We start from the raw sequence: 59,748 nt of genomic DNA, 5'->3' as shown, positions 1-59,748 counted from the left end.
AAGATCTTAGCAGCAATCAATCTTTTATTCATCTGACTGCCCCTATATAAAGACTAACTGAACTGAGGTCATGTGACAAGCGAAGCTGCCTCTTGTTTCTCTTGATGTGGGTGTTTTTGGCCAGAAAAAGGTGCAGTGAGGACCGGTCTTCTTTTATTTCTCCTGCTCGCTGCGGTCATTCATCGTGTGTTTGTGTAGATGATGAGTCAGAGGCGATCATGAGGAGCTTCTGCTGCAGAGCTGAACTGTGTGAGGCGAGATATTGTTTATGAACATGTGGGAACATGAGGGCGAATTTTCAGAACGCTATAGCACTATAATATAACTCCACTGCAAGCATCTTTCCCTTATGCTTGAAAATCTCCCAGAATGTCTGTACTTGACGGTCGTTTTCACATTTTGCATGCATTGATCTTCTGGGGTACATGTATTGTAGAATTCGTTTACAGGCTGACCCCATTTAGCGCTTTTAAATGGGCTCTATCATGCCTTTTCTCCATGTTTCTTGTTCTTAAAGCCACAATATGTAACTTTTTTGCTTTAAAAATAGCAAAAATCACTATATCTATGTTATATATATTTTTTAGTTGTGTACTTACAGAGCTCCCATAGACAGTATATAAACGAGAGCTCCACGTCCGAGACTTCGACCGCTTCTACATGTACTTTATTAAACAGGTGAGCACATTTACATAAAACTAATCAATGTTATATAGCTCAACATGATGAAATGTTAGAATATGATCTGTATGTTATTCTAATGTTGATCTAGCTTACTGCTAGTCTCATACAGACAAACTAACACATACATTTCAACACATTCAAATGCAGTTTAGTGTGATAGTGTAATGTTAGACCAAGTGAAACAACGCTGCGTTACCTCACAAGTTTAATTTGTCTAATAAACTGACCTGTGACTGTGAGTAGTAATTCTGCACTCGCGTGTAACGTTAGTTCGGTAGAATGAAATGTCCATATTCCTTATATGATAGCTGATAGCTGTCTCTTAGCAATCCCGAACTGCTTCATATCACAGTCATGATAAAAGCATCGATGTATTCAGTCATCCATAAACATTATTAGATCCATAGATTAGATCGGTCGGCTTGACGTTGATGACAAGATCCATAATTCTTAGCAAATGTTGCGTCATCAAACTACGCCTTTGTTATTGTAAATAGGTTAGCGACCCCTAGTGGCGAAAAATTCCATACTGTACGTTTAAAGGAAAACGCTATTTAATAATTTTTGGGACTTTTCCGAACAGAACAGACTTAAATTACAGTACAGTACATGCAAATCAAAATGTTCACCTTTTTTGAAGATACTTTACTGTGAAAAAACTGGCGTCTTATAAATTAATAAATGCAATAGTGACGATCATGCTTTTTCCCATGTTCCTCTTTCTTTAGTGTGTAATGTTGCTGTTTGATCATGAACAAGCTCCAGTTCTTCTCTATATCAGTGTCAGTGTTTCTGAACTCCTGAAACGCCTCCATTGTAGTCTTGAGTTTCTTCCGGGAACGAACACGTCACAATATTCCTCATTTAAATAATTCATACGCAGAATAAAGGGGCGTGGCCTGGTTGAGTTAGTTAGTAGTGTGTTAAACTGGGTTATGGTAAGGGGCGGGACATTTCCCAAACACACTCGAAGCGCTCAACCAATCAACACACTGCTCCAGCCGACCAATCAGAGCACAGTGTGCTTTTCAGAAGGAGGGGCTTCATAGAGATAGGAACTAAACAAGGATGCATTTCCCAAAAGCATCGTTAGCCGACTATGTTCGCAAGTTCCGTCGTTATCAGCATAGTTCAACGAGTCTGTGTTTCCCGAAACCATCGTTCTAACGAACATTCGCAAACAGCATCGCAGAGTTGTGTGTTTGGAACGACAGATCTCGACCTGTGGTTAGAAACAGAGTTTCTAGTTTGCATGACATGTGGACTTAATAAATCCTTATCTTGAGCAAAATAAGCAAGCTGACATTCAGTACAACCTGTGTCTTTAATTTATAATTCATACAAATGTAATTTACGTCTTTGAGTTTGTCAAGAGATTTAAAGCCACGTTTTTGAAGAGTGTGCAAACGTGCTCTAGTGTGTAAGAACGAGCCTATGATTGAATCTGGAAATAAAGCAAAATAACTGAGAAAAATGAGAAATAGTCCTCAGATGTCATGTCTGTAATTAATAGCAAAACATCTAGCGTTAATTCGATCTCAAACAGATTCATTAAAAGAAGTTATTACTCCACCACGTGCGCAACGTCATAAACCAACGTGGTTGAACGACCAATCTGCTACAATACAGTTTTGGGAAACAGTCGTGACTAGCTAGTTGATTTCTTCAGCGATGCATCGTACTATAGTAGTGAAGCAGCGAGTTACAACGTTTTACGGGAAACACAACCCAGAGCGTTACTGACAGACTGGGAAGAGAGGAGCTGCAACAATGGAGAATATGAGGAAAATAATCAACATTCAAGCAGGAAAACCTGTTCTAGCAAAGTGGCAAACCAAAATCAAGACTTTGTAAAAGGGCATATAATGGCTTCTTTAAATTAATTCTTGGTCATGATATGAATGATTCAGTTCATGTTAAACAAAATTAAATCAAAATGTACTGTTCAACTTCTTAGTCATAAATTCTACCAGTTACGTTTCACCATCCAAACTTTTTTTTTTTATGCATTGAATATCCTGTTCAAAGTGTACAGGAGCATATTCATCATAATGAACTGCATTCTGACATTTCAGAAATCATGTTTGCGAAGTGTTTATGCATTTACAGTATGTGCCTGTAAGCATATGAACTTTACATTAATAAACACTGAAATTTTACTGCTTAGATCAAGTAGAAAGATTCTTGAAGTTCACAGCATTCGAGACGAGCGGAGTGATGCACACAGTCTCCTCTATAATCAGGCTTTATAAATGTGCTTTTGAGTGTGTGTAAACAGTGATCCACACACACAAACAGTCCAGACGCATTGATTCTGAATAACAGATCTGCTGTAATTAAGCTTGTGGAAAGGCTGAGATCGCTCTAAGAGCTCCACGCTCAAACGCTGCTCTGAATTACGGCGAACAGGAGAGAGGGGTAATTGGTCAACACATCAGAAATTGCAGTGGATTGCCTAAAAGGCTCCATTTTATTTAATTCCGGCCGTCTCAATTTCCAGAACTGATTGCTTTTGTATTCCATTATCTAAAACAAAACCAGGACAAGATATGGCTGAATGCAAATGTGATGCCTATTTGTGTCAAAACGGAGGAGTATGTCCTCACCATAGAGCTTCATTGCAGGTTTGAAATGTAAATGTAGCCTACATCTGTTTCAATAGATTTGTACTCATTTAATTAATAGCAAAGAAAGGACACTGGAACAAACGGCATTGCTTTCGGTTCATCTAGTATTCATATGGTGTGGTTTTAAACAGGGATCTGAAGCACACGCTCAGGGATTAGTAACTACTAGCTTGTACCTACAGTACTTAATTTAGTTGCACCTTTTGTTCTTAATGCAAAAGGCCGTAAAAGCTCAAATTATTACTTATTTGCTTACATGCATATTGGATTTGCAATGAATAATTATAATAATTTGTATATTTTTAACAATAAATATGCATTGATTAAATGCAGCCTAAAAGTAATAAAATCACAAACTGGGAAATTAAAATATTGCATTTATATTTCAGTTTTGAAACCAGACAGTGAACTTACATCACTCAACACACATGCAGTAAATGCATTTTACATTGAGCTTCGAGTAGCACAACTGGTCTTTGGTTCAGAGTTGAGCTCATATTCATAAATGCTTTCAAATGATCCGCTGATCAGTGCTTTTGTGCCGCTGGAGAATGAGGCAGGTCTGTGTAAAGATTATTAATCCGTCACTAATTAGTGCCTGCGCTCAGTGTATTATATTCCAACATAAAGAGAGTCTTAATTCATCAGTCCTGTAGTTACGTGCATGTTGTTCAGCAGCTCTCTCTCTTTATTCTCGGTCATTGTGCGGTGCGTCACAGTTCTGCTGCTGGAAATGAGCCTCTGGTGTTGCCGTCAGCGTCTCGTCTTACAGTCACAGTCTCTAGTCTGCAGAGAAAGAAGTCAATCTATCAAACTGAAATACTGCACATCTTCGCATGCATTTTAGATTAGATTATAGCATGCATTATATTATATTATCACAGTTTTATACTTTGTAAAAATTCAGAATTTGAGAAAACTCCAAAACTTGAGGCAACCAGCTTCAGGACATTGAGTATTCTCAACTTATGGAAAAATTATTGTATCAACTTTAAAGTTGAAATTTCTGTACTCAACTCAAAAAATAACATTGCAAAAAAATTTAAATAATAATTCAGATGCAAAAGCCTCTAAGTGCCATTTGAAATTTTCTTCTAGGATGGTAATTTTGATCAAGCTCGTATATTTAAGTCCAGTAATTTCACTTAAATGACAATTAATAGGTCATTTTCATTGCCATTTAAGTGAAATTATTGAATTTAAATATACGCGCTTGATAAAAATGATCATTCTAGAAGAAAATTTCAAATGGCACTTAGAGGCTTTTGCATCTGAACTCTTCATATATAAACTTGCATTTTACATTAAAGGGATATTTCACTTTGAAATTAATTTTTGGTATGTTTTAGCTTACCTCAAGGGCATCCAAGATGTAGGTGTCTTTTTTTCCACAATAGTTTCAATTTTGATATTTTTAGGTCAAACCGTTCTTGTCTGTCAGTCATATAATGCAGGTCTATGGTCACTGTCTCAAAGAGCATGCACAGAGTCCAAATTAAAACAATTCCCCGTCGTCCAAATTAAACAATTCCCCATCGTAAGTACACATTGATGGCCTAAGACACGAAACGAGCGGTTTGTGTGAGGAAACGAACAGTATTTATATTGTTTTTACCTCTTATACACAGCCATGTCCAAGTGATCTGATCTGACGTGTACGCAGACTGGTGCATAGATATATACACACTAGATGCACAAATTTATGTGCATCATCAGAGCTCAGCACTGATATCTGAACCTTCACCACCAAACTTGACATTCATATTAAAATTTAAAGTTGCCCATTCTAGGTGGCATACAAAATTAATGATTTTTCTTTCTACATTTTACATTTAATCGTTTGAAGAGTGTGAATATTTTACAGTGAAGTTGGATATATATGTATGTATATATATATACAGGATTGTTTAAAAATTAAATTCAGATCCAAAGGCATCATTCAACTCATATCTGTGTCCTTGAGCCAGTTATATTTATTAAATCATTTATTTTTGATGTTGCATCTTTTGTGCATCAATCCAACCACTCGTTTTACTTTCAGCTCTGAACTGATACTGCATTTCAGCTTCTTTTACATCAAAATACAAAGGAAGCATGTTTTTAAGCCTGAATACAATCTGTTCATCATATAAAGTGATCGTTCAATTCATGTGGATTCGTTTTATGATCACTTTATAAACTTTTTGAAGTGTCAATGGAGGGACAGAAATCTCTCAGATTTCATCAAAAAGATTTTCATTTGTGTTCTAAGATGAACGAAAGTCTATCGGGTTTGGAACAACATGAGGGAGAGTAATTAAAGGGGTGGTATAATGCCCTTTCTGGCGGATTCCTATTGGCGGATATTCTTTTCTTGTTTTAATCAAAAACTCGCTTCATTTTGGTACATTTTTCAGAAAACAATACTTCATCTCTTAAAGGGGTGGTATAATGCCGTTTTCACAATATGCAAAATAAGTCTCTGATGTCCCCAGAGTGTGTGTGTGAAGTTTTAGCTCAAAATATCCCACAGATATTGTTATATAGCATGTTAAAGTTGTCACTTTTTGAGGGTGAGCAAAAACGCATCGCTTTTGTGTCTGTCCCTTTAAATGCAAATGAGCTGCTGCTCCCGGCACAGGGGGCGGAGCTTCAAGAGCTTGTGTCCTTTTACCTCACACACACATGCACTGAAAATGTCAAAAACTTTTAGCCTTTTATGTTCAAACCGGAGTCAGACAATGATGGAGAGACTCAAGAAGAAGTGACAACATGTAGAAGCAACAGGACATTTCTGAATGGTTAGTTGATGAATTTATGTAGCTTATGTGTAGTTATCTTCTAGTCATTGATTAGCATATTCTGTCATGATAATCTATAAGTCTCGTTCCCGGGGGCGGGGTTTATGTAAATTCTAGGGTTGGTGATGTCACTAACCCGGGAGGAATGTGGTGTAGTCTCTACCAGCCGTTTGTTGTAGTCCTTAAAAAACTATTTCTTTAAAAGCAAATATCTCCCTTTGCTTTGAACTTTGAGCGTTGTAACTTTGCAGATGTTGTTTCTGCTCAAACAGCAACATTACACACTAACTAAAGTTAGAAAAGTTAAATCATAATCAACCACCCCTTTAATGACAGAATTTTCATTTTTAAGACATTTCTCCTTGTATTGAATCTTTTTGGTCCTATTGTTGAAAGCAGTTTTTGTCACGTTGGCGTCGTGTGCATTGATGCCCTGAGGACCAGACGTCACTGTGACATCCATTTACACACTCAATCTTCTCCAGAGGACATTATCTGAGCCGACAGCAGTCTATTTGATTGGCAGCTTGAGCTTCGGGACTGAATAAACACTGTAGATGTGTTCAGAACGGGTCGGGACCGTGATGTCAGGAGGCCGAGCTAATGCAAACCTGCCTGGTTTTCTACATCTGGCATGACGTGAGCGGCTTCTCTCGGACTCTACCGTGGGATTTGCCTAGTATTCATTAGAAAGATTAATTTCTATTGCACGTAACAGGTGCGACTGCATGCGTTAATTGTTTTGGCAGCATCGCAGGCTCATAATGGATCAATATTTGTCATTTGGCCGGATTCCAGCGCTGAGTTACAGACTCTGAGGAGCGGCAAACACATTGAAAATGATTGTTAATACAATGCATGAGCGGCTGCAGTCCAACAACCTGTGGCCCAGTGATGTGTGTGTGAACAAACCAGAATTACTGAACAGGAACAAACATTCGGCTAATTGCTGCTGGTTGCCAGAACAGAAATGAGTTACTGAGATGTTCAGGTGGTTTATAAGCGGTTTCTGGAGTAAAAAGAGTCCTGTGCCCTCAAGGCATTGTTTTATGCATATATATATATATATATATATATATCAGCATTTTATTCTCTCTAGATGCACTGCAAATAATGTTCTCCCTCTGTTTCTATTAAATCAATATACATTTGCTTGAGAAGCAAAATGACTTAATATATTATGTCTTGTTTTCTGAAAAGAGCGATCAATATTAAGTTTTGAGTTTAAGCATAAAACAAGAACATTTTGCTTATTCACTATAAAGCGTACTTGAGCCCTGGAAAGGCGCTATATAAATAAAACATATTATTAACAAATATCTGTCAGTGGGGTCAGAAAAATAAACATAATTCAAACGGGAAACAAGATTATTTTTCTGACCCAATTGACAGATATTTCACTACATTTTCATACATTATTCAGAAAACGTAATATCTTCAGTCGTTTTGCTTCTCAAGTAAATGTATCTTGATGTAAGAATGTGGAGATATTTGTACTGGAAAACAAGGCAAAAAGGAAGAACAACATTTTTTTTTTTTTTTTTTTGGCAGTGCAAGTCACTGAAAAACCCGTATCAGTCACGCTGAAATATTTCCTGAAAATATTATTAGTAGATCTACACGACCTTTCAAAAGTTTGGGGTCTGTAAGATTATTTAATGTTTTTGAAAGACGTCTCTTCTGTTCACCAAAGCTGCATTTATTTAATCAAAAATACAGTAAAAACTGTCATATTGTGAAATATTATTATCATTTAAAACAGCTGTTTTCTATGTGAATTTGGGCCCTATTTTAACGATCTGAAACGCTAGTATCAAACGCGAAACGCAAGTAACTTTGTGGGCGGATCTTGGCGCTGTTGCTATTATACCGGTGGGATTAATGACTCTTGCGCCGACGCAAATCTAAAATGTGTTGGTCTGAAGTAGCTTCATTACTCATAGGTAGGGATGGGTATCGTTAAGGTTTTAACGGTATTACTACTCTTACCGATACTCCTTATCGATCCGGTACTTTAACGGTATTCTTATCGGTTCTTTTTGTTATATTAAAAAAAGGGGAAAAAATTATTTAGGACATAATTAATATTGCTTTATATTTTGAAATGTAAAATAAATATCTATAGCAAAAGAAAAAGCAATGCTTTAACAAAACAAATAAAACATGTATGTTTTGCAGAAGGGTGCTGGCTTTTGTGTTTTATATAGACAGACAGGACGCCAAAAACAAAGTACAAACAAAAAAGTATACAATAAAACAAATATACAAATTATATACCCAGTGCTTTAATTTCAGTAATGTCCACTGACATTACTGTTCAGGAGTAATATGGGTTAAAAAGACATCTAATAAAGTCAGATGTAAAATAACACTGCACAGTTTATCATAGATAGATTAAAGCTTATATCATTCAAGAGCTGTGACTGATTTTCTCTTTGCCTTTTGTTGTTTGATTCACATTAACGGAGCAATCGTCAGCAGGATTATTAGACTGCTGCCTCTTTAAGACCAAATGCAGATCTAATCATTATTAAGCCTCATATTTTCTCCCAACTATTTACGCCGATTTAAGACATAAACTGTATTTAAGTGAATAAACTGTTTAAGTGAATCTCCAAGACGGCCATTTTGACATATTTGTGTATTTGATCATTTAGATGCGCACACGAAGCCCAAAATATACGTTGCTTGTCTCGTTGCGGTGTGTTTCGGAGCGTGCGCCGCATTTTGGAACAGCGTCTTTTGCGTCAATTTTGGTACTTTTAATAGCCTTTTATTATCAAACGCGTCCCGCAGTTTAGCAACAGTATAGACTACATTTTACAACAATCACCGATCGTGCAGATTCTGACGTTACTTTTGGGTTTTAGGGAGAAATGACAGCGCATCGCTCTGTGAAGGGAAGGAAGTTGCGCTGGAGAGAATGTGGCTTTAGTTTTTAATGGTTACACCTCAAATATCTTCTTTTTTATAATCATTGGAAGCCAAAATCTAAAATAAAATTAGTTTAATATCAAAGATCTAAAGTGTAACCTTTTGAATGTTCTGTCCTCATCGTCACTCATTAAGCAGGGCTGTTGTGTTGCGCGCGCCGTGGCTTTGCGTGAAAGATCGCTCTCTCTCTCTCTCACACACACACTCTCTCTTTAGCAAAAATGCATCACAGACAAATGGTTCAATATTATTATATATAGAAGTAGCTGGCGAGATTAAATTCGCAAGAAAAATAATTTCTTAATAGCAATAATAAATAGCACGTGTACTTTCATAATTTCTCCAGTACCGACAGCAGAACCGATAACGTCCGAGCTTAACGATCCAGCGGTCTTTCAAAATTCAGCACCGGGGCCCGTTTAATACCGGGTTTCGGTACCCATCCCTACTCATAGGTGTGGTTTGGGCGTAACGTGAAATAAACCAATCAGAGCGTCATCTCACATTCCCTTTAAGAGCAGGCGCGCTTGTTCCTTGGCGGATTGCTATTATAACGGAAGATTTGCCAGACGCACGCCAGGAGCGGTTCACAGCCGAGGAGACCGACGTTCTCGTCACGGCCGTAAAACACAGAGAAGTGACATTGGGATGGAGAAACACACCCAAATTAGCTTCAGTTAAACAGGCGTATGATAATTTGGGTAAATGTGTAAGCTAGATTTATGCCTATTTTTTCACATCTTCATGGCCACCACAATGATTTCCCTCGTGTGGAATATTTTCCCTTGTAATTATGTATGGTTTGCAAAAATGGAAACTGCTGCGTCTGTGTGTAGATGAGAGAAGCAAAGTGTGTGTGTGTTGTGCACACGCTACATTATGGCCGAGCATGCGCCCTTAAAATAGCATCTGAACGCGCCACTGACTTTAGACTAGGTTTCTCCTGGTCTGTGGCGGAATTGTTTTCTGAAACTGCAAAAAAGCACCAGGGAACACGCCTCCTCTTTTCGCTAAACCGCCCCCGGGAGCGCAAGTTCATTCCCTAATTTACCGACGTGCGTCTGTGGAGGGAAAAGTCCGCTGTGCGTCGGTGCAAAATAGGAATGATACATGCGTCGGTGTACAAAGTCAATTGCGCTGGGTGCAAGATAGGGCCCTTTATGTTAAACTGTAATTTATTCTTAAGCTGAATTTTCAGCATCATTACTCCAGTCTTCAGCGTCACATGATCATTCAGAAATCATTCTAATATTCTAATAATCTAATAAAAACATTTCTGATTATCATCAATTTTGAAAAAAAAACGTTGTTCTGATTCATACTTTTTACATTTTGACAATGCTTTTTGTTTTCAGGATTCTTTGATGAACAGAAAGTTCTGAATGGCATTTATTTGAAATAGAATCTTTTGTAACATTATGAATGTCTTTACTGTCACTTTTGATTAATGCATCCTTGCTGAATAAAAGTATTTATTTATTTATTTATTTAATAAAAAATCTCACTGACCCCAAACTTTTTAACTGTAGTCTACTGTAAGTAAAAATGAAAAATGGTCCATTGTCAGAACATGACAAATACTGCAAGGGTTCACACAGTTTAGCGCACTCGGGATAAAATCAGCTCAGCGTCTCACCTGGGACTGAACGAGTTTGAGTTTCAACACGAGCCATTTAACTGAGTGAATCTGCATGTCTTTCATTCCTCATCGAGACTGTGTAATTCCTCAAATCAGAGCCTCTTTGCTATTCATGAAGTTCCACAGCAATATTTATCTGCGTTTGGGAGGTAAACACACATGGACACATACAGGAGGCTGTGTGAAACTTCAAGCACTGTCCTGCGGTGTGACATGCTATTTATAATTATTATATGGTTATTATGCATGCAGCGTTTATGAGTTAAATTAAATGAGAGGCCACATGGAATAATTTGTTACACCTCAGGACTATTTAAAATGAACTAGTGAAGGAAAAGATGCTGAAAAACTGCCAGTTACATGACATGAAATATACATTTTTTCTTTGCAAATTCACTACCATTCAAAAGTTTGGGGTCAAGAAGCTTTAAAATGATCTAAAGTGGCAGCAAAGACATTTGATAAAGTTACAAAATATAATATTTCTACTAAATGCTGTTCTTTCTATTCATCAAAGAATCCAGTTTTTTTTTTTTATCATGGTTTCCACAAAAATATGAAGAAGCGGTTTTCATTTTGATAATAATCAGAAATATTTATTGAGCATCAAATCATCATATTTTGATTTCTGAAGGATCATGTGAAAATTAAGATTTTTTTTAATATTGTGATATATTATTACAATTTAAAATAATTATTATACTTTAAATTATCATTTATTTCTGTGATCAAAGCTGAATTTTCAGGATCATTACTCCAGTCTATCACAAGATCCTTTAGAAATCATTCTAATATGATGATTCATTATCAAAGTTGGAAACAGTTCTGCTGCTTAATATTTTTTCATAACCTGTGATACTTTTTTAGGATATTTTGATGAATAAAAAAATAAAATAAAAAAATAAAAAAAGCAAATGTTTTAAAAATAGAAATATTTTGTAACAGCAATATACACTACTGGTCAGTAATTTGGGGTCAGTAATTTTTTTTCTTTCTTTTTTTTGAAATAAGTCAATACTTTTATTCAGTAAGAATGTGTTAAATTGATCAAAAGTGATAGTAAAGAAGATTTATATTATTAGAAAATATTTTTTTAATTTGAATAAATGCAGTTCTTTTTAACCTGTTATTCATCAAATATATTAGGCAGCAGAACTGTGTCCAACACTCATAATACATCAGAATATTAGAATGATTTCTAAAGGATCATGTGATAGACTGGAGTAATGATCCTGAAAATTCAGCTTTGCATCACAGAAATAAATGATAATTTAAAGTATAATAAATTGAAAACCAATTAATTTAAATTGTAATAATATATCACAATATTAAAAAAAAAAAATCTGTATTTTTGATCAAATAAATGCAGGCTTGATGAGCAGAAGAAACTTCTTTCAAAAACATTAAAAATAGTAATGTGTCCAAACTTTTGGCCTCTACTGTATATATATAAAATATATAATAATATATAAAATAAACAGTAGAGTATATTTCAAGTTTAACCTAATATCTCAATCTAAAAAAAAGCTGGAAAAGCAGGATTTGTGTCCGTAAATGAAAATCCGTCATATACGAACCGTCATCCGGTTGTTCTTTCCATTCCTCCAGATCCAATGACGGGATGTTCCCGCAGGAGAGAAAGTCCTCCGGGTAAGTTTCGACTCTGAACGGATCAAGAGGAACCTCCGTCACTCCGCTGTTGTCACAGATGACACGAGACAGAGAGTGCCTTTGGAGTTCCTGTCTTTGTTTTGGGGAAAACACACCGGGATGTTCCCACCAGAATCTGAATCACACCAAAAACATCAACATTTTGATTGTGCAACGTGTTATTCTTAGCATTTTGACATGAATTCAGACAAGTTAAAGGAATCATTTGACAAATAACATCTCTTGTGCTTCTCCCAAGTAGAATAAGGGTTCTGAATTACATTGAGAAAAGCAAATCTTGTTTTAAACATCTAACCTCTGTAATTTGTCCTAGTCAAAGCAGAACTGCATGACTATTTATTGAATAATGGCACTATTGTCTTCAGCTGCTTATAGCTGAACTGAACTCATTTCAGAACTGATCAACTTTAACAGTTATTGAACAGAACTGAATCAACACTGAACAGAACTGAGCTGAATAATGACACCATAAGAGTTCAACAGCCGGGTTCTGGATGTGAAAACTCATTTTCTCCATAGGGAAATAGTTTTGAACGATAACTTATTCATTTTTAAAAACAGACCTAATGTGAGCTCCGATGTTGTTAATCAATGGTATTTGAAGCCATCAGCCCGCATTATTTTAACTTATTTTTTTTAAATAATCGTGCTAAACAGTGAAAAAATAAATGACTAAAGTACAGAAAATTGACCAATCAGAAAGTGCCAAAAGATTTATTTAGCTCCGCCCACTCCCATGAAGCACTGTGAATGTAATCAAGTCGATCCCGCTACAGTCTCAAAATACTTAAATATTTCAATATATATGCATATTTTGCAATAATCTTAAAATATATTGTTTTTATAACATTTCAAAATGAGTAGTTTTATATTTCTACATCGTTTTTAATTTGCTTCATGGGATCATAGTCCTTTCCCTCACTAAACACAGTCTTGTACTTTTGTATTTTTGTCTGATTTTCAATTACTTTTTTGCTTCAAATCAAAGTTTATAGTGTTGTGATTCTCCTTGAAGCTGGTTGGTTTGGTTCATGGCTTATAATGCTTTAATGAAGACTTTTTTTTAAATCCCTATGGGAAAAAAGAACGGAAAAAATAGTTCCGGAGCCAGCTCTGCTGAAAACGTGGACGGGCACTGTTGAACTCTTTTTACAGCTGCTTCCCCGCTAACAAAAATATGTTCTAAGAATATTTCGCTAACGTTCTCATTAAGTCTTGAAAACATTATATCTTTGTTGCACTCTGAACATTAAAAACATCCAGTTAAGGATACATTCCATTTGATCAAAATTCCATTTTCCGCATTCCATTTAATCAAAACTAACCAAATTATGTTCTAAGAACATATCGTTTCGCTTACGTTCTTATTACGTTTTGAAAACGTTATTTCTTTGTTGTTAATTTTTTTTAAACTTCTTAAAAACGTATTATTTTTTTGGTTATGCGAATGTTAAGGATTCCATTTTATCATTCTTCAAACATTATAGGAACGTTACTTTTTAATGTTCTCTGAACATTCCGAAACAAGTAGTTACATTTAAAAAAGCATGCGATGAATGTGCAACAAACATATTTCAGAAATATCAATAATGTTTTGAGGACATTATTAAAGACCAGATAACTTTAAACGAACGTTCTATTAATGTTACTGGAAGAACGTTTGCTGGAGAACTTTAGCCAAAGATCGTTCCCTTTTATTGACGCTTTCATCATTGAATGTTATTTTCCTGTTTATTACAGTGAAGCTGCTTTGAAACAATCTGTACTGTATAAAGCGCTATGGAAGTAAATCTGACTCAGGTTAACAGTAGTTGAGCAGTGTCTCAGACCTCACCTGTCTCCTTCCCTCAGCATCTTCATCTGTTTCCCGATCAAACATGTGAAGAGTTCTCCAGTCCTGGCTCCAGACACCGGCCGTTCCAGAACTCCTCCCAGCCACACATCCATGCTGTCCGGATGTCCATACACATGCATTACTTTCTCTGCCAAAACATCACTCCCGACCACCTCTGCCAGATCTGATCGGGTTTCAACTCTGTCTAACCCACAGAAAACCCTCCACTCATTGTAGCCTGCAGGAGAAAGACGGGTTTACAGATTACCATGGTCCACTTTTGACATTATACAACTACATGTCAGCTAACTCTCATCAGAGTATCAGTAGACTAGTATATCAATATACAATCTTTCTCTCTTCGGTAATTCTTGACCAACATGTTTTATGTTTTTTTTTTTTTTTTTACTTCATCGGAATGGTACGAAACTTGGGTTTTGGCACTTGCTATGTGAACACACACACACACACACACAAATCATGGATGATTTGAAAAGGTTAATATGGTCCTGAAAAAAATGAGTCATGCTTGTGCTCCTCACGGTCAAAAATGAGCGCATTGGAAATGAATGGGAGACGAATTCCCAACCCGAATTTCCTCTAGTGAAAACTTTTGGTACTGCAGCCAAACAATATCTTACTGAAAGATGATATATGAAAAATGGTATAGTAGTATTTTAGTGAATTTTTCATTACAATAAACATCAAATTCTGTAAAAAAAATATATGTTTTTTCACTTCAGCAATAATCCACCAATTGTCGTCTTTGAAAAGCGATCAAACTTCAGTCTGTTGCTCTAAATAAAGCATTCAAGATTTACGACAGTTTATGTTGGAAATTTCATTTTCAGGTCTATGCTCAAAAAGTAAATAAATGGATAACTACTGCATAAATATAATCTGGTACCATAAAATGCCCTAAAAATACAAAATATTAAATAAAACTAGAATGTACATTTCCTGAAGAAAATATGAGTGGTTCTTGCAGTGGCAAAACTCGGCACTGGGCAGATGCTAACACAATTAACAATGTTGCGATACCATGATATATGCTGGGGTTAATTCTGACATAATATTCGAGCTGTTTCTCGTGATTTATCCCTCTGTAAAATGATGTAACGCAACAGCTAGGTCACGATGTTGATGTTGATAGCCAGTCATCAAGTCAAGGTAATGTCATTTCTAAATTGGACTAAATTGGACCATCATGCTAAAAGCGAGTTGTAAAATGAAGTGTGTAATAACAACTGCAATCTTGTATTATTTCCTGAGCCTATTTTGATGTAAAGTAAATGGACTCGAGGAAGGAATCGACTCCAAAAAACCTGGAATCGAACAGCCCTAAAATAAGTGTTAGCAGATATGAAGCAGACAGTCTACTAATATATATATAAATATATACTATATACTAATAATTATATCCTAATCTATATAAGTCTACTAATACTCTAATCACTGCAATAGTTGACATGGAGTTGCAAAGTTACTTGAAGTTAGAATGTCTAAAGTGGAGCATCAGAATAAAGTGTTTGTTACTGATGTGTTTATAACAAATAATTGACAACTACTGTAAAGAATTAAACTCAATATATTCATCAAAAATATCTTAATTTGTGTTCTGAAGATGAATGAAAGTCTTACGGGGTTGGAACGACACAAGGGAGAGTAATTGCTGACAGAATTTTCATTTTTGGGTGAACTAACCCTTTAAGTGTCAGTAATAATAAGCGTTCTGATGTGTCACCTGGTAAGCCGTGATCTCGTCCTCGCTGCAGGTTCAGAGCCGCCAGATCCACAGTCTCCGGGATGTTGAGGACCACGAGTCTCTCCGTCAGTTCTTCTGTCATGAGATGTTCCTGGTTCTGCAGGACAGCGGGACGTCCCAGAAGACCTCGCAGAACCGGATCCAGACCACCTTCAGAGAACAACACATCCCATCAAACACTTACCAACACACACACACACACAGATCTGCAAATGTGTGGATCACAGTGCTGGGGAGCTGAGACACGGCAGGCAAAAACATAGATTTTTCATGCAGTGGTCAGTTTTGAGATTTTGGGCTAGTTTACTCCTTCAATATGTGTTCTTTCAAGCTGCTATAAAGAAAACGTTGAAACCATAAATTAAGATGTTTATTTTATTACATTTTGTTTACTTGCGGCAGTGAGTTTCTCCCGAATTTATCAAGAAGTTAGCATTCAAACACGACACGCCGAGCTCCGTCTGTCTACTGAAGTCAGTCATGACCGGTGTCGTTGTAAAGCTCTAAGGCTCCTGCACAACGCTATGTGACCCAAATATGAGCATTTCCTTTCTATCAGTAACCAATCGTGAATGTCCAAAGGGGGGTTTAAAGCTTATGACGAAATCTCATTTAGAGCTATTTAACTCTTTAAATGCCGTTGTGGTGGACTTTTAATAGATAAAATAGTAAACTGTATATTAAACTAACCATGTTTCTAACATCTAACCTTATTTCTCTTTTTAGGCCTAACATGATAACTCTTTGAAACACAATGTACTAAAACGTTCTGTCCCGTGTTGTTGAATGTTGTATGTTGTGTTGCCATACCCCTTTGACTTTGGTTGTGTGAGTGTAAAAATAACAAATATGGGAAATGAAACTAGACAGATGACTAAATTTGAACCTTGTGATTAACAATGAAGTAATCATTAAAGGAACACTCCACCGTTTTTTAAAATAGGGCTTATTCACCTTCTTTCCTACATTTAGATAGGTGGGCAAATGCATTTTTGTCTCAGTGCATGCATTGTTTTAGTTTGACAGGGTTGACGCTAGCTTAGCTTAGCATAATGAATGGAATCCTTTGTTGCCAGCTAGCATGTCCTGAGTAAAAGTGATAAAAAAAACAATAAAAAAAAACACCTAATTACTTCTTGTGGCCTGCGCATTCACAACAAGTACAAATAGCGATGCAGATTAACACTAGGCGATTTCCTATGCAGATTTTGACTTGGGACTATATTAGGGGGAAGCACAGGCGAAGCACTGCTACTTGGGCGCAGAGATATCACGCCCAAGTAGCAGTGCTTCGCCTGTGCTTCCCCCTAATATAGTCCTTAATATATAAGTCAATATCTGCCTAGGAAATCGCCTAGTGTTAATCTGCATCGCTATTTGTACTTGTTGTGAATACGCAGGCCACAAGAAGTAATTAGTTTTTTTTATTTTTTTTATATCACTTTTATTCAGGACATGCTAGCCGGCAACAAAGGATTCCATTCATTATGCTAAGCTAAGCTCACGCCGACCCTGTCAAACTAAAACAATGCATGCACTGAGACAAAAATGCATTTGCCCACCTATCTAAATGTGGGAAAGAAGGTGAATAAGCCCTATTTCAAAAAACGGTGGAGTGTTCCTTTAAAACAAAGTTTGCTTTACCTAGTAACAGACGGGTTTGTCTATGAAAACCAATCAAATTGTGGGGAAATTATGTAATGCAGCATGACATTTTTGTCATATCTCCTTATATTCTATAAAAACTGTTGTATTCGTGTTAGCTGGTGGGATTCTCAATGGAATTTGTCTGAGATCCTCCGGCCTTGCTTCTTATGGGGGAGATTCTCTGAGAAGATCCTCCGGCCGTGATTAAAGCATTTAGAGGACATTTGCTGAAGTCTGTTTGTCGATTATTCCTGCGCAGCAAGAAAGCTAGTTAGGTAGACTATATATTAAACGTCGATTGGAGACGTTAGGGATCGTCGATTGGAGACGACCCCGGTAGACTAAGAGTAGGAGCTAGATAGGGAAAAATCAACGACACCGTTTTCTCAAAATGAGTTTTTTTTGTCATTCTCCAGTACAAACATCTCAGCCTATGCAGCACCTGTGTACACCAAACGTTCCAGTTATACACTTAGCAGTATTCTGAAGATATTTTCAGAGGGATTTGTTAATAAATCATTCCTGGCCTGATTTATGTGACATTTTAATAAAATAAAAAATGGCGAAAATTGATTTTTTTAAGGCTATGGACAGTATATTTTTATTTCCTAGGTAATGAAAGCATATATCCTAAAATCTCTCTAAATTGTTTTTTGTTTTTTTCATCTTGTGTGTAAACAAAATGGAAAAAGAATTCTGCACCTGGCTTTATCATATGTTCAGATCTATCTACTGAATATATATGCAAAATCATGCATATTTAATGAGATAATGCCTAATTTGCATAATTAAACAAATTTCAAAAACTTGTAATACATTTTATATATATATATATATATATATATATATATATATATATATATACTTGTGTAAGTAATCAACTGAGGAAGTTTCATGGTGATATCTATTATTTAAAAAATGTACCCTATTCACCTGTAGTGTCTCGCCTTAATAAGAATCAGAAATAAAAAATACCAATTTGAACACCAAATATAATTGATGTACAATGCTGAGCAACGTTTCTGTTCTGTTTTGTGTTGAACTCTTATGTTGAAATGTATTTTCTATTCCTATTGTTCCCAGTTTTGGTTATGTTTTCTCCTCATGTTTGGATTTGCTTTTGTTGTTGTCAGGTTGTCTTCTATAAATCAGAATGTATGTAAAATGTCCTCTTGATGTGCAACTGAGTTTAACTTAAAACTATAAATCATTCAGTTAGAAACCGAATGAGAGAAATTATTCAGTGCTTCATTAATGAGTCTGCCAGTTGCAGCAGTAATAATTTAATATTGACATATTCAATATTTCTGTCCCTTGTCTGGACATGTTCGCATGAATCAACTCTATAATGAAGTCAGCCTTTCCTGAAACTCTTTTACTTCTTTCTTAAACTTGTTTCTCCAGCAGAGTCTCTATCATCAGCACACACACACACTCTCTCTCAGTCTCTCTCTCACTCACACACACACACACACACACACACACACACACACACACACACACACACACACACACACACACACACACACACACACACACACACACACACACACTCTCTCTCTCTCTCTCTCTCTCTCTCTCTCTCACACACACACACACACACACTCATACACATACTCACTCTCTCTCACACACACACACACACACACACACACTCACACTCTCTCTCTCTCTCTCTCTCTCTCTCTCTCTCACACACACTCTCTCTCTCTCTCTCTCTCTCACACACACACACTCTCAGTCTCTCTCTCTCTCTCTCTCTCTCACACACACACACACACACACACACACACACACACACACACACACACACACACACACACACACACACACACACACACACACTCTCTCTCTCTCTCTCTCTCTCTCTCTCTCTCTCACACACACCCCCACACACACACACTCTCTCTCTCAGTCTCTCTCACACACACACACACACACACACACACACACACACACACACACACACACACACACACACACACACACACACAGACACACACGCACGCTCTTGATCAGAATAAAGTGTAAAGTGGTTCAGACTCTCCAGTGATGATCAAAGGTCTGGCTGGATCAGAAAGAAAGGATCAGGAACCTTGTTGTACGAGTCTCCACGGGCTGAAGAAGGTCTGATGAAGACTCAGAGAAGGGAAGCGCTCGTGCTCCTGGAAGCTCTGGTTGAGTCTCGCGAGCACAGGTGAGATGGTCACATGACCGAAGCGGAACGCAGCCGTGGCGAACACGTTTGACACTGAAGGATTCACTGAGTCGTTATAACCCTCGTACGGTCCGATATACTCATCGAAAGCGGCCCGTCCAATGATTTTTGGAACGTAATCTCTCATGGTTATGATCTGCAAGAAGAACAATATAAAGAGAGAGTCGGTTACTGCCAACATGAACAGAGACTCGATGCTAAGATAATGACACAAATATGGGCTATAATAGCTCGTTTTATTTAGACTGAATTCTTTTCATTTATATTTTCGGTACTGAATCACATAAGAGAATTTATGATAAGCATTTCTTTCAAAAATTATTTTCTTACTTAGTATTTTTGTCTTGTTGTCCATTACAAATATCTAAAAAATATTTTATCAAGATACGTTTACTTGAGAAGCAAAATGACTTAAGATTTGAAGTCCATAGGCATCACTAGGTCCATTTTAGAAGGGCTTTAGCCCGCCGAAATTTCCACCCAATTGTATCATAATATTAATTTGATAATAATAACTCCAAAAGCAAAACACGCGTAAAAAAACATAAAAGGGAGTGGAAAAGACAAATGAGCTAATAAGTGGTCCTCTGCTGCCATCTACTGGTCATAGTAGTAAGTTCAGGTCATTTTCATGTTAAAAGTGTTTGTTTTCCACCAGTAGACAGAAATCCTCCACTAAAGCATGCCACATTCTCCATGTTATCCTATCAATGAAAATAATAAATGTAGATATTTTTTCAAGTTAATTTTACTGCGCAAATGTAGAGTAAAAAAAACTAATCAATAATAGTGTTTAAAACATTACGTGTTGAAAAAAAAAATATATATATTTTTTTTTACCCATATAATGCCAGTCTAGACATTTACAGTAATATAAGGTTTGTCTATATTCTTAATGAATTTTAATGAATATTAGCTGATTATTTAAAATGATAAGAAATGAAATCCGGAAATCCACCAGTCCCACTGGAGTTAAAAACATTATTACATTCTTACCGTGTTGAACCGAGCTACGGCAAGCAGAGAGTGTTGTACACTGGCTGGTTATGTACTTGCTCAAACATTTATTTTGGATAATTTTTAACCCAAAAAAGTTTTAACTAAAGTAATTTTAGTACTTCAACTTAATTTGCGATGCATTCTGGAATTGGCTATGGATGCACTGCCTAACAATTGCCTATGACAAAAAAATAAGATGCTGTCTAGGTTTAGCAATTTAACATCTTTCCAGGACAGCATCATCAAAGAGACATTTTCACAAGAAAAAAAAACGTCAAAATTGTAATTCTGAACACACTTCTATGTGCCCGAGGCCACAGAATCCAGAGATCTGCTAAATGATACTCTGAATCTGATGCAAATTTGAGAAGCGCACGGTTCATTTGCTCACTAATGCGAATGGGACTGGGTCTATGGGGGATACTGTACACAAACCTGGCTGTGAGAGATGGTCGTGTGGGACCTCCTGTGCCTGGAGATAAGATGAGATTGTACGGCTCTTTCTCCCTGTGATACGCCTCAAAAATTCACCCAGTCTTATCGCTGTTATGAATATAGTCCAGCGTTTCAGAGATGTTTCAGAAGCGTGTCTGACTGACACAGAGGGGACGTATAAATCGAAACCCGCTGTCCATAAACCCTAATACGGCAGGACTGGAAACGGTTTTAACTGGTTGTGTGAAGTCGGGCCCTGCGGGACTTTGTTAAAACACTGCGCTCGTTTGATGTGTGCCATTTCACTACTTTACAGTCACTTTCTCTGCCACTTTAATTTCTGAGGCCCGGGCGGCGTTCAACCTTAGAGATGCTTGTGGGAGCGATCAAATGTGTCTTTGATTCGGCGAGGACCGCTTGGAGAGGAGGAGGCTTATACGTCCACGGCTCAAGGCCTTTAATCCCTGCACTTCTTCTTCTCTGCCCAGTGTGGCGAATCTGTTTCTCTGTCTGTTCACCGCAGGATTCATCAGATTCATCATTTAACTGCATTCAAAGAGGCATCTATACTGTAACGTTTAATAATAGATCACATGCATGGCTGAAAGTATGTGCACCCCCTTCTAATCAGCAGGTTTGAGTGAACACCTTAATGACGAATCTTAAAATTATTCCGATCTCATGTCGTTCCATGAGTTTTCATTTTTAGGTGAACTGTCCCTAATGCAAAGACATACAGTGATATCATAAATGTTTTGTTTTGTGTGTGTGTGTGTGTGTGTGTGTGTGTGTGTTTAAAAACATTAAAAAACAAACAACTAATTAATAATGGAATAAAAATAAATAGTAATAATACTAATTATTATAATTATTCAATTGAATTAAAGAAGTAATTATTATTTAATATATTTTTCATTTATTATTGATATTATTATTAATTAGTTATTGTTTTTAAACATGTTTAATAAAAACAAAAATTAATAATAATAATATTAATAATAAGTTTTAGTTTTTTGTTAGACATGTTTAAAAACAAAAAACTAATTAATAATAGTTTTAATAATAATACATTTTTGTCAGACGTTCAAAATAAATTTAAAAAACGAATAAAATGACAATAACACTACAAAATTACAAAAAAATGTAAATACCATAAACAACTTCCGTTACTTGAAATAAAATAAACTGTATCTGAAATAAAATGAATAAAAACTTATAATTACATTTTCTATTGTTTTATACAGATAGTTACCAAGATAACATTTCTCATTTTCATTTAGTTTAACTTGATGTCCTAAAATAACTCAAACTAAAATAGAAAATTGATTTAAAAAAAATGGACATGAAAAAACTAATAAAAATGACAAAAGCACAACAAAATGACTAAAACTTAAAATGAAAAAAGAAAATGTACCGGTAAAATAAAAGCAAACTCAGAATATTAATATGAACTATAATAGTATGTCTGAATGACACTAAAGCAACACTGTTCTGAATCATAGCCGATCTCTGGATTGAAGAAGCTGTTACTGTATTTTACAGAGCTGCACTAATATAAAGGAGTTTTTAACCCCTAAAGCTCAACATGTTTCTGAAACTGGCCATAAGACTTTAATTGGACACTTTCAGACAAGAGAAAAACAGCATATGTGACTGTAAGCAACACTGCTAGAGATCAATCGCTGTCACTGTACGGTTATATAAACACTGGGAACTGAACGATGACTATATGAGACGGGTCACTTTTGATATTTTCAGAACACAATCTGTTGAAGTTAATTTTATGCAAAGTGGTTTATGCAAATGATTGGTACTTCAAACACAGTTAACCAGACGTCGTACTGTCTCTTTAAAGGTACACTTTTTTTGAAAGTTGAAATTCTATATATTAGGGATGTTGATTTAAAGTGTTAATTTAATTAATTGGTTATGGAGAAAAAATAATGTGTTAAATGATTAGCATAGCCCCGCCCTACAGTTGATTGGTGACGAAACATGTGATATTGATTTTTATTGAAGAAGTTAATATTGTGTAATATTTTAGAAACAATATTGTCTGTTTCTTTTGTGTTCCACAGAAGAAAGTCATACATATTTGAAAAGACATGAGGGTGATGAAATTATATCAGAATTTTCATTTTTGTGTGAACTATCCCTTTAATTCCCATTTAAAACCCATTAATCTCATGGCATTATTTATGCAGTCGTAACTGCAGTGTAAATGCATTCATGCCAGCTCTAATCTGCAATAAGCGATCTGTAAATATATGTAAATACCAATTCAGATGCAGCTTATAAAAAATAAATAAAATAAAAAACATGGTCATTGAACTTAAAGTTTGTGTAGAAAATTCTACGTTGAATCAAAATATTTCTTTCTAAATCTACTTTTTGTAATGTCTATTTGATGCTTTTCTCATTTAACACAATAATGACTTTAAATTATCTTTTGGGGCAAATTTGATGTGCGATTAATTAATTAACTGGCACATCATGTAATTAATTACATTAAAAATACACCGCTCTACAGTCATTTGAAAGTGATTGCAGTACCAGTTTTGGCCACAATCTTACATACGGTTCCTTTAAAACAGGGGTTTTCGACCGGTGGTCCGCGGCGGCATTGCATGTGGTCCGTGACATGCATTCCAGCCTACGTAATTTCACTATTAAAATCACTTTTTTTCCATAAAAAAAAAGTTTGTCTTAAAAAAAAGGCAAGTCAGTCAGTAATAAATACATTGGCATTCAGTAAAGTGTCGAACCCATAAAAAGTAGAACCATTGTCCGCTTTACATAAAACAAATCACAACATGACCTTGTGTGAGTGAGTGAGTAGCGTTCACACCAAACGTGAATAGAGCGTCTGGCGCAAGTGATTTTCATGTCAAGTCAATGTAAAGACGCGTTTACGCGCATCTGGAGGTCCTGCAGCGCGAATGAGGCGTTTAGCGCGGCGCGGTCGCGCGAATGAGGAAAATTGCGCAAGTGATTTGAGGGTGAGAGAGCGAGAGAGAGAGAGAGAGAATTCTGATTAGTCGAGAGGATGTATCACGTTTAGGCTAAAAATAGGTTTGGCGCTTATCGCGATTTGGAAAGCATCTTGCAGTACATTTTAAACAAGGAAATATAGCGATTTGGCATGAAATGTTGATGGAGCCGTGAATTGGTTCAGTACACAGCAAAATGACATGACAAACTCTTTTTCTTTTTTTCTTTTTCTTTTTGTAATGCCATTTCCTCAATTCGACGTCTGACTGTGCTATCTGACAAAGGGATCCACACACTACACACACAGACACACACAATAGTGGGCCGCCGATTACTTGTTAGTCAGAATGGTGGTCCCTGGCACAGAACCAGTTGAAAACCCCTGCTTTAAAACAAACACAATTATCTGCCAGTGGCCTCAGAAAAATGTGTTTTAATTCAGAGGGAAAACAAGTTGATTTGTCCGACCCGAGTGGCAGATATTTGTTCTTTAGTTAACTTTAGTTAGTGTGTAATGTTGCTGTTTGAGCAGAAACAACATCTGCAAAGTTACAACGCTCAAAGTTCAAAGCAAAGGGAGATATTTGCTTTTAAAGAAATCGCTTTTTAAGGACTACAACAAACGGCTGGTAGAGACTACACCACATTCCTCCCGGGTTAGTGACATCACCAACCCCAATATTTACATAAACCCCGCCCCCAGAACACAATTTATAGATTATCGTGACAGAATATGCTAATCAGTGACTAGAAGATAACTACTCATAAGCGACATAAATTCATCATCTAACCATTCAGAAATGTCCTGTTGCTTCTACATGTTGTCACTTCTTCTTGAGTCTCTCCATCATTATCTGACTCCGGTTTGAACATAAAAGGCTAAAAGTTTTTGACATTTTCAGTGCATGTGTGTGTGAGGTTGACTTAATATCTTATTCCATTTTGCTTCTCAGGTTAAATGTATCTTGATATTAGAACATTTAGATATTTGTACTGGAAAACAAGACAAAATGTGTGATTCTTTTCAACTCACAAATGATGCAGAATAAACTGATAATGCAGGAATAAACTGTGGCTACAATTACAGCTCCAGTCAAATGTGATTAGTCTTTAGCCCAGGTGAAAACATCCGTCCAGACTCAGAGCTGACAGTGTGTCTCAGTTCTGACGGGTTTGTTCTTCTGCTCTTAATGCTGATGTGTGACTTTAGGTCAGCGGAGACAATGAGACTCAAAATTACGGACATTCAAAATCAGTAATTGCCCATCAGAGGTCACGTTTTTACGGCAGAAGTAATTTATGGAATATATTTAGCATAAATTTCCCCATGAAGTCAAAGTTTCATTGTGCCAAAGAAATTATTTTTGTTAAAATACTGCAGTGGGAGGCATTTACTCTCCAGAAGTTTTCATTTGAACAAACAGCTGATAATAGGATCTTCTGCATTTAAACCAAATATGTGTATATATATATATATGAAGAGTTCAGATGCAAAAGCCTCTAAGTGCCATCTGAAATTTTCTTCTAGAATGATCATTTTTATCTAGCTTGTATATTTAGGTTCAGCAATTTCACTTAAATGGCAATGAAAATAACCTATTAATTGTCATTTAAGTGAAATTGCTGAACTTAAATATACAAGCTAGATAAAAATGATCATTCTAGAAGAAAATTTCAGATGGCACTTAGAGGCTTTTGCATCTGAACTCTTCATATATATATATATACATATTTATTAATCTATGCAAGTACTATGGTATGGTTATAGATATCATTACACATTTTAAGGGAATCATTAAGATTTTTTATGTTTTTGAAAGAAGTCTCTTCTGCTCACCAAGGCTGCATTTATTTGATAAAAAAAACACTGTAAAAACAGTAAAATTGTGAAATATTATTACAATTTAAAATAACTGTTTTCTATGTGAATATATTGTAAAATGTAATTTATTCCAGTGATTAAAGCTGAATTTTCAGCATCCGGGTACTTTTTGCCTATACTCTTTTATGAGTACTGTGAATTCACATACTGTTTTTTGCCTAGGCCTACTATATAGTTGGGAAGTATGTGATTTCAGATGCAGCCATTGTCTTAATGAGTGAGTCATTGAATCATTCATTCAACCGGCTGATTCATTCAGGAACAAAGCATTTGACTGTCTTAATGAGTGAGTCATTGAATCATTCATTCATCCGATTCATTCAAACGGCTGATTCATTCAGGAACAAAGCATTCGATTGTCTTAAGGAGTGAGTCATTGAATCATTCATTCAAGCGATTCATTCAAACGGCTGATTCATTCAGGAACAAAGCATTCGACTGTCTTAATGAGTGAGTCATTGAATCATTCATTCATCCGATTCATTCAAATGGCTGATTCATTCAGGAACAAAGCATTCGATTGTCTTAAGGAGTGAGTTATTGAATCATTCATTCAAGCGATTCATTCAAACGGCTGATTCATTCAGGAACAAAGCATTCGACTGTCTTAATGAGTGAGTCATTGAATCATTCATTCAACCGATTCATTCAAACGGCTGATTCATTCAGGAACAAAGCATTCGATTGTCTTAAGGAGTGAGTCTGATTCTGGGACTGATTCATTCAGGGAGGGAAACACGGCTGTGTGTTGCTCAGAAACGTAAAACACTCCTGCTGTGGCTTTGTTTGGAAATAGAGCACAAAACAGGCAATATTGTGTCTAAAATGTACTGTAAGTCACTTAATATTATTGAACTGTTGTATAAAATCAATATCATACTTGTAATCGTGCTGATATTTGGAGAAAAAACGCCACTCTTCATGTGATATTGTTTAACTAGGCCTATATCAAATAATATAAATATAAAAGACTAAAAGTCATACAGGGGCATACAGTATGTACAGTATTGGACTAAACACTCTAGGTGTGTTTTTGTTTGTTTTTTGTAAAGTGAGCGAGATAAGCTAGTCGATGATGTCAGATCACACGATATTATTATCATAGACAATATAATATAATGAGAATAATATTATATGCAGTGCAACAATTGCAGGTTTTCACTTTTTAAATCTGTTAAAGTGTTTTTCCACAGTTTAGCGGTGTCTGTTACCTGATGCAGCGCTCCAATGATCCTGCGTGTCTCCTGGTAGATGACCTCTGACCCCCAGTGAGGGTTGAGTCGTGTCAGGTGTCTGGCCAGCCGGTTGTGTTCTCTCACCCAGAGCGTGTGCAGGACAGACAGGGGCAGGATCTCGTTCACCCTGCTGTCACCCGCCGCGAAACACTCGACCCGCTCCGACCCGGGACCCTGGAGGCAGGCCGACCGGACAGAGACAAAGGGCAAGAACGACCTTCCCTCATCCGTGTGTTTAACATTGACAGCCAGCAGACCCTCGGAGCCGGAGAGGTTTCGGAGCGTCTTCTCCAGGTCTGCTGAATGCCCGTAGACGGTCGAAGCGTCGATGAAGGACGACACTGAGTTTATCTGCTCTCGCTGGGGCTGGGCGGTCAGACAGGCCGGGGAAGAACGGAAAAACGGGAGACAGCTTTTATTCCTGGACAGTTTATCATCCTCGGGAATCTGTGTGTGTAAGAGAGAGAGAGAGAGAGAGAGAGAGAGAGAGAGAGAGAGATTACTGTGTAGAAGTGTTTCTAAACCAGTTTGCTCACATTCTGTTGGAGCTAGAAGATTTATTGGTAACATTTTACAATAAGGTCCGTTAGTTAACATTAGTTAACATGAACTAATAATGAACTGCACGTATACAGCATTTATTAATCTTTGTTAAAGGGATACTTCACCTCTGGAAAGATGAATGTGTATTTAAAATGGGTCATTTATGTAGTAGAAATGTGAAATTATTAAATGTATTTTTGGCTCATGTGGATGAAAGACAACAACTCCCAGAATGCACTTGCTTCACTGCTCTACGAGGCCACTCCCAAGCCACGCCTACCGGTAAGAGAGCGCAGTTGAAAACAACAAGGCTAGGCTACTAGTGAGTCTCCGTGACGAGTCTGCCTGGGATTTCGAGATCGTCCAAAATGTCCGGGATTCGGCTTTTGCGTTCTACAGTCGCCATTCATCATGTTTACTGTGGCGAGCAGGACGAGGCTGAGGGGCGCGGGAGAACGGCGCGAGGCCGGTGGCGTGATTACTGAAATGCACAGGTCTCGTATCTCTCACGGAGGAGCGGGAATTTTCTTAGCAATGTTAAAACGCACATCAACCGATCACTTGTTTAGAGTTCATGTAAACACTACATTCAGATTCACCAATCGGAATGAATTCAGTTAGATTGAAACAAAAGGTGTGCATGTAAACAATGAATGGCGACTGTAGAAAGCAAAAGCCGAATCCCGGACATTTTGGACGATCTCGACGGCCGGACATGTCCGGGAAAAAGTGGATGGTAACCCCTAATACTCCGCTTTCTCCACAGAACAAGAGCCTGCTAGCTTAGCTTCCAAAGAAAGACGGCTGACACTATGTGTACATTCTGTGAGTGAGATCCCACCCTCTGTGGGCGGGTTGAAGACATGCGGGACAGCTCCTCCTACTGGCTGGAGTCTTTAGCCTCTGGCCAAAAAATCCTCAGATGACGCAAAATGATGATTTTTGCGTCATCTGAGGATTTTTTCCAGACAAAAAATACATAAATCTCGTTTCAGGGGGATATGAGGGAGGGAAGCACGGTAATTCGAAAATACTACAGGTTTTCTACTAATACAAAGCTTAATGCTAAATCCTGAAGTATCCCTTTAATGTTAATTTCAACATTTACTAATACTTTATTAAAATCTTGTTAACATTAGTTAATGCACTGTGAACTAACATGAACTAACAATGAACAGCTTTATTTTTATTAACTAACGTTAACAAAGATTAATAAATACAGTAACAAATGTATTGCTCATGGTTAGTTAACATTAGTTAATAACTAATGAACCTTATAGTAAAGTGGACCGATTTATTATATATTCATGATATGAAAGTGAGAATCAGCAAAATCAAGTGATGAAAATACCCAATTATAGCAATAGTTCACCTAAAAATTAATGTCATTCACCCTCATTGATATCAAATAGTGATAATAAATAAATAACAAAACTTTTATGGCTGGGTGATATTTTGAATATTCATTTTGGTGATATAAAACTAAGCAACATTATGAATATTGCATGATTTTAATGAGTTTTCTAGTCTGATTTATCCAGAGATGGTTCCGATACTAATGTTGAAATGACTTTCCTTTGATTAAAATGTATTTTTATTACCCAGGCCTATAATCATGGCGCTTTAATTTTCTGCTGTTTTTCTGTGTTTTTCCACTTAATTGTTGCTTGGAAGAAAAGAAAAAAAAAAGAAAAAAAAATCATACAGGTTGTAAATGGCACGAGGCTGCAGAAATGACAGAATATTAATTACTGGCTGAACTATATTCCTCATATGAATCTATTCATGTGCAAATTATCAATGAGAGCTAAATCGATGTAGTAGGCTATGCTTCTGAATATGCATAAAGATCAATATTGAGCAGAAACTAAAAAGCATATTTGCACATGACTCTGAGTTTATATGATTTCATTTCCATGTTTTATTGCCTCACTGCCTCGTGTCTCGGATGTGTGGCTAATTTGTTCACAAAGTACACATGCACACAACAGCCATTCTGCTTTGTGATGCATCGTAATAATGAAGTTTGACAGTTAAACGTCCCACTTGTGAAATCCCAATGTTTAAAATCCAGTTTTCCTCATTATGGAATTTTCACATTACGGAAGCAAAATGCAATGTCATTTCATGTTGAATAAACAATTACGCTCTGAATCTCCTGAGCTTTGGAAGAGCAGAAACACGCTCCTAAGGGATGGACTCGCTTGCAAAATTGATCACAAATCTTTTTGTTTATTTTCTGTCTGTCATTTATGATCGGATGCCGAGAGCGGCCGGTCTATCATGAGTATTAGTATGCAGTATGCAGTGTATGGCTCAGGGTGGGCATGAATAAAAAGCTATTTTGTATATCTATGGAAGTGTCCTCCTCGCCTCTGGCTGGGGACAGTGAGATTAGTTACAAACCGGCACAAACTCCCAACATTTTTATGAGCATTCGGAGCCCCGGAGGATCCAGACCGGCCAACAAAAAAGGTGCGGCCGTGACCCCCGTTTTCAGTGGCGTTTGAGGTTCACCGGAGATAAAGAAGTAATCAATGAGATATATTTTCTTTTTAATTATAGTGCTCAGCCACATTCCCCGGATTCATCTCCGTTGTTCCGAACCAACAGTCCTGAACTGTCCTCGGAGTCTAATATATCCCCACCTCTGACTCATCAGACAAAGCGAGCGCTAGACAATGACGTCCCCCCTGAGGAAACGCATGGCATTTTATCTGTTTAAACGAAATGAACTTCTGTCAATGAATTCTAAAAATGAGAACAGTAGCCTGCTCCTTGACACGGGACGTCAACGCAAAAGAGATAATTCTAATGAAATGTCTGGGGGAATGTCTTATCCAGTCAATAGCAGAAAACAAGCTGCCGGTGACTCTGAGATGTCGCTCATGATTAATAATACACAACACCAGAGACAGTATGAGCAGGAGAGTCGTGGAATAATGAATGAGAGCCATCGATATATAAAGCCCTGGCCTTAAATTTAAAGAGCCAATTCCTTTTGTTTAGGCATACACAAAAAAAATTGTTATTTTGAATAGATCACTTAAAAGTTCCAATTAGAACTTTTTATAGGGTTCTATGTTACAAATGATCTGTATAGAGCCTATAGGGATGGACTGAAGTTTTGATTTAATTTCAAAACATTACTTTCAACATTTATGAATTAAATACTTAACATCAATACATTTTAATATTAGCCTAAAATATTTAAATATTTATTTACTAACTTTTTAGCCTATAAAGAACCCTTTTGTGGTTAACCAATTATTTTATAATACAGTATTTTATATATATATATAGCGCAGACTGGTCTTTTTGTTCTAGAACACATTAGATTTATCAACTAGTGTTGTAAAAAAGAAAAGAAAAATTATATATATATATATATATATATTAAATAAGTAAGTAAGTAAATAAAAAAATAAAAAATAAAATAAAAAAATATATATATATATATTTTTTTTTTAACAACACTGGTTGGTAAAGCTAATGTGTTCTAGAACAAAAAGACCAGTCTGCGCTATATATATATATATATATATATATATATATATAAATACTGTATTATATAATATTTGGGAACTAGTACACAATATAAAAAAAATATATATATAAAAAAAAAGAAAAAAAAAATGACAACTTAAAATATAAAAATAAAAGCTCATTCAAAATATTAATAAATACTATAATAGTATATAAATAATAAAACACTATTAAAATTGTTTCAACTTAAAAAAGTAAGTGCCTGTGCTGCCTTGAAATTTTAAGTTTAGCCAACTCAAATATCCAAGTTGTCACTTAGTACAAAGTCACATTTCAAGTCGACTAAACTTAAAAGTTTAATGCCGCACAAAGAAGTTGAAACAACAAATATGAATCATTAGTCAAATGTCTGTAACTTGGCTGTAGTCATAAATCATAAACTGGCTTATCCACCTGGCGCGCTATTGGCGGGTTTAATCCAATCCAATTCCTTTTAACCTCTCGACGATGCTCAATGGCTTCTTTAGTTTAGCAAACAAATCGCTCGATGCCATTGCTGCTTCTGCAAACCGCTGATCAATGCTCCAAACCAACACGTTTGGTGACACGTTTCCAGCCTGGAGTTTTCGCTGCAAAGTACGTCACCCGGATCGTAAGTCTGATTGGTTGAAGGACTATCCAATTGCGTACAGTCATTTGAACTCTGCCCGTTGATCACGCCTCTTGTGCGGTAGACAATACAGAGCAGACCCCCCAGACTAATGTTCAATCTTAAAAGATCGAGCTTGTTCTGGTGATAGCCAGACTAGGTTATACCTGTATGGGGAAGCAGGGGTTGGCATTGGTGCAGGTGTTCAGACAGTCCGCAGTTCGGCTGGAGCTCTGAGGTGTGAAGGAGATGTCATGGTCGATGTATTGGCCCCAGTCCACCAGCATCTGGGAATAAACCTTATCCTCCAGGACGAACACGCTGGAGCCACGCATGATTTTATTACTGACTTCTCGAACCTTAAAATACAGAAATCAAATCAAAAGAGACCAGTTACATATTCTCCCACTGCCGTCATTATGATCAGCATTTTTACACTCAAACACTTACTGAACATTAATAATATAGACATAACCTGATTTTACATTTTCTGAAGGTGCTTTCCTCGAATTCACCGTCAAGTCTGTGATAATTATAAGCTGAAGGTTAATACTTAATGTTTAACCCTGTAAAGCCTGACATATGAAATAATCTATTATGAAGAATGAAAAAAAACATTACTTTTTTTTAAATGTAAGAGTTTATTAAAACCTTAGACAAAAATGGTGAGTATCATAGGTTTGTATGGCTCATATAGTATGATATAGTGAGAATATGGAGGGAAAAACAGCTGAGTTTTATTCAGAGACTCAAACTGAGCAAAAATATGCAATTTGGTGCAGATGCCGATATTTATTTGGACAAATTATGCAATGAAATTCTGACATAAATATCAGTCGTCACTCTATTTCTGCCAAAAATGTGTCTCTGTAAGATGATATTTAAATGCTTAGTTTTATGATCAAATCTCTGTAGTTTTAAAACATATAATGCAATGATGAATGAGAGATGAACAAATAAACCTTCCTCGAAAGCCTGATGATCATATGTGATACACATGATTTTTTTTTTTTTTAAACAAAAAACAAATGATCTATGAATCATGTAAACCTATGGAAGCTTGTTCCCGCCACATAATAAAACATTTTAAAAGATAATTGCGACTTTTTATCTCTCAATTGCGAGTTTACATCTCGCAATTCTGACTTTATTTCTCAGAATTGCGAGATATAAAGTCAGAATTGCGTGTTATAAAGTCAGAATTGCGAGATATAAAGTCGCAATTGCGTCTTATAAAGTCAGAATTGCGAGATATAAAGTCAGAATTGCGTGTTATAAAGTCGCAATTGCGTCTTATAAAGTCAGAATTCTGACTTTTTTTCTCGCAATTGCGACTTTATATCACGCAATTCTGACTTTATTAAAACACATAATTGCGAGTTTATATCTCGCAATTCTGACATCTTTTCTCAGAATTGTGAGACATAAACTCACAATTGTGAGATATAAAGTCCAATTCTAAGGGGGAAAAAGACGGACTTTTTTTTTCTTCTTTTTTTCTCAGAATAGTTTATATCTCACAATTCTGACTTTATAACACGCAATTGCGACTTTATATCATGCAATTCTGACTTTATATCTCCCAATTACGTGTTATAAAGTCAGAATTGCGTGTTATAAAGTCGCCATTGCGTGATATAAAGTCGTTATTGCGAGAAATAAAGTCAGAATTGCGTGTTATAAAGTCGCAATTGCGTGTTATAAAGTCGCAAATGCGTGATATAAAGTCGTAATTGCGAGAAATAAAGTCAGAATTGCGTGTTATAAAGTCGCAATTGCGTGATATAAAGTCGTAATTGCGAGAAATAAAGTCAGAATTGCGAGATGTAAACTCGCAATTGTGAGATAAAAAGTCGCAATTATCTTTTTAAATGTTTTATTCTGTGGCGGAAACAAGCTTCCATATAAACCTAATTTGCTTGATCTTTAAATATTAGTAACAATATAAAATATAAAAAATCAATGAAGATTTCACAGCAAAAAGTCACGAACCATGAGCTGAAGGGAGACATTTGGACAATCAAGGCCTTTTGCTTGCCAAAAAAAGTGTAAAATCAATCAGACGAGAAGGCAGAGAGTTGATCATGTTGATCATTTAGAGGCCATTTGTGTATGAAATTTGTGTATGAAATATGATACAGTATAGGCTTTATATGGTTAAAAAACACCCTTTCATAACCCTACCTACAGTAAACTAAACTAAACAAAAAACCCTTTGCACTTTCTCAACACCATACCTTAATGTGATGCAGTTGTGCTTGAGCATATAAAACATTGGGATTTGCTCTAGGAAATAGAATAAATGCATGAAAACGACCCCTGATATGTTGATGTGTGTGTGTGTGTGTGTGTGTGTGTGTGTGTGTGTGTGTGTGTGTGTGTAGTCAAGGAAATCTCATTATACACCTCTGCCAGAGTTTGTTTACCTGTTAAAATGTCATTAAAACCACTAGCAATTAAAGCGCTATATTAGACGGAAGTGTTTTTGCGAGCTGTCTCTGCAATATGTGAGATGTGACAATATGAACATTTGTCATGAAACTTCTTGCACTGAAGTGATGCTGCCTTCGCCTCATTAAAAAAAAAAATAGTTTCAGTGAGACACGATGGCAGAGATGCTCGTTTTTCTTTGAATTTGGAAAGTAGAAGTTGTGCATGTTTAAAACAGCGTGCATAGCTTTGCATTTTTAATGCGATAATAGAGCAGGGAAAGGCCAATGTGTCACAGGTAGATGTGAGATCAGGCTGTTTAATATGGAACGGTTTCTCAAGCTTATTTGGCAGACGTTCACAGAGTTTTTATTATAAATCTGCTTATATGTATGCAAAGCAAACAAGTATGCTATGATTTGATGCACGACATCACCAAGCTCTAATGCTCTCTCAAACTCTCTTATCAGTTCATCACACCATTTCCTGAAAACCATTATGATTATGACCACCATCATCAGTTCATTACTTCATGTTGGTGTTTTTGTCTTCTTTTACAGTACAAATATCTAAACGTTCTTACATGAGAAGCAGAATGACTTAAGATATTAAGTCTTGTTTTGGGGAAAATGTATCAACATTAAGTGAGTTTATGCTTAAAACAAAACAACAACAAAAATTGTCTGCAAATGGGGTAAGAAAATTAAAACATATTGCAAAGGAAAAACAAGTTTATTTTTCTGACCTCACCGGCAGATATTTGTTCTTGTTTTCAGCAAAACTCACTTAATTTTAAATATTTTTTTCAGTAAACAGACTTTTTAAGTAATTATAATTTTGCTTCTCAAGTAAATATATCATGATTTAAGAATGTTTAGATATTTGTACTGAAAACAGACTAAACTAAACTAAATAAAAAATAAAATAAATAAAATAAAACAATATAAAAATATATAATAAATAAATAAAATAAAATAATAAACATAACAATAATAAAATCTTGCCATAACCACAATAGATATTGCGAAATGGCCATAATTATAAATTACCAATAATTAGAAATGTTGGTACCCCACCCCCACCCCCACCCCCACCCACACACACACACACACACACACACACACAACCCACCTACAGTTGATAATTCCACGAATAACTGCAATTGCAGATTTCGAACAGAGATGGCGACAAAGAGGAAAAACTACGGACTGCAGCTTTAAATAAATAAATAAATCCTCCAGTGAATCATGTTATTTTGCACCTTATTCCTAGTCATTTCTTCCATGTATTCTGTGTATTGTTGTGCCGCTCACCAGAGGAAGTGGGAAGCCGCTGTATTGGCGTCCGGCGTTCCAGCCTTTGGGTTGGTTTTCTCCGTCCTCGTACTCCGCAGGGATCCATCTGGCCAAGCCGGTGTTGGCTGATCCCCAAAGCGGGTTCTTCCTAAAACAACACAGTATGAATGGATGGGATGTAAAAGGTCTCATGGCATCACAGTTTTAAAGAATTCAAGGAAACAGCAAAACAAACATGTTTATCTACTGTACTGTTGATTGAAGTACTGCATGTTTACAGAGAGCTCACAGGCAATGCATGATTTTGTCAATGCAAAATGCAATATTCTCACATTATTTGTCCTTCCTTGCATTGGATAAAGGCTGTAACATTGCATGATCTCAAAGATTACAGGACCTGACTAATAATGGCTTTGCATGCATTTCATATTCTGGCTCAATGCAATGCATACATTCTCTCACTGAATATAAACAAATATTGAAATTTCTTCAATATTGTCAATGCATTGTGCTTTTGAACTAACATAACAGGCACTTTCATATACTCAACATATTGCACTTCCTACATTACTTACGAAACCGTCACACATGCTTTTCTTCCTTTTTAATCATAAGATTTGTATGCATTTCTCTTATTTAGTCACAAATGTAGTACAAATATTACATTTTTGGTCACTATAAAAACGTCATGTATAACTAGACTAGAGAAGATGTGAGTGAAGTTTGCCTGTGCACAGTCAAGGAGGTTTATTTATATAGCACTGTTTACAGTACAGACTGTATTACTGTATTGCACTTTTATTCAGACTTTTTTTTAAAGCAGCTTCACAGTAATACACAGGAAGATAACAGAGTCGATAATGAATGAAGACAATAGTGTCATTATTCAGCTTAATAACAGTGTCTATGTTGTCAGGGTGTTGTCAGGGTGTTGCTAGGGTGTTGCTAGGGTATTCTGTGTGTTTTCGTATGGTCTCAAGTGTAAAAGAGTCCACCATCCAGTCTGTGTGATATTCTAGTCTCTAGATTTTGGATTGACAGATATTATATAGTTGGTCAAGCTCCAGTAATAATTATACAAGATTTGGAGAAATGTTTAAAATAGTTTTTAAATGAAGTACAGCATGTCACACCACGTCCAACTACTCATTCGGATACATTTAATCAGAGCTAATGATGTTTTTGCATTAAAAACATATAGATAATTTGATGCATCAGAACTGGACGGACATGGTACATTTCCCCCCGCAAATGTAAAATTAATGCTATAAATCTTGCACGCCGAGCCGGTGCAGAAAACCGAAAATAATTTCCATGAAACTAAATCAATCACATGCATCATAAAGAAAAAGTTGAGTTTATTCCGATTAAAATGTGTTTATATGACTGCACACAGCGTCAGCTCAATAGAAGCAAGTCCTTCATTGCAGTTGCAGTTGAACTGGTAGATAAAAGAAAGCGTCTTCCATGACCCGGGTGGGTGGGTATGAATATTTAAGGTTTAGACATTATTCTTATATTGTTTAGTGATATTCTCAGCAGCTGTTCGTCTGGTTAAAGCTCTGACCCGTCTGGAAGCGGGGTCATCTTATCATATCGGCCTGATTCTCTTCACAAAGGCCGCGGAGAAGGTAACCGAGAGTCTGATTCCTGTGCTTTCAGACTGCCTCCTGCTGCATTATGGATAAATGATTAAGCTAGGAGTGAGATACCTGTTATTGCAGACTCCAGAGATGCTGCGGTATTTTCCTCCTGTGGCGCAGGTGCTGGGCTGAAAACGCTGAGGGCATCCAGACATGTTTGCTATCCACTCCACTGCCTTCACCGAAAGGAGTTCTTGAAAAGGAGTTAATGTGTTTACGAGAGCAACTCAAACATTGAAGGGTAAACAGTGTGCCGAAGTCTAGCGTAGATGCGGCAGCTCTCATCAACTCTTGTGCATGGATTAAATCTGACATTTAAAGCACTTTGGAGATGCATTATTTCACAGTTATAGAGCTGGACAGAATCTTCCATACATAATAACACGCTAATACCCCACAGCGGCCTCAAAAATGGTTTAGACACTTCATTCACACTTAAAAATGTCATTACATTAGATCAAGTGTCATCTGGGCTCAAATGCTGCAAGAGCTTTTACTAACCTCACTTCTGTTATCTAATGCGATTTACAAACTCGTGTTTGATTGTCCGAATACTTCTTAGGGTCATAGCAGGGTCATAATAAAGTCTCTCCCACACTGTGGAAAATCATATGATCAATAAGTTGACAACATATGTTTTTACATTGCTTTAACTCATCAAAATATATTTCACAAGATGTAAAATAAGTCTCTGATGTCCCCAGAGTGTGTGTGTGAAGTTTTAGCTCAAAATACCCCACAGATATTTTATATAGCATGTTAAATTTGTCACTTTTGGAGCGTGAGCAAAAATGCACCGTTTTTGTGTCTGTCTCTTTAAATGCAAATGAGCTGCTGCTCCCGGCACAGGGGGCGGAGCTTCAACAGCTTGTGTCCTGAAAATTTCAAAAACCTTTTTGTTTGTGTTTAAATGTATGTAGCTGATATGGAGTTAACTATCTTCTAATCATTGATTAGCATGTCTTGATAATCTATAAATCGTGTTCCGGGGGCGGGGTTTATGTAAATTTTAGGGTTGGTGATGTCACTAACCCGGGAGGAATGTCGTGTAGTTCCTACCAGCCGTTTGTTGTAGTAAAAAGCGATTTCTTTAAAAGCAAATATCTCCCTTTGCTTTGAACTTTGAGTGTTGTAACTTTGCAGATGTTGTTTCTGCTCAAACAGCAACATTACACACTAACTAAAGCTAGAAAAGTCAAATCATAATCAACCACCCCTTTAAGCAATTTAAATAAAAAAAAATAAAAAAAAATTCAAGATTCAACTCAAATCAGTTTAATGCCATTTAAGTTGAAATGACCGAAACTAGAAATGGCCAAAATGTAATGTAAAAAGTTAGATTTTTAGGCTCAGTGGTTTAAAAGCACACGTCATTGTGAAGAAGATTGAGTTCTAGACACGGTTCACGGCCGTTGGTCAAGTACGTATGCTCGCCTCACCTGACACAGCCAGTGATCTTCTCTGTCTCCTGCTCGCCTTCTCCTTTAAAAGCCCTAAAGTCATGTGAAAGATCTCGGCGGATCTGCAGATGTATTGTGTTTCTGATGATCCCTGTCTGGAGAGTGTGTACATCTGTGAAGGGGACGTCTGAGGATCTAACCTGCCATTCAGAGGAAAACACCATCTTTCCTCACTACATCCAGAGACAAAATGAGTTTAGATGATAGCAATGACTAGTGTTGTCACGGTACCAAAATTTCAGTATTCGGTACCGATACCAGTGAAAATCCACGGTTCTCGGTACCAATTCCGGTACCAAAGCTTAATTTAGATTAAATTTACATAATTATATTAAAGTGTATATCACAAAGATGGAAACTGTAGTATTAAAAACACTTTACAATAAGATTCCATTTGTTAGATAACATTAGATAAAATGACCTAACAAAAAAAACAATAGTTATACTGTCGCAATTATTCTCCTTTAGGGGTTAATTTAAAAATACATTTTTAAAATCAAAAGTTAACATTATTTCTGTTAACATTATTTAATGCACAATGAATGAAGTGAACAAACATGACCAATCAAGTGTTTTGTATTAAATAACATTCACTAACATTAATTAATGTTGTAAAAATATATTGTTCACTCAATGTGTTATGTTAGATAACGCAGTAAGTGATGTTAATGAATGGTATCTTATTGTAGCATTACCAAACTATACAGGAGATAAAATGTTTTATTTGACTTGACTATACTTTTATTTAATCCAAAACTGTATTCATATTTAACTTTAAAAGGGCTTTTTAAACCTGCTAAGAGTTATCCAGCCAAGAATAAGACTAGAACTGCTTTTCTGACGGACTGATATTAATGACGGCTTTTTATTTCTCATCTCCATAAATATATCTAGTAGTAAAGCTAATGCAAGGGCTAGAAATCAAATAATAGGCCTATGTCACACTTCCTCGTCGTCATGGAGAGCGCAGTTCGCACAAGCGTTTGTACTCCCGTGGCGTCTGTCGTTGCTATGCATCCATGAACGCACATGGAAAAGCGAGCGCGCCGATTCTATTATGAGCGCGCTTGCCGCGCGCCATTTGAAATAACGTATCTGCACGCGCAAAAACATCAGCACCACATCAGCAGCAGCACCGCCGATCGCCATCAGCGCTTTTATGAAGAGGACGCAACTGCACGCGCTTCGGGCATGCACGCGCATCAAGTACCGGGTTTGAGAAAACCTGGTACCGTGACGTTTAAAAAAAAATTAGTACCGACTTGGTACCGAAGTACCGGGTCTTTTGACAACACTAGCAATGACTACAGACTGTTGTTTACCCTTGTGCGCTTCGATTCAGCGCAGCGTTGACCATCTGAAGACTCTCTTGGAATGAAGATATAATCAAGCTCTCGGGAATTACTAGATTTCAGAGAAAGTTAAAGTACTTAACACCACAAAAAACCAGCTGCAGATGTAACAAGGAATCTGTGAATATTATAATGCATTTTATAAAGGCTTTTAGTAAAGTGTTACTTAAAAAACACTTTTCTTCTTGGTTATACGAACGTTCATTCTGCAAACATTATGAGACTGTTACATTTAAATATTCTTTGAACATTCTGAATTCCAAATAGTAACATTTAAAAAAAATTTACACAAACGTCCAACTAAAACATTCCATGAGAATAATATTAAAGACCAGATAACTTTGAAGGAACCTTATATTAATGTTACTAGAAGAATGTTTGTTCATGACTTTGAGAGTATCTTGCCAAGGGGTGCGTTTCCCAAAAGCATGTTACCCAACTAGTTCAACGAGTCAGTGTTTCCCGAAACCATCGTTCTAACGAACATTCGCAAACAGCATCGCAGAGTTGTGTGTTTGGAGCGATAGCTCTCGACCTGTGGTTAGAAACAGAGTTTCTAGTTTGCATGACATGTGGACTTAATAAAAATCCGCATCTTGAGCAAAATAAGCAAGCTGACATTCAGTACAACCTGTGTCTTTTATTTAGAATACATACAAATGTCATTTACGTTTTTGAGTTTGTCAAGAGATTTAGGCCCTGTTTACACGAGAACGCTCGCGGGTGAAAACGTAAAAATATTTGATCAGATGTGCCTTTCGTTTAGACGGCGACGGCGTTTTGGGGGCTTAAAAACGCAAAAAAGTGAAACCACCCTCCAGAGTGGAAATCTTAAAAACGCTCCACCGTCGCGTTTCCGTCTAAACCAGTGGTTCTCAACCTCTCCTGCAGGGACCCCCTGACAGGCCATGTTTCTGTTTTAGCCCTGAAATGGCACACCTGATTCAATTAATTAAAGGCTTAATGAGTAGTTGACTAATTGATTAATTGACTAATTCCTACTCTTCCTACTCTAATAACTACTCATTAATTGAATCAGGTGTGCCATTTCAGGGTTAAAACAGAAACATGGCCTGTCAGGGGGTCCCTGCAGGAGAGGTTGAGAACCACTGGTCTAAACGGTAAAAACGCAAAAGTCTGCGACAGTGAAGGCACCGATCAGTGCTTCACATTGCCACCTAGCCGCCTGGAGTGCATACTACATTGAATTTCACACACTTTTGCGTCACCGTATGCACGCAGATTTCCCCCCCATAACGCTCGTCTAAACGCAGAACAGAAAGTGATCACTTTTGCGTTTTCTCTTCAGATCGTTTCCGTGTAAACGTAGCCATGTGCGAACGTGCTCTAAGAACGAGCCTATGATTGAATCTGGAAATAAAGCAAAATAACTGAGAAAAATGAGAAATAGTCCTCAGATGTCATGTCTGTAATTAATAGCAAAACATCTAGCGTTAATTCGATCTCAAACAGATTCATTAAAAGAAGTTATTACTCCCCCACTTGTGTGACGTCATAAAACAACGTGGTTGAACGACCACTTTGCGACAATACAGTTTCGGGAAACAGTCGTGACTAACTAGTTGATTTCTTCAGCGATGCATCGTATAGTAGTGAAGCAGCGAGTTACGGCGTTTTACTGGAAACACAACCCAGAGCGTTACTGACAGACTGGGAAGAGAGGAGCTGCAACAATGGAGAATATGAGGAAAATAATCAACATTCAAGCAGGAAAACCTGTTCTAGCAAAGTGCCAAACCAAAATCAAGACTTTGGAAAAGGGCAATGGCTTCTTTAAATTAATTATTGGTCTTGATGTGAATGATTCATCAGTTCATGTTCATGAACGTTAGCTACACACACATATATTATTATTAATATATTTCACTTGGTGCTTTTTTATTATGTTGCAGTTGTTGCACGAGGCTGTGTCTGTATTATACAGACATCAGGACAAATCCTCCCAGAAATCCACATTGTCATTGCAGATAAAAAGTGTTGGTGTTGAAAATTTTATTAAACTGCTCATGTCCTTCAGTGATATGAAAAATGTAGAATATTCAGATTCACTCAGGTTTTACATTAATGTAATGTCTCTAGGGTGGGCTTATGAATACGGGCCATAATTTGACGTCTTGGCATTCGTGCCTAGTTAAAGAATGCAGTGTTTTTTCGAGAAGCGTCCCAATGTCAGCTCTGATTATGCGGCCCGCACAAGCGCTTCAAAGCCACGCTCTTCCTGTGGGGCCAAAACAGCACAAACACACCGTGAGACGGCATTCCCCACTGGGAGAGAAACTGGGAGACATTATACAACATACTTTCTAAAACTAACCAACAACCCATCTACTTTTTACATGAAGACGGTAACATAACAATGCTGTCCCGCTCGGCATCTGACCTTCTTGTTATACGTGTCGAGACCTGCAATTTCTTGGGAAATATCCCAAGGGCCACCACAGGAGATGTCATTACAAAAATTTGGCTCCAGATGTCAGGTACCAGATGTGTTTGGAAAATTGGGTCTAAACTAAATGTCAGCAGGTACAAAATAACCCGTAATGAATCTGTCTCCAGCTGGCTGTAAGAATGAGACTCTGTGTTGAGTTCTGGTAATTGCCACCGAATCCCATTCGAAAGTCTTTGCTTAGTTGCTACCATACTTGTTGTGAAAGAACAGCAATTACCCACAAATCATCAACATCGGGACTGGCGTGAAAGTGTTACAGAACATCTTATTTATAGATGTCTAAGATGAGGAACTGTACAGTATATGTGAAAGACGCCACATACGCTGAGATGAATCTGTGCTCATCATGAGAGAGGTTAAACACATCAGAACGCCAGCCATGCTCTCTCTGACCTGGAAGAAAAGAAAAGTGCTTTTAATTAACTGAAAATAAGGCAAATAATGTCTCATGACAGTGAAAGCTGTTTGGGATGCATGCAGTGTATAAATACACTCATCACAGAATGATTAAACACTATCTATTCTGCATCTATGCCACTAAAGTGATCGAAATAAACAATCTATCTATTGTACAAAAGCTGTCACTGTGGCGGTACCTTTTCAAAAGGTACACTTTTGTACCTAAAGGGTACATATTAGTCCCTCAAAGGTACGAGTACATATTAGTCCCTCAAAGGTACATATATGTACCTTTGAGGGACTAATATGTACTCTTTAGGTACAAAAGTGTACCTTTTGAAAAGGTACCGCCACAGCGACAGCTTTTGTACCTTTTGTTCTGAGAAATTATCATATTAACTATGAAATGCATTTTATTACTAAAGTATGTATGAATTTCAAGAAGAAATCTTCAAGTCATGTCAAGTCTTCATGTCTTGCCCTAAAAGCATAAAGAATTGAAATTAATTTAGAGAAATATTGTGTCAAAAGTGTAAAATTTTTGTTATTTTCTGTTCATCCATTGTTTGTCGTTTGCATATCATCATTATAATAGCTGTAAGGCTGTAGGTGGTCGTTGAAGGCACAAAAAGTTCAAGTTCAAGTTCAAGTTACTTTATTTATACCCGCAGGTAGATTTTGTTTGCAGTAGAGTCACACACCATCACATTATCACACATCATCACATTACCACACATCATCACATTACCACACATCATCAAAGATCATCAGAAAAGTTCTTATCGGTCAAGGATAAAATAATACATCAACATACGTAAAATTGTATTTAAGATACAAGTAAAAAAAAAGATAAAATTTTGTTTGCAGTAGACGCGTATAAAACTAAAGGAATAGAATAATACATACATATTGTATATAAAAAGAAAAAAAAAGAATGAACACTTGTGCAAAATATAGCTATAACTTATTCCTCAATATAATGGCTGCAGGAACAAAACTGTTCTTGTGTCTTTTTGTTTTACACCTGGGGATCATAAACCTACGCCCGGAGGGTAGAAGCTGGAACTCTGTGTGCAGTGAATGAGAACTGTCGTTTAAAATTGTACTAGTTATGCACTGTACCTGTTTTGTGTATAAGGTCATGTTGCTCACCAATCAGCCAGCTAGACCACTTTACTATTTGGTTGAGTGAGTTTTTATTTTTCAAAGTGAGATTCCCAAACCAGGCTGCTAGTGCAAATGATAAAACAATAAAAGCGTGATAAAATAGGGTCATGATGGATTTATCAACCTGGAATTTACTCAACTTCCTCAAACAAAACAGGCGCTGATGCCCTTTTTCACATACCAGTTCACAGTTAGTTCCAAATGTGAGTTTGGAGTCTATTATCATCCCCAGGTATTTATATGAATCGACACATTCAACAGTTTGACCATTGATTGATGTAATTTCTTGTGTTTGGGGTTTTTTTTCTCCTAAAATCAATGAGCATGTCATTTGTTTTAACTACATTTAGTTGAAGGTGAGACGCCTCACACCATTCAACAAAGTCATCGATGACTGGACCGTGGCCTGTTTCACTGTCTTGGAGCAGGCTGACAATTACTTTTACAATTACAATTACAATTATTCCTGTAAATTCTCGCTTATCGGGCTTATGCTACTCTGAATAATGCCTGAACTTCGTATTTTGAGCACTTCTTGCGTTGTTTTTGCCTCTTCACGATGACTTGCTTAATTTAGTCCCAATTTGTAAGTCGCTTTGGACAAAAGCGTCTGCTAAATGACTAAATGTAAATGTAAAATTACAATTACAAGACGATGATGAGGGTAATAACAGTGTTTATTTAAATTAACTTTAAATTTAAATAAAATTAAGACAACCACGTTCAACACAAACGAGAACCGACATAGGACTGACCGGAACAGGGAGTATATATACACTGGAGGAAACTAACTAGACACAGGTGAAACTAATCAGGGACTAAAGAGCACAGGTGCAGACAATATATGACAATAGCATTGGAACCATATGATTTTTTCAGCAACAATTATTTAGCACAACAAATATTATTATGCACATAATACAATTAAACATTACATTGCAATTGTAAAATTAACTTAAGATCCTTTTGTGTTACAGTGGGATACTGTGAATTTGGGATGTTAAAAGGGCCTAATTTAATTATATTCATGCAATATATATTTTCTGCTGATTTTAGGGTGAACTATACTCTACAAAAATTGTTGTTTCAACTTAAAAAAAGTTGGTGTTCATTCTGCCTTAAGATGTTAAGTTTAGTCAACTTGAAATGTGAAGCTGTTGTAAGTGACAACTTGGATATTTGAGTCAAGTCAAGTCAAGCCAGCTTTATTTATAAAGCCATTTATACAATACAGATTGTTTCAAAGCAGCTTTACAGTTATGACAAGAAAATAATGCAACAAAGTTTGTTTCGGCTGTTATTTGAGTTGACTCAACTTAAAATGTTAAGGCAGCATGAACACTTACTTTTTAAGTTGTATTTTTTACTGTATGATCCAGACATTTCCTTACAGCTAAAAAATATATATCTAAAATTAAAAGAAAATAATAAATAGGTGAAACATCAATGTAACACGCGCACACATGTATTTATAGATTTAGATTTTTGAAAGAAATTATTCAACGCACATTGAATTGATCAAAAGTGACAGTAAAGACATTTATAATGTTACAAAATATTCTATTTCAAATAAATGCTGTTCTTTTAGAACTTTATATTCATCGAAAAAATATGAAGGAGCACAACTGTTTTCAACATAGATAATAATCAGAAATGTTTCTTTAGCATCAAATCATCATATTAGAATGATTTCTGAAGGATCATGTGACACTGAAGACTGGAGTAATGATGCTGAAAATTCAGCTTTGATCACAGGAATAAATTCAATTTTACAATAAATTCTCATAGAAAACAGCTATTTTAAATTGTAATAATATTTCATTGTATTTTTGATCAAATGAAGCCTTGGTGAGCAGAAGAGACTTATTTGAGGGACTAATATGTACTCTTTAGGTACAAAAGTGTACCTTTTGAAAAGGTACCGCCACAGCGACAGCTTTTGTACCTTTTGTTCTGAGAAATTATCATATTAACTATGAAATGCATTTTATTACTAAAGTATGTATGAATTTCAAGAAGAAATCTTCAAGTCATGTCAAGTCTTCATGTCTTGCCCTAAAAGCATAAAGAATTGAAATTAATTTAGAGAAATATTGTGTCAAAAGTGTAAAATTTTTGTTATTTTCTGTTCATCCATTGTTTGTCGTTTGCATATCATCATTATAATAGCTGTAAGGCTGTAGGTGGTCGTTGAAGGCACAAAAAGTTCAAGTTCAAGTTCAAGTTACTTTATTTATACCCGCAGGTAGATTTTGTTTGCAGTAGAGTCACACACCATCACATTATCACACATCATCACATTACCACACATCATCACATTACCACACATCATCAAAGATCATCAGAAAAGTTCTTATCGGTCAAGGATAAAATAATACATCAACATACGTAAAATTGTATTTAAGATACAAGTAAAAAAAAAGATAAAATTTTGTTTGCAGTAGACGCGTATAAAACTAAAGGAATAGAATAATACATACATATTGTATATAAAAAGAAAAAAAAAGAATGAACACTTGTGCAAAATATAGCTATAACTTATTCCTCAATATAATGGCTGCAGGAACAAAACTGTTCTTGTGTCTTTTTGTTTTACACCTGGGGATCATAAACCTACGCCCGGAGGGTAGAAGCTGGAACTCTGTGTGCAGTGAATGAGAACTGTCGTTTAAAATTGTACTAGTTATGCACTGTACCTGTTTTGTGTATAAGGTCATGTTGCTCACCAATCAGCCAGCTAGACCACTTTACTATTTGGTTGAGTGAGTTTTTATTTTTTTAAATTTAAAAGAAAATAATAATTTTCTAAAATTAAAAGAAAATAATAAATAGGTGAAACATCAATGTAACACGCGCACACATGTATTTATAGATTTAGATTTTTGAAAGAAATTATTCAACGCACATTGAATTGATCAAAAGTGACAGTAAAGACATTTATAATGTTACAAAATATTCTATTTCAAATAAATGCTGTTCTTTTAGAACTTTATATTCATCGAAAAAATATGAAGGAGCACAACTGTTTTCAACATAGATAATAATCAGAAATGTTTCTTTAGCATCAAATCATCATATTAGAATGATTTCTGAAGGATCATGTGACACTGAAGACTGGAGTAATGATGCTGAAAATTCAGCTTTGATCACAGGAATAAATTCAATTTTACAATAAATTCTCATAGAAAACAGCTATTTTAAATTGTAATAATATTTCATTGTATTTTTGATCAAATGAAGCCTTGGTGAGCAGAAGAGACTTATTTCTAAAAACATACAAATCTATATCTAGAGTTCCTACCTCTGGTTCCTGCGAGGCGGTTGTGTGTGTTTTTCCAGTCGGCTGTGTTCGCTCTCCCCTGTGTTCACGTCTGTACAGGGTTTTGCTCACTGACTGTGAACAGTCAAACTCTGCTGATTCCAACAAAACTCTTGCTTTTCAAGGCTCTTGCTTCATGAAGCGTGTCGCTGGAGTGGCCCTCTTTAAACACAACACAAGCTCATGTCAAGCATCTGTCAGGACTTGGAAATCATCATTATCTGCTAAAGCTTGCTTTGTAGATTTCAAACATGACATTTCTTAGTGGAATAGTGGAATAGTTCACCTAAAACAGACCATTTGGTCATCATTTACTAACGGTATTTTCATTTTTGGCTGGAATATTCCAATAAATGAGCCATGATCATCTCATTTTCAGGGAAATGTCCGTCTGTGAACTCTTTTCAATCTACTCAACACATTATTTGAGCGGTATGACTGCGGTAGTTGAGGAATGACCTGATGATTTTGGCATAACTCATTTGAATAGTCAATTCTGAAAGAAGATCTTTGGCTGGACAATGATCCATAATTAAAGTAAGTCAAGTCATTAATCTAGATGAAAGATCTTCATTGGCTTCACAAGGCTTCATTGGGAGTAACTGCACTTGATCTGATGTCCTTTGTACAAGTATAATCATCTAAAAGGCTGTAAAAAGATTCATTTATGAGAATTCATGTCACACAACCTATAACAATATCATAAATAAAAGTGATAGATTCCATTTACTTTGTCTGAAGAATACAAGAGAGCAGCAACACACACCGCCTCAATATGCTGATGCATTTTTTATGATTTTTTTTAGTGCTTTCTAGGTGGTTTCTCCCAGCCATTTTGTTGAAATCACTAACACTAAACAAAGATGCGGACATATTAGCGAATTAGTGAGGGCAAAATGGTGCAATAATGCAGCACTAAAGCACAGCTCACACAGAACTCACTTTCAAACCAAACAGCTTTCAAATACAGTGAAAAACATCTGTTGTGAAATCTGCCTGATCGTGTAGGGGAGAGGATTAGGGCCAAGCGATAATAAAAAAAATAAAACCATCTCGAGATTAAAGTCATTATAATGCGAAATTAAACTCGTTAAATTTCGAGAAAAAAGTCGAAATACAATCTTGAGAATAAACTCATTAAATATCGAGAAGTCGTTGTGTTTCGAGAAAAAACTCGTTAAATTTCGTAAAAACCCCCCCCCAAAAACTCAAAATAATCGTGAGAATAAACTCATTACATTTCGAGAATAAAGTCGTTGTGTTTCAAGAGAAAAAAAAGTCTAAATGAAATGTAGAGAATAACGCATTCGATCAGTGTTCATTGCATAGCCTACTGATAGAGGACATGGCAGAGTTGGATCACTTAGTCAAGCTATATTTTAGACTTTCTTTCAGTAACAAAAATACTATCAACTTCAGCTAATTATGACAGAATAATAATTAGCATACGAACTTTAAAGAGACTTTGCAAGCGGCTAGGTCTTTTTAGAAGAAAAAAATCAGTCCAATTTGCGCGATGTAGGCTAGGCCTACTCGCTTTTGTCCAACATGAAATGACAACCAGTGGACAAATGCAAGGTGTGGAATTTCTTATTCTAACGATTATTTCTCGAAACACAATGAGTTTATTCTCGATATTTAATGAGTTTATTCTCAAGATTGTATTTCGACTTTTTTTCTCTCGAAATTTAACGAGTTTAATCTCGCATTATAATGACTTTAATCTCGAGATGGTTTTATTTTTTTTATTATTGCTTAGCCCCTAATCCTCTTCTGTAGCTACTCGTGGATTGGATTTCGAAGTAAACATGAGCGCACCTTAAGAGCGATCTTGCTTACCTTAGTAAACACCACTAACTGGAATCCCAGCTAGCAAAAATTGTGCGGGCCGAGAGCGGCCCGATTAAGGCTAAAACAATCGGCCAATCCTCGGCATGAATCTAGGTCCGATTGCTCTGCGAGCGCTCGGTTTTAACGCGGCCCGATTAAGGCTAAAGACACTCGGCCGAGCGCTCGGTTTTAACGCGGCCCGATTAAGGCTAAAGACACTCGGCCGAGCGCTCGGTTTTAACGCGGCCCGATTGCGGAAACCCGAATGAGAGGACGTATAGCTCGCCTCCAATCCCGTTCCTTATTTGGGCTTATTTGAACTTTGATTTCCATTCATATCAGGTTAATACTAAAATTGCTTAGCCGCCGTTATTTATGCAAGATAAACAAAGTAAAACAGCACAAGGAAGACAGGTTTCATGTTTAATGCATTTTTTATTGGACCACACTACAAAAATAGGATAAACACACTTTTTAATAACAGATTTGAATAGAATAGAAATATCACAGCATTAATGTAGAATCAAGGAGTTCAAATACCATTTTCCAATATCAACATTTTTAACTTTGAAACATTTAATTCTGGCCCACTGCATTTGAGTTGTCTACGCACACACACTTTTTAATAACAGATTTGAATTGAAAAGAATAGAATAGAACAGAATAGAAATAATATCACAGCATTAATGTAGAATCAAGGAGTTCAAATACCATTTTCCAATATCAACATTTTCACTTTGAAACATTTAATTCTGGCCCACTGCGTTTTTGAGTAGTCTACGCACACATTTTTTAATAACAGATTTGAATTGAAAAGAATAGAATAGAAATAATATCACAGCATTAATGTAGAATCAAGGAGTTCAAATACCATTTTCCAATATCAACATTTTTAACTTTGAAACATTTAATTCTGGCCCACCGCGATATTTGAGTTGTCTACGTTGTCTGCCTGTTCGCCCTCTGACTTCGGCCACCATCCCTATCAGAGGCTAACCACAGACACCTGGTGATGAGCAGCTCTGTTTCCTCTTCTGTAGAATCTTTGGTCAGGGCATTGCGGCGGACTGCATCTGAGAAAAACACAAGATAGAAGAGGGCAGCATGACCACGTGATGTTACTCAGCAACCACCAAAACTTAATTTGGATGCAGGGCTCTACACTTACATTTCTTTTTAATTTAAAAAGTTTAGGAGCACAGTCAAATTTAGGAGCACCTTCTGATCAATGACAAATTAACCTACCCATTAAAAGGCGGTATTTGATAAAATGACTTGCCGGGGCATTTTTTTTTTAAAAAGCGCATTTTCTTAACTAAATCACAGCCTTTGTGATTTCATGATAGCACTATGCTATATTATGATTGTAAATGGTTTTAAATAGATCGCGTAGCCTTAGAAAACGGTGTAATAATGTTATTCATGGATTCTCGTCTGTGGAATGCGCCACTTCCGGTATTTTGCCGGTTACTCAACACGGGTAAATTGCTATTGAGGATTTTTTTTAATCGAGTGCTCGACTTTAATCGAGGAATCGTTGCAGCTCTAGTTTCAATGGAGGGTGCACCCATAGAACCTGATCAGGTCAGTCGCACTGGTGCTCCTAAATACTTTGTCACCGTCACAGCCAGTAAATAAATAAATAAATAGGTTGCACTGTAGAGCCCTGGGGTGTCACCACAGTGCAGTTATCCAGCACTGACACTCACCCAGAACCACACTTTTAATGAGTCTCGCCAGCGAAGTGTTCATTGCTCTTTTCAGGACCTGCCCCACAGTGTCTTTAAGAGTCATGCCTCCGACCATTCCAAGGAGAACAGTCTGAAACAAAGACATGTAACTCGTTAGTTATTTAAGGAATATAGCATGAGTGAGAGTGGGGACTGACTTTTAGGAATGATCTGATTAATGCATAATTTAACTCACCAAATTCTTCTTCTCCAAACATTGTAGCTCCTCAATAGTTGAAAGTAGGAGCCCAAAATGTGTTGGGTCTGGCGTGAAGTCTGGAACTGCTGGAGATTTGTAGGAGCTGCATCAGGATGAGCAACTGCTGCTCTCTGATAGAATCAAGCTGGATGAGGATCTCCTTAGCAATTGCTGTAAGACACAAGAAAAAGCAGGCATAACAGATTAGTAGCAAAACATTGTACGTAGATATGTCATAGTAAACCGAGAGAGTTCACTTTGTAGAATTCCTACCTGTAGGCACAGCCTCCTGAGAAGACCTGTCTTTTGTGTCTTCCATGGTGTTGCTTTCCATGGTTGTGTTGACATTTCTGCCTTTATAACTGAGGGGATTATAATCAGAGGAAGGTTAAGTTTAAAATAAAAATGTTGAATGTAATATATTTTTCTCCTGGTCCTTATTTTAAATAGGTCATAAAAAATATCAATATTATCGACTGATATGAAACGCTTACATCATGATACAGTTTTCAGTCATATCGCCCAGCCCTAGGGTAGCTAATAAACTTTTCAAACCTGTCTGTACAGACCGCATTTAGCCAAAGGTAATGTTGATGTTAGCTATTAAAGTGCGATTTCAGTTTACGCCATAAAAGTACAACTAGAGGCCAATTCACACCGCAGACAAACGCCAGCAAACACCAAAAAAAAAAGTCACCAACAAAAGTTGGTCGTTGTATTCAGAATGTTATGAAAAATAAGTGTCATGTTCACACTGCCCCAACAGACACCGACAAACTCAAGCACCCACGGAAAAACACGAGATATTCATTCATTTTAACCAATACAAGTAAAAGATTGCAGCTTTCAGACACAACTTTCTTCTCGTTTTATATTGTTAAATGTCGAGAGTGCATCTGTTACAGGCCCCTGTGCAAAAGGCCATTAAATGCACTTCACGACGTCATACACAGCGTTCACAAAATGGCGGACGGTCTGCACATAGATCTTCACAACCCAGAACATTAATACACAAAATATTTGCAGCATGAACATATGTTGTATCATACCTGTAAAACCAGGAGCAAACGTGTCAGCGTAATCATAATCCCCAGCAACTGTGAGGTCGCCGGCGCAGGCGCAGCTGCTCCTCTACCGTTATAAGAGTCCTCAGTTCATTTTCATAATAAGAGTCCCGATCTCACTCAGCAACAGACATGACCCAGCTTTCAGCAGACCAAAGTCCCACATCATTCCTCTATTTACATAAGTAAAATAAATATTTTCTTACAGGATCAAAATGTGCACATACTTTAGGACAAAACGTGTTTGTTGGCGTTTGTCTGTGCGGTATGAATTGGCCTTAAGCCAGCTAACATTTGTTCCACTTTATTTTCTTCCACAGATCAAAGACGGTGCTCGTAAATATTATTCACGTAAATTGCATTCAATAAAAATGGTGTCTAGCCTAGCAACTAATTCTTTGCCAACTAGCAGAACGAAAATATGAGCTGCTAGCGCAAAAACAGCGCAGCTAACGTTAGTCAATGTTAGCTTCGTTAACTTCGCGCCATAAAAGCTTTCATATTACCCCCATTTGCACTACTTTACTCAGACAAAAATTGTATATTGTTGTCCTAATTAATAGAATTCGAGTTCTGAATTCTTTCTTTTCGTTTCATCTAGGGAAGCACTGTCAAATGAACATGAACAAAGTTTAAACGGATCGATAATAATCAACATTTAATCAGCAACAGTTCGAAATATGTAGGTCGACGTAACTCGATTGAAACTATGCTCGGCGTGAAATGTTGATGCTTTTTAAGGAAATTGAACACAACTTACCTCAAGTTCACTGTAATGACGCAGGATCGAAAAGGGATGATTTTAAATCAGGCGTTGAGTTTTATCTCACCGAAAGTTGTGCACACGTCTTGCGTGCTGACGCTCGCTGCAGCAACTGTTGAAATCGGCTTCATACCGGTAAACGCATCTGAGCCGAGCGCCCAGAGTTTAACCGTCACTGCTGGTAAACATTTGAAATAGCCAGTAAAATGAATTTTAGACTCAGTGTTAATTTTAGACTACCCAACTACTCAGCCGATGCGCGACTGCAATCACCGTGACTGTGCGAGTGATGTCGAGCGCCCATGCATTTTTAAAATACACGTAAAGAATCTTCATGACAACTAAATATTTTTGCTATGGTTATAAATATTAAAAATTGCTCTGTGCAAAATGACTCTATTATTATTATTATTTACCGCATATATTTTGTTTTGGACAACGACATTCGACGAGTATAACATACTAAGATACAGTCAGGAATTTACGTCAATTTTAAAATAATTTTTATGTTAATTATTGCTACATTAAAACCATCCTTGATTTAACCTAAGCCGAGTCATTTCCAGAAGTGGTCCAGATCATACAGCAGAGCCGACCAGTTACGGTGAACATGAATCGGCCCAGTACTTTACAGCCGTAACAAAAATGCATGTGCCAGAGCGAGCTGCGGGCCACAATCGGCCCGGTTAACACACGCCGATGCCGAGTCTGATGCCTGGCTCACACTACAGGAGTTTTAGGCCGATTTATGCCCGATTTCCCCCTCCCGAGAATCGGAGAAAAAATCTTGTCGAGGACCTTGATCGGTTCCGATGTTCGCCGCAGATTATCTGGTAATGTGAGGTGTTCACAGATCGAATCTTGCACCTCCCGATCTGCTCTCACACAAATCGGGCTCGCCCCGATCATATCAAACATGTTTGATATTTAAGATTTTAAATCGGGATGAGCAAGTCTGTGATTACGTCAGTGCTGTCAAAATAGCCAGGAAACAAGTAGGGCTGTCGTGCTGAAGGAATTTCCCTTGAGATAATTTTGAGTGACTCAACTCGATATGCGTTTTTATCTCCATTTATTTATTGCTAAATAAATGAGTGTTACACTGTGGTCAGCAGGCACAAAGACGAGTACATGTTCATGAAACCGAAAGTAAAAAGCGCGTTAAAACGAAGTGGATTAAAATGAAGATACAACACGTCAAAATAATGGTCGGGGGTCCACATAATATAATAAACACAACATAAACATGACAATGAGCTTGTTAGACCATTGTTATATAACAGTTAATTCCTTGAATCTCACTTTACGAGAGGCTTTCTGCTGATATTTTTACCAGTATTGACATTGAAAGTCTCTGCGCATTAGAGACTGTCACTCAGTCATTAAACTGTTCTTTCAACGGAAATGTAAAAATGCGGATGCATTCACAGATAGGTGCTAGATGTAATGAAACAAGCTGTTAATTATTTTAATATTTAATTTAAACTTTGAGCTCCACTTTACAAGACTCTGAGCAGGACAACGCTAAAGCTGATGCGTCACTCCATGATCAACGCCGGCATTGATTTATTGTATTGACCAGCGCTGACGCCATTCATGAGAAATATCCTTAAAAGGATGATTTTTGAAAGATTTCGCTTTCCTTGGTCAGGGCTACCTTTTCACCAATATGACTGTCTTGATATGAAGGCACACCCGTCGTTTTGGGCGGCCAGGGGGCTGTGGCCGCCCCCAAAAATGCTTGTGTTTTTTTGTGCTATTTGTTAAAATATTATAATGTTATTTTTTTCCATTTAGGCTATGTTGATTATGAAAAGTGAACAGCACGAGTAAGATATGATGTGCAATGTATCGGGAGACATAGAGTGGGTCAGACATGATTTTGACCACTTCATTACGTTTTGCTTTGTAGAAAGCCTTTCTTTAAAGTGAATTTCGTTTTGTATAAATTGTTTCTTAATTTATATAATTTTTTTATCAACCAATTGCCAATTGCCTGGAAGCAAATATAGCAGACAATAATCATGCAACATGACATAGAGGCGCCTGCGCTGTCACTTGCATTGCTCGTGAACTGGAGCGCATCTCATCATAAATTAACCGAAACTCAGTGTATGCCTCACAGACATGAGAAATACATCGAATCTTTAAATGTCTTTAAACGAAACAATTAAAAACGAAAAGAAATAGGCTACTCTCTGATTATGTAATCCATGTGCATTTCTCTCTATATAGGCGCGTTCACTACGGAGATGGCGATCGTCAACTTCATCTTTGCAGCTGACAGAAAACACTAGTTTATTAATAAAATCAATGCACGCGTCACCGGATTTACAAATGCACATCTAGCTTGTTGCACGCTTGTTGTCGAAATAACGAGATATTATGTTGAAATAACATTATTAGCCTAATAATAATAAATCTTTAATCAATATTTGATTGAATGCTGAATGCTGTGCTTGGTCAATTTAATAAAATTAATACTTTAATTGTGACAATTAAAATAATTGAATATTAAATATTAAGTGGCCAATTTTTGTAATATGGGCTCGGGTAGGGTCGGGCTTGATTTTTTTGGGCCCGATCTAAGCTCTTAACTCAAAGTACCGGTAGGTTCTTTGTGCGTGTGTGTGTGTGTGTGTGTGTGTCTCATGGCAATGCATGTCCCATATGTTTCCATGCTTTTCCACTTCAGATCTGCTGCTTGAGATCACGTGAGGCGCTTCCTCTGGCACGATAATCTTAATAACATTTTGTAGTGTGTGGTGCACCGCGATTTTCAAACCTTGTAGTGTGAGCATGTTTAAGATTTGAGGGACGAAAATCTGCAAAGATTCTCCTTAAGTGTGTGCTGCAACCAGATTTCAAAATCGGTTAGGATTTTAAAACTCCTGTAGTGTGAGCCAGGCATGAGCCGCAGGCGCCGCGGGGCAGCCGAGCTCGGGCCGATTATACATGCTATCTGGGATGAAACAGCTGAATGATGAGTAAACACAAATCTAACGTCCATGTACATGTACAGAACACCACTGTGACCGAGACTGGCATCAGTGACTCTTGACATACAAAAACACCAGCTCATCTGACGTAGGGTTGTGGCTCCTGAAGCTCTTCATGCGATTCAAGAGCCCTACAGAGGGGACAGTGGCGTGTTCTCAACACAAAGCAGCACTGCTGACTGAATCAATCAATCAAGATGTTTCTCCTTCATCACTCGAGATGTTTATTCCTCTGCCTCTGGAACTGACTCGAGTCGAGCGCTTCAGACGAGGCAGTGTTGCCAGATTGGAAATGTCAAAGTATATAGTACCAGAAGCTCAGAATGATCGTATTTAAAAAAAAAAAAAAAATCCTTTACAAGTCAAACGTAGGCTACAGAATACAGCTATTTATAGACCAACAACTTTTTGGCACGACCTGAAAATACTTAATTGCTAAAATATCGACCTCAGCTTGGAAAAGACCTCAGCTTTTTACTTTTTTTCTTCTTGCAAACATACAGAGATGACATGTTAATGTTATACAACTTTGGATACAATATACAAAAAGAACAAAACTTGTGAGAGAGGGTCGTTCTCCACGATGATTGGCCGAGAAGACGGACGACAAAAGATGGAAGACATCATATAACACCACGTTCATGTTCTCCAACTTCTCCTCACAATCATGATGATGGTAGACGTAGAATCCACAGCTAGATCAATAAGTATAGAAGCTGTATGATTACAATGACCACCATTTGAAGTGTCACAAAATTTTGAAATTATCGTACATTATGGGATTTTTAGAGGTCAAAATGATCGTACAAATATGATAATTATCGTACGTCTGGCAACACTGAGACGATCGAGGCATGTTGTTCTTCATAGAGTCGGTGAAGTATGAGAGGATTACATAACGGACAGCTTCATGATTTATGAGGTTTCTGACACATCATTATTATTTGTTTACAGACACATGCTTTCATAATTTCTTGAAAATCAAATATTTTAAAACATTTTAAGTCCGTTTATTATCTATCAAAACTGCCTCATGCACTACATGCCATTTTATGTTCATGATTCGCAGGTTTTAAACTGCAAATTAAATGAACCGACAATCATTAATTCACCACAGTGTGTTGTGGTATAATGGTAATTATCCGGCATGTTCTGTTAAGACTGATTGCATGTGTAAAAAAATAATAGTCATTGTGAAATTAACCAATTATTTTCCCTCATACTTATTTGAATATGTTACTCTGTTTTGGATTAATTTGACCCAGGCAAACAACCAAACACATTAATGTAATTTAGGCACTATATCAAATTGGAAAATATATAGTAATAAAAGTGAATAGTTAGTAGTAGTAATAATCAAATGTATATATATTTTCATATTTATATACCTGTTGAGGGTTATAAAAATAAATGTAAATTCGTATTTTACCTTCAAATTATTGTAATGTTACTCTGTTCAGGATCAAAACAGAAAGAAAGAAAGAAAGAAAGAAAGAAAGAAAGAAAGAACGATATATATAGAACGACAGATAGACAGATTTGAATATTATTTAAATATGTGAATATATAGTTATATAATCAAATGTACTATACATTCAGATTGATTTACTTGTGTTTTATTATGTAGTTAACCATAAACTAGTATATACACATTTTTACATATAAACATTTTCTGGAGCCACACAAGAATCATGCCGTATGGGGTCAGCAGTGAACTAATCATTCCTTTATTTGGAAAAGAACTGGAATAACATCAAACTAAATAGAACAGCAGATCAGGGACCTTGAATCTTAGAAAATCTCACTTATCAAGGACAGTAGCTGGCAAGACGGTCTAATTACTGTTAATCAAACCACTACTTCATATTAACACATATCAAATTCAGTTCAACATAGGCAGCACTTTCATTCAAATGCAGGGAACCATCAGAATTGACATTAAAATCGTATATTTGACTTGCTATTGTGCTAAATTAAGAGATTTGAGGCATTGAATAAAAAAAAAAAAAAAAGGGCAAAAGAACATAAAGTCATATATTGGCCAAAGTTTGGTTGATTTTACAGCTGAAAGTTTCACCCGTTTTGCCCTGTAAAATGGTCAAATGCAGTTCATGCATCAACTTATAGTGCCGTATATCAGCATCTGCTTTTGCTACATAATCAATATGAGTTCAGGTTAAGCACATGATTGATCATATTAGTAGGTAGGAAAGAAATCATAACTCAATGCATGTCAAAATATCATCTACTCAAAGTGTTCCTTAAACGTCGTTCTGAATTTAGAAGATTCGTACAAAAATAACAAGAACTAGATATATTGATAGATATTGTGCATAAAATCGGAGAACCAGACGAGGTTGGACAGATGTTTCTAGCTGTTGCACATGTACTTCTGCGTGAGACTTTGACTGCTGACGAAGACGGGATCCACCGTGGCCACTTTAGCAGCGATGAACGAGTGAATGCAATGAAGGACAGCCGTCAGATTCGCAAACTCCAGCTCCTGTTGGAGAAGACACCGTTAACGGGATGTTTCTCAATGCAATCAAATATCTATTAGGCCTCAAACTTAGTTCAGCTTTGACATGAGAGGGCAGCTTTCTCTTTCAAGTCAACAACTGTCACGGGTTATTAAAGACAAAAGCACATAAAAGTCTTTTAGTGTAACTGTACAAACGTCCACCTTTAGCTCGGCTTTTTCCTGTGAAATCTGCACTGATTTTTATCAAGTCAACGTAAAAAATAACTTTAATATTGTTACTGATAATTCAAGATCAACACTTACTGGACTGGAGCATCTTAGGTTTACTTAATTATCCATGCATATTTTTTTTTTGTAAAATCATGTTCAAATGTGAGTCTCAAATATGATCATCAGGCTTTTGAGGAAGGTTTATCTGTTCATCTCTCAACCATCATTGTATTGCATTAAATTATAAATACGGAGATTTGATCAGAAAACTAAGCATTTAAATATCATCTTACTAAGACATATTGACATAAATAGAGTGATGACTGATATTTATATGCATTTTATGTCAGTAGTCTGTAATACTCTTATTAAGATCTCAATGATTTATATTTCAATCATCAGAATTTAATCTCACTTTTTGTCCATATAAATATCAGCATCTGCACCACATTTTATATTTTTGCTCAGTTTGAGTCTCTGAATAAAATTGAGCTGCTTTTCCCTCAATATTATCACTTTATCAAACTATATGAGCCATAAAAACCTGATGAATTAAATATGATATTCAACAAAAAAACATATCTGAAGTTTCAATAAACTGTTCCATTTAAATTATCAATCCTAATCCTTCCTATTATGAACAACTTCAAAACAAAAGACTTCAAAATAGTATATATAAACCCGATAAATATTATTAACATTATATTATAATACAGCATTAATGTTCGTTGTTGACATTTCGTGCTAATATTCACACGTAAACACATTCTGACCTTCATTTCGATCTGTTTATTCTCTGAGTTCTGGAACAAAAGCTTCACTCGTGTCTTGCCGTCATCCGACGAACCCTTCAGCTGGGAGAATTTGTATTTCCAGATGGTTTTCTGTGGAAACGCAGATGAATAATATCAAGCAGA

At 36.5% G+C, this 59,748-nt stretch overlaps 3 protein-coding genes across 6 annotated transcripts in view; all 3 read right to left on the bottom strand.

Annotated features, from left to right (window-relative positions):
* Positions 1-3,069: 3,069 nt before the first annotated feature.
* On the bottom strand, positions 3,070-47,620 carry tpo (thyroid peroxidase). Its single transcript, XM_082143770.1, has 13 exons — positions 47,537-47,620; positions 42,993-43,062; positions 40,170-40,251; positions 38,827-38,987; positions 37,457-37,580; positions 35,763-35,892; positions 32,187-32,378; positions 27,318-27,788; positions 19,677-19,935; positions 15,914-16,084; positions 14,170-14,407; positions 12,242-12,450; positions 3,070-4,097 (listed from the first exon to the last, which is right to left on the bottom strand). The coding sequence occupies exons 2-13, from the start codon at positions 43,048-43,050 to the stop codon at positions 4,093-4,095; spliced, it is 2,100 nt and encodes a 699-aa protein (XP_081999896.1). The 5' UTR covers positions 43,051-43,062; positions 47,537-47,620; the 3' UTR covers positions 3,070-4,092.
* A 2,250-nt stretch (positions 47,621-49,870) lies between these two features.
* Positions 49,871-53,754, bottom strand: LOC309479744 (uncharacterized protein). 3 transcript variants are annotated; one of them, XR_014199423.1, is made up of 5 exons: positions 53,138-53,754; positions 51,587-51,675; positions 51,311-51,484; positions 51,094-51,205; positions 49,871-50,457 (listed from the first exon to the last, which is right to left on the bottom strand). XR_014199423.1 is itself a non-coding variant. In XM_082143924.1 (5 exons), the coding sequence occupies exons 1-3, from the start codon at positions 51,885-51,887 to the stop codon at positions 51,342-51,344; spliced, it is 312 nt and encodes a 103-aa protein (XP_082000050.1). In that variant the 5' UTR covers positions 51,888-51,907; the 3' UTR covers positions 49,871-50,457; positions 51,094-51,205; positions 51,311-51,341. The 3 variants fall into 3 exon arrangements, 1 of the variants encoding a protein (XP_082000050.1); XR_014199424.1 differs by lacking the exon at positions 53,138-53,754 and adding an exon at positions 52,363-53,127; XM_082143924.1 differs by lacking the exon at positions 53,138-53,754 and adding an exon at positions 51,808-51,907.
* Positions 53,755-57,758: 4,004 nt separating this feature from the next.
* The window catches only part of sntg2 (syntrophin, gamma 2), an 83,293-nt gene continuing 81,303 nt past the window's right edge, over positions 57,759-59,748 (bottom strand). For both annotated transcript variants that reach the window (XM_082143791.1, XM_082143792.1), the window contains 2 exons: positions 59,605-59,715; positions 57,759-58,642 (listed from right to left, as the gene is read on the bottom strand). In XM_082143791.1, coding sequence (XP_081999917.1) covers positions 58,511-58,642; positions 59,605-59,715 — 243 coding nt within the window. In that variant the 3' untranslated portion in view covers positions 57,759-58,510. The remainder of the gene's footprint in view (positions 58,643-59,604; positions 59,716-59,748) is intronic.

This window comes from Leuciscus leuciscus, assembly GCF_965113295.1.
Source record: "Leuciscus leuciscus genome assembly, chromosome: 17".
NCBI lineage: Eukaryota > Metazoa > Chordata > Actinopteri > Cypriniformes > Leuciscidae > Leuciscus > Leuciscus leuciscus.
Note: the sequence above shows the minus strand (reverse complement) of the source record. Positions and strands in the feature narration are given on the sequence as shown.

Coding starts and splice junctions, on each gene's coding strand:
- tpo (XM_082143770.1), bottom strand. CDS start 43,050: ATGGCTGGCGTTCTGATGTGTTTAACCTCTCTCATGATGAGCACAGAT. Junction 40,252..42,992: donor GAGCACAGATTCATCTCAGC/GTATGTGGCGTC, acceptor TCTGAAATCTAG/TAATTCCCGAGAGCTTGATT. Junction 38,988..40,169: donor CTGAATCGAAGCGCACAAGG/GTAAACAACAGT, acceptor TCTGAATGGCAG/GTTAGATCCTCAGACGTCCC.
- LOC309479744 (XM_082143924.1), bottom strand. CDS start 51,887: ATGCGGTCTGTACAGACAGGTTTGAAAAGTTTATTAGCTACCCTAGGG. Junction 51,676..51,807: donor ACTGAAAACTGTATCATGAT/GTAAGCGTTTCA, acceptor TAATCCCCTCAG/TTATAAAGGCAGAAATGTCA. Junction 51,485..51,586: donor TCAGGAGGCTGTGCCTACAG/GTAGGAATTCTA, acceptor TGTGTCTTACAG/CAATTGCTAAGGAGATCCTC.